This window comes from Coregonus lavaretus, assembly GCF_964263955.1.
Source record: "Coregonus lavaretus genome assembly, chromosome: 6".
In the NCBI taxonomy this organism is placed as follows: Eukaryota; Metazoa; Chordata; class Actinopteri; order Salmoniformes; family Salmonidae; genus Coregonus; species Coregonus lavaretus.
Genome location: NC_139993.1, coordinates 31,599,632 through 31,671,720, shown reverse-complemented (window position 1 = coordinate 31,671,720; position 72,089 = coordinate 31,599,632). Strand labels below are relative to the sequence as shown.

At 42.8% G+C, this 72,089-nt stretch overlaps 1 protein-coding gene across 1 annotated transcript; it reads right to left on the bottom strand.

Annotated features, from left to right (window-relative positions):
• Positions 1-21,996: 21,996 nt before the first annotated feature.
• Positions 21,997-68,928, bottom strand: LOC311131018 (low-density lipoprotein receptor-like; the record flags this gene model as incomplete). Its single annotated transcript, XM_084163847.1, has 14 exons — positions 21,997-25,127; positions 30,687-30,844; positions 34,813-34,887; positions 38,810-38,950; positions 39,073-39,214; positions 40,029-40,168; positions 53,113-53,231; positions 53,658-53,873; positions 54,014-54,185; positions 65,430-65,555; positions 65,798-65,917; positions 66,571-66,942; positions 67,919-68,035; positions 68,868-68,928. 14 exons carry the CDS (start codon positions 68,926-68,928, stop codon positions 25,092-25,094), a joined length of 1,995 nt encoding a protein of 664 aa, XP_084019973.1. The 3' UTR covers positions 21,997-25,091.
• Positions 68,929-72,089: the final 3,161 nt, after the last annotated feature.

The window sequence follows — 72,089 nt, the reverse complement described above, 5'->3', positions numbered from 1 at the left end:
CATCGCCAGCCCGGCCTGGCCTGTTCCTGCTCCTCGCACCAAGCCTACGGTGCGCGTCGCCAGCCCGGCCCGGCCTGTTCCTGCCACTCGCACCAAGCCTACGGTGCGCGTCGCCAGCCCGGCCCGGCCCGGCCTGTTCCTGCTCCACGCACCAAGGTAATGGTGCGCGTCGCCAGCCCGGCCCGGCCTGTTCCTGCTCCTCGCACCAAGCCTACGGTGCGCGTCGCCAGCCCGGCCCGGCCTGTTCCTGCCACTCGCACCAAGCCTACGGTGCGCGTCCCCGGCCCGGCCTGTTCCTGCTCCACGCACCAAGCTAATGGTGCGCGTCGCCAGCCCGGCCCGGCCTGTTCCTGCTCCTCGCACCAAGCCTACGGTGCGCGTCGCCAGCCCGGCCCGGCCTGTTCCTGCCACTCGCACCAAGCCTACGGTGCGCGTCGCCAGCCCGGCCCGGCCTGTTCCTGCCACTCGCACCAAGCCGGGGGTGCGAGTCGTCAGCCCGGTAAGGCCCGTTCCTGCTCCACGCACCAAGCCAGGGGTGCGCATCGTCAGCCCTGTCTGGCCCGTTCCTGCTCCACGCACCAAGCCAGGGGTGCGCATCGTCAGCCCGGTCCGGCCCGTTCCTGCTCCACGCACCAAGCCAGGGGTGCACCTCGTCAGCCCGGTCCGGCCCGTTGCTGCTCCACGCACCAAGCCAGGGGTGCGCATCGTCAGCCCGGTCCGGCCCGTTCCTGCTCCACGCACCAAGCCAGGGGTGCGCATCGTCAGCCCGGTCCGGCCCATTGCTGCTCCACGCACCAAGCCAGGGGTGCGAATCGTCAGTCCGGTCCGGTCCGGCCCGTTCCTGCTCCACGCACCAAGCCAGGGGTGTGCGTCGTCAGTCCGGCACAACCCATGCCTGGGTCACCGGTGCCTGGTCAGGTACAATGTGATTTTCTGGATTTTTTTTTTCTCAATTTGTCTGTCATAGTTGACGTGTACCTATGATGAAAATTACAGGCCTCTCTCACCTTTTTAAGTGGGAGAACTTGCACAATTGGTGGCTGACTAAATACTTTTTTTCCCCACTGTATGTATTAAGAATTCAATATTATTTTATAAATTAACCTCTGCCTAAATCTTTGGATGGAGTTTTCCACAACAATTTGGTGCTGTGACCCGGATGAGAGCGACTTTACTTTTTGACCCGTTTCGCTTGGTTGGACACAGACATCCCTCTGGCCACAATTAAGAAGGGAAGAGACATTCAAAAATATCTGTGAGGGACTGCCTGTTTTCCAGCCAAGCCTAAATGGTAAAATATCTCTTGTCCTCCTCATCCACAACATTTTGGGGTTAAATTTGGCAGAGCTATTTTCCTATAATACTGAATCTGGATGGTTAACATCGATCAATGGGAGCACAGTGGTGTCTCCAATAGTAGGGATTGGAATCACGTGAAATGTACTCTTAGACCAGTATATTAGCAGGAATTGGATAGCCTGCAAGTAGGAATTGGATAGCCTACATTTGAACACTGCGGTAGAAGGAACTAGATAACCTGCAAGTAGGAATTGGATAGCCTACAACTAAATAACTAAATATACAGTACCAGTCATAAGTTTGGACACACCTACTCATTCAAGGGTTTTTCTTTATTTTTATGATTTTCTACATTGTATAATAATAGTGAAGACATCCAAACTATGAAATAACACATATGGAATTATGTAGTAACCAATAAAGTGTTAGACAAATCAAAATATATTTTATATTTGAGATTCTTCAAAGTAGCCACCCTTTGCCTTGATGACAGCTTTGCACACTCTTGGCATTCTCTCAACCAGCTTCATGAGGTAGTCACCTGGAATGCATTTCAATTAACAGGTTTGCCTTGTTAAAAGTTAATTTGTGGAATTTATTTCACCGCCGTGTCTTTGTGAGACGCAGAGTAGGTGAATGGATGATCTCCGCATGTGTGGTTCCCACCGTGAAGCATGGAGGAGGAGGTGTGATGGTGTGGGGGTGCTTTGCTGGTGACACTGTCTGTGATTTATTCCGAATTCAAGGCTTTACACCATCCCATCTGGTTTGCGCTATAATTTGTTTTTAAACAGGACAATGACCCAACATACCTCCAGGCTGTGTGAGGGCTATTTGACCAAGAAGGAGAGATGACCTGGCCTCCACAATCACCCGACCTCAACCCATTTGAGATGGTTTGGGATGAGTTAGACCGCAGAGTGAAGGAAAAGCAGCCAACAAGTGCTCAGCATATGTGGGAACTTCAGGACTGTTGGAAAAGCATGCCAAAGTTGTCATCAAGGCAAAGGTTGGCTACTTTGAAGAAACTAAAATATATAAAATATAGTTTGATTTGTTTAACACTTTTTTTGGTTACTACATGATACCATATGTGTTATTTCAGAGTTTTGATGTCTTCACTATTATTCTACAATGTAGAAGATAGTAAAAATAAAGAAAAACCCTTGAATGAGTAGGTGTGTCCAAAGTTTTGACTGGTACTGTATACATATATACACAGTCTGAGGTCCTCAGCGCTCTGGAGCAGGTTTTCATCAAGGATCGCTCTGTACTTCATCAAGGATTGCTCCGTTCATCTTTCCCTCAGCCCTGACTAGTCTCCCAGTCCCTGCCGCTGAAAAACATCCCCACAGCATGATGCTGCCACCACCATGCTTCACCGTAGGGATGGTGCAAGGTTTCCTCCAGACGTGACGGTTGGCATTCAGGCCAAAGAGTTCAATCTTGGTTTAATCAGACCAGAGATTCTTGTTTCTTATGGTCTGAGAGTCTTTTAGGTGCTTTTTGGCAAACTCCAAGCGGGCTGTCATGTGCCTTTTACTGAGGAGTGGCTTCCGTCTGGCCACTCTACCATAAAGGCATGATTGGTTCTCCCATCTCCACAGAGGAACTCTGGAGCTCTGTCAAAGTGACCATCGGGTTCTTGGTCACCTCCCTGACCAAGGCCCTTTTCCCTCGATTGCTCAGTTTGGCTGGGCGGCCAGCTCTAGGAAGAGTCTTGGTGGTTCCAAACTTCTTCCATTGAAGAATGTTGGAGGCCGCTATGTTCTTCGGGACCTTCAATGCTGCAGAAATATTTTGGTACCCATCCCCAGATCTGTGCCTTGACACAATCCTGTCTCGGAGCTCTACGGACAATTCCTTCGACCTCATGGCTTGGTTTTTGCTCTGACATGCAGTGTCAACTGTGTGACCTTAGACAGGTGTGTGCCTTTCCAAATTATGTCCAATCAATTGAATTTACCACAGGTGGACTCCAATCAAGTTGTAGAAACATCTCAAGGATGATCAATGGAAACAGGATGCACCTGAGCTCAATTTCGAGTCTCATAGCAAAGGGTCTGAATACTTATGTAAATAAGGTATTTCTGTTTTTAATTTTTTATAAATGTGCAAAAATGTCTAAAAACCAGTTTTTGCTTTGTCATTATTGGGTATTGTGTGTAGATTGATGAGGAACATTTGTAATTTAATCCATTGTAGAATAAGGCTGTAACCTAAAAAAAAAATTGTAAAACGTCAAGGGGTCTGAGTACTTTCCAAATGCACTGTACACATGTTGATAAATGTGTGTATAATGGGTTACTAGAGATTTGATAAAGTAACAATAAAAAACTGAGAAAACAATAAAAATTGAAGTGATTTGGTGTGTTCGATTCTAAATAAACAGAGTAAAACTCATGGACGACTAGTAAAGCTCAAACCAAGTTTATTCACCCACTGGGTCACACAGCTGCATAAGACAAATACATGTTTCCAGAAGTACATATATTTATACCCTCCACTGGGCGGAGTCAACTCCTTCCACATCTAGACAGCCAATACATATCTGTTGATAGGCAGAAACTTAAGTGATGCCTGTTCTTTCTTACTTAATCTGACCTCGATCCAAATTCCTCACTCCTCCCCAACTCACGGCTGTCCTACCTTATCTGTTGACTGAAACCAGACTGTGGCCCTTCTCCTCTCCAAGGATACCTGAGATTTAACAATAACATGTTCTTCCTGCACTCCCCTTTCCATACCCTCAGTTCTAATACGGTAACATGAATACGTTTAGAAGTTAGTACCCAACAGGTGTAATAATACGGGACTAAGAAAATAATTAGAAATCATGGGTGGTAAACCCTCTAAGTGTACCGCTGAAGGTGCTGATCCAGCTTCTTTTAAAACCGCCTCCGACGACAAATATCATCGCCAGGTTAATCAGAGCCTTTGTCAATAATTAAATCACCTCCCTCAGCTCCCCCTACACACCCTCAACCCCCACCACCAGTGGTTTTGTATCCTCCACTGGAACAACAGAAAAATGTGATACAGCAATACCCACAAGTAAAAGTAGACCAATCTGGCCCAAACATTACTGTAAAAATACAGTAAATTAAATTAAAGTAAATTCTTATGTTGGTAGATACAGGTGCCACTATATCCACTTTTGGTAAAGGAACTGGACTTGACCTACCCCTAATCAATAAAACTATAAACGCTTATGGGATTTCCTCCACCCTGGTAATATATTTTAAAACAAAACCCATGCACTGTTCAATAGGACCAATGAATGTTGAACATGATTTTGTGTATTCACCCACTCAACCGTTCAACTTGCTATTTGTATTTGGGTCATCACCTCTCCCGTGGTCAGCGCTCCCTCACCGATGTGTCTATTTTAGACTGCCCCGCATCAACTACAACCTGCCAGATGAGAGCATTTTTGGGGAATGGCAGGTTACTGTCGTCAGTGGATTCCTGACTAATCCATCCCTGCCTCTGGTCGCGAGAGCTACCTTAAAAAGGAAGCTCCCTCTAAAGTTTATCGCTCCCCTTCTGAATTGGCTGATGTATTTCATAATTTGGGCGCATTACATATTCATCTCAAAATAATAGACATTTAATGAGTGTGAAGCAGAAAGTGAATGTCCAACAGAGATTGGTAACACATTTAATGAACATTGTTAAAATACAAACAATGCCTTCCAATAAGGAGAAAGCAAAAGGGGAAAAGGGCATCCTGGTGAACAGAAGTTATCATGTTTGTTTTGTTTGTATTTAAACCATTTTGTTTGTAGCTCTATGTACAATAGCGGTAAAAGCAGAACATTGTTTTAGAGTGATCCGTGTGTATTAGCAGTAGTGATTAAGAGGGCTTTCCTATTGGAAAGAGTAGAAGGGTCTGAGTTGAAGGAAACAGATATGGAGACTAGTGAAAGTAACAAAGACAGTGATAAATCAGTTTATGTCAAATTTAATGAGTGTTGACAGTATGGTGAATGGTAATATGTTACTAGTGGCGTTCAGATAGCACTCTAATAATTAAATATCTTAGTAATTTGAAGAGCTAAGGTTTCAATAGAACGTCACATGACAAATACGAGTGTGAATAGCATTTGGTTGCCATTGTTTGGTTTTATTATGCGCCTAAGCGAACAGAGGGGTTGAGCCTTGGGACTGATATTAAATTAGAGGCCGCCATCTTGTGTTTGGGTTAAAGATAATCTTCCTGTGGACCCATAGATAAGCCACCAGTGAAAGTGAGTGGTACTCACTGAACTCAGGCTGTAAGGAACACAGTGGGAAAATTTGGAGAGGTATGAATAATAATTGAATAGGATACGTTTTTGACAATTTCCAAATATTTCGCTAGAGGTTGAATAACACCAGTGATTTGAGTAAGAACTTAATGTCATATAAAAAAATATATCTCTTTCATTACGTGGGACACTGTCCATAATTGACATAAGTAGATGCAAATAAATGTTTTTAGTACCAGGGCTGTGGAAAAAAATAAAGAGCTGATAAGCCAGCACCAACTTTTTGAAGGCCCTAGCAGATGTGTTTAACAACAGGTGCCTTGGCAGAGCAGTTAGTGAGACTCTGTAGTACTATAAAGTATAAATGTACCTGGATCCGGCTGTTAAGGGAGCTCCCAAATTAAGTAAGGCCTGGCAATTTGTTTGTTTTTGCCATACGTTTTACCACACACCTGCATACACACAACCCACCTGTCTATACTTATTAATATTTGTTAGTGGTGTTAATACAGTGTCTGATTTATTGTGTGGGGTTTTTCTATTAGGTTTTAGTAGGTTCTTCACGAGTTAAAAAGGATGCACCTTAAAAGGGCACACAAATTACATTTTCTGAAGTATCTATTGTCTGAATTTTGGTTGCACACATTTAAGTTCTCTTGATGAGAAATGTACTGAAAACTCAAATATATACCTGGTATAGAGAATGTTTTAAATGTTTTAAAACAATGAGTCTGAAGTACAGGGAAAGAAAAGGGAAAGAACAGACTCACTTAATGGTGTTGAATGACCTCTGACCTGACTTTCTGGTGAGGTCTGATCTCCTTCGCTAGAAAGATCAGTGACATTGGTTTAAATGTAAATATAACACGTAAACGCTGATAAGTATGAAGAAGTATATTGTTGTTGATACAAATCTCACCAGATTTGCATTTTTACCCTTTATAATTGATCAATAGTTCTAATTCTGATTCAGACGGGCGAGAAGGAGAGAGACAGAATGCTGCCCCTGAACTGTGAAGAAAGCACAAAGGGAAGGTGAGCTAAGCACACAGCCAAGACAACGCAGGAATGGCTTCCGGACAAGTCTCTGAATGTCCTTGAGTGGCCCAGCCAGAGCCCGGACTTGAACCCGATCGAACGTCTCTGGAGAGACCTGAAAATAGCTGTGCAGTGAGGCTCCCCATACAACCTGACAGAGCTTGAGAGGATCTGCAGAGCAGAATAGGAGAAACTCCCCAAATACAGTTGTGCCAAGCTTGTAGCGTCATACCCAAGAAGACTCGAGGCTGTAATCGCTGCCAAAGATTCTTCAACAAAGTACTGAGTAAAGGGTCTGAATACTTATGTCAATTTGATATTTCCATTTTTATTTGTAATACATTTGCAAAAATGTCTAAAAACCTGTTTTTGCTTTGTCATTATGAGGTGGTGTGTAAATTGATGAGAAAAAAAAACAATTTAATCCATTTTAGAATAAGGTTGTAATGTAACAAAATGTGGAAAAAGTAAAAGGGTATGAATACTTTCCAAATGCACTGTACATAGTGACATTCGCTATTGACTTTGGTAAATATGAACCAGTTTTCAAAAGACACTATTGTGTTATAGAGTTTTAAACCGTTTTTATGTACAGAGGAAGTAGACACTAACCTGCTCTCAGAATGTCTCTATCGGACTGAAGAGCAGGTGGACCAACTTTGACATCATCATCCTGGCAAACGTAGCTGGGCTGTTACAGAGGCCCTGAGCCATTCTGTTATATTCAAAAAAGGCCAACTGGTGTGGTAACGGCTGTGTATTTACGATCCTCTTCGTGGACGGAAATATTGTAAAATCACAATGTCAGAAAAGGCAGTTTCCGCCCATAGGCGCCAGTGCATGGACTTGATTTGGTACGGGATAAGAATCCTTCTCAGTTCTTGTGTTGAGCCATCGGAAATCTGTACAGATTCACCATTTGGTTTCCAGACAAGAACGAGAGGGGATGACCACTCACTGTTCGATTTCCTGAGGATGTCGCGTTCTTCCATTTCCTCCAAGGTTTGCTTCAGTTTTTGGAAGTCACATGGTGGCACTCTGTGGTAAGGAAGTCTGAAAGGCCTCTCATCTTTCAGTCTTACTCTATGCACAAGGTATTTTGCTTCGCCACTGTCCAGTTGTCCTCTGGAAAATATGCTGTCATATTTCATAACCAGGTCTGCCATCTTGTTTTCCCATTCATCTGATACTTCACAGGAGGCAATGTCAACATCAGTCAGACCCATTTCTTTCAACATATCCTGATGGCCAGGATTGGGACATTTGAAGCACAGGCGGTCATTAAGACAGTGAGACCGAGTGGAGTGAGCCACATCTTTACATATAGCACATGGGAAGTAGCGAGACAGCTGTGCAGTTCTGCGGGGCCCTCTTGTGGCAGGGCGAGCAGAGTTTTGGTTTATGAGAAACTGTTCTAGCAGTGTTATGAGTTTTGTCATTGTCACCTGATCATTGCCACTCTGAACTCCTTGAACCACTGAAGTAAGGACAGGGCGCTCTGAGCTCTCTTCTGTTTTTTGGATGTCTTCCTGTAATGTCAATTTGTTTTGTTTCCTCTTTGTAGCACATCTGTCATTTTGATGGCTGTCTATCAATTCCTGAACTTCACCCACTGTCCATTTCTTCCTAGGCTTGCATCCGAATGCTGTGTATAGTTCATGATTGGGGTAGGGCTTCACAAACATCATGGCGACCGCATGACCCACATCATCCATCTGTCTGCGCTGTCTTTGTAGACATTCATTAGCTAGATCTGTTACTCGGTTAAGGCACACCCAGTAATCTAAGCAACTCGCCCCCAGACAAGGTTTTGTCTCATAAAAATCTTGAAGAGGCGTAGTAGAGGAGATGGCCTCACCAAAATGCTGTTTCAAAATACTGAAAATAACCTCAGGTTCTCTGCTGATGTTTACAAGGGGATTGCTGCGGATTCCTATGTTGACTAAGTCATTGGCCCTCCCCATTAATCGGTCTATGATTTCATTACCTTGCTCTGGCATTTTGTAACATTTCTTTACCAAGTAAGTCTTCTTAATTTCCTGCCACACGTACACAGTACATGTATCTGTGCTATCACCTCTGAAAATGGCATGCACACTGGGACAGTGTTGGCAGCTACCTTGGATGGACTAACATTATTTGCTGACAGACTTGAAACAATATTGTTACCAATCTCTTGACCCATCTGTTTGACTAAATCAAGCATAACGTTCTGCTGAGTATGGTCTTCATCATCATTGGAGTGATTATCATCTCCATCACTCTGACCTCTTGTTTGATCAATAACATTCTCTTGTTCATTTACTGCCGTTACAACGGCACTCCTAGTAAAGCTATGCTCCACCATTCTAGCTATCTGAGCCCCTCTCATACTGTCTCTCTCGGACTGAAGAGCAGGCAGACCAACTTTCCAAATACGGGAGACGCACTCAAAACCCACTAGTTGTTCTTTCAAGGAAAATAATACAAAAAAGGTAAGTCTGAAGACATCTCGTATTGCCAGGCTTTCTACAATGGCAGTAAATATTTGTATGAATTCGACAACACATAATGAAAGGAAACCTTATTAATATCACAACCTTTTCTGAATTGAATGGTTTCACTCACTACTCTGCCCGCGAACGGCGGTGTTCTTTGATATTACATTACATGCAGTGCGAAAGAGGTTTATGGAAACTCTAAAGTTTCACCTTGTCACACATGCTTGCGTTCAGTTCGTTCAGTTTCCAAAATATGTCTGTTACATAGGCAAGGAGACACATTTTCTTTTCATTACACAGAAAGTCAACAAAGTATGTTTTTTACATCCATTGCGAATGCCAACAGTTCCTCTCAATTCGAAAAAGCTTTCCAACACTCCCATTCAATAACCACCAAGCCTCTGTGTGAAATAGAACATTGTCATCCTCTGATTCCATATCTCCACATAGTTTTATCAGATAACACTGTGAAACTAAGAACTTATGCTGTAGCTAGCAATCTAGAGGAAACTCTGACTGAACGACTTAACAATTCCCCATCTTAAATGCTCTCCAAATGGACATAAGCTGTGAGGGCTATTCACGAGGACATATTGTTCTGTCTCACGATTCCCGAGCATTAAACAGCACAGGGGATGTTCAGTGTGCTGCATGGCTATATTGACAAAAAACAGATTGGTGGGCTTTTGCACAGATGGGGCTCCATTTATCACCGTACGGCGGGCAGGCCTCTGCACTCTTGTTATGAATGTGTCTCCCTCTTTCATATGGACGCATTGTATGATACACCCACTGAGCTATTATGGATACACCGAGAACAACTGGCGACAAAAGAGTTGAGCGCAGAACTCTGAGATATGCAGCAGGTAACTTTGATTGTAAAATACATAGCGCATGCCTGTTCGCAAAACTATGTGGAGATATGGGACCAGAGCATGACAATGTTCTATTTCACACCGAGGCTTGGTGGTTGTTGCGGAGGAGTGTTGGAAAGACTTTTCAAATTGAGAGGCATTCGCTGTGGTGTTCAAATGTAAGTAGTTTTTGTTCTCCTTAAAATGATCACGATTATTCCATTGTAACGCTATATCTTTGAAAACAAATCTGCAGCCTGCTGCCTGCCGTGCCTTTAGGTAGCTACATACTTTAGTAGGACTAAAAGTTATAACTACAGGGTTACTTGCTTACTGTTGAGCGACAACTTCATACTTAACATTAGCCTAGTTAGCTAGCTACTTGTTGTAAATACCAGGGCTTGTGTTCAAAAAAAGAAAGAGACTGAATCGAAGACCCTTTCATAAGCATCTGAGTTGTTTGGATTCAAAATCTGAGTTATTGACCAATAGCGTAACTGTAAAGTTAACGTCCAATCAGATATCAGACCTACATGATGTAATGACAACAGAACCTCTGCTTCCCAGAGGTGAGGCACTGAGATAATGCAGCATTCCTAAATGAACACAGAATAATCCTTGCATACAGTTGATAGGAGTCATTTCGGGTGCTGGGCCCCCCTACAGCACATTCATGTAAGTATGAAAATATACATTTTAGAAAAGTGTGAGTATTCCAGAGAAATCTACTGCAATTGGCATAATACCTTTTACAGGCCTTTACATGTCGTATGTAGTATGAGTTGAAAGCTCCCCCCACCGGAGTCAGCACGGAGGGAGGGGAGGCCACATCCGCATACAGCAAGTGGTATGCGGTGATGGATAAGGTGCTGCAGTGGATGCCACTCCCATCACCCCACCGGTCATCATCTCATCCCTTCCCTCCCAGAAGGGTCCAGATGGGAGGCGGGAGATGGAGTTGACTGCCAGGGAGGCACGCCTTTTGGCCATTTTAGAGGCCACGATTAAGAATGTATTTTGTATGTATTTTATTTATAGTTATTCATTTATTCATTTTCTACTGTTTTTGGTGATGTCCTTTTTTTAAACCCAAAGTGGATTTGTGTTTTCTCATTAAAAAAGTGTTTATTTTTTGTAATAAATATTTTTATTTGATACCGGTACATCTACTGTTGGTGTGTTTTACTTTCAACATTTAAAAAATGCACTCGCACAAGAGGCCTACGTATCAGCCTCTGTCATGTGAATTTGTATCTCTAATTCACCCTAAGCTTGAATCATTACCAGAGGTTGTAAGGCTTTGGTTTTAATCATCAATGATTCAAGGTCCACAACTCACAAGTCTTATCTGTATTTTTATTCATGGCGAGAGCTCTGGGGCCAAAAACACAAACATACTGTTTTTATACCCCTTGACAAACAAAGGCACTATGCTCCTCCCACCTTTAGGTGGCTTTCTTAAACAATTCCCACCTCCTCCTTTACCCTTGAATGTTTAGTACCCCCTATGTTAGTGGGTTGACACTACATGATAATTCTAACATTTATACTGTATTTGGGGTAAAATCCTTTAGTCATTATTCTTAAAATCCAAATTAATCTAACAGCCTCTTGGCCTTGATCAGAGCTTTTTGCTCTACTGAACTAAATTAACCATCTTTGGTATAATAATTTATGACATTTCAATAGCACTTTTTCATCTGAAAGCGCTTCAGACAAGCATTACATCATGAGTAGCCTAGCTATTGTTGGCTACGTCAACCAATAGAGGCCAAGTCTGAGTGCATGCATCCTCCAAAGATGGAGAGGGACAGTTCATGGCTTGATCAGAGGAAAGATGGAATCTGGTGACGATCCATAAAAACACCCCCAAAGCATAATGTTTCCACCTCCATGGTTGATGGTGGGGATGGTGTTCTTGGGGTCATAGGCAGCATTCCTCCTCCTCCAAACACGGCGAGTTGAGTTGATGCCAAAGAGCTCGATTTTGGTCTCATCTGACCACAACACTTTCACCCAGTTCTCCTCTGAATCATTCAGATGTTCATTGGCAAACTTCAGACGGGCCTGTATATGTGCTTTCTTGAGCAGGGGGACCTTGCGGGCGCTGCAGGATTTCAGTCCCTCACGGCATAGTGTGTTACCAATTGTTTTCTTGGTGACTATGGTCCCAGCTGCCTTGAGATCATTGACAAGATGATCCTCTGTAGCTCAGCTGGTAGAGCACGGCGCTTGTAACGCCAAGGTAGTGGGTTCGATCCCCGGGACCACCCATACACAAAAATGTATGCACGCATGACTGTAAGTCGCTTTGGATAAAAGCGTCTGCTAAATGGCATATTATTATTATTATTATAAGATCCTCCCGTGTAGTTCTGGGCTGATTCTTCACCGTTCTCATGATCATTGCAACTCCACGAGGTGAGATCTTTTTATTATTTTTTTTTGGGGGGGGGGAATGGATCAGCTTAATATTGCAGATAGATTGTATCTTCTATCAATGTAATTGTCTGCATCACTTCCAATCCCCCATATTTTTTTTAAAATATTTTTTATATATCTATATATATTCCCCTTTATTACTTTTCAACCCCACCATCCTTTCCCTACTTGGAGTAAATTAGTGAACAACAACGCCCAGGCCTCTACTTCCGGTCTATACTTACTATCTACACCTTATGGACAGAGTTAATTTTACAATAATTCTATATATACAGTGGGGAAAAAAAGTATTTAGTCAGCCACCAATTGTGCAAGTTCTCCCACTTAAAAAGATGAGAGAGGCCTGTAATTTTCATCATAGGTACACGTCAACTATGACAGACAAAATGAGAAAAAAAATCCAGAAAATCACATTGTAGGATTTTTTATGAATTTATTTGCAAATTATGGTGGAAAATAAGTATTTGGTCAATAACAAAAGTTTCTCAATACTTTGTTATATACCCTTGGTTGGCAATGACACAGGTCAAATGTTTTCTGTAACTCTTCACAAGGTTTTCACACACTGTTGCTGGTATTTTGGCCCATTCTTTCATGCAGATCTCCTCTAGAGCAGTGATGTTTTGGGGCTGTCGCTGGGCAACACGGACTTTCAACTCCCTCCAAAGATTTTCTATGGGGTTGAGATCTGGAGACTGGCTAGGCCACTCCAGGACCTTGAAATGCTTCTTACGAAGCCACTCCTTCGTTGCCCAGGCGGTGTATTTGGGATCATTGTCATGCTGAAAGACCCAGCCACGTTTCATCATCAATGCCCTTGCTGATGGAAGGAGGTTTTCACTCAAAATCTCACAAAACATGGCCCCATTCATTCTTTCCTTTACACGGATCAGTCGTCCTGGTCCCTTTGCAGAAAAACAGCCCCAAAGCATGATGTTTCCACCCCCATGCTTCACAGTAGGTATGGTGTTCTTTGGATGGAACTCAGCATTCTTTGTCCTCCAAACACGACGAGTTGAGTTTTTACCAAAAAGTTATATTTTGGTTTCATCTGACCATATGACATTCTCCCAATCCTCTTCTGGATCATCCAAATGCACTCTAGCAAACTTCAGACGGGCCTGGACATGTACTGGCATAAGCAGGGGGACACATCTGCCACTGCAGGATTTGAGTCCCTGGCGGCGTAGTGTGTTACTGATGGTAGGCTTTGTTACTTTGGTCCCAGCTCTCTGCCGGTCATTCACTAGGTCCCCCCGTGTGGTTCTGGGATTTTTGCTCACCGTTCTTGTGATCATTTTGACCCCACGGGGTGAGATCTTGCGTGGAGCCCCAGATCGAGGGAGATTATCAGTGGTCTTGTATGTCTTCCATTTCCTAATAATTGCTCCCACAGTTGATTTCTTCAAACCAAGCTGCTTACCTATTGCAGATTCAGTCTTCCCAGCCTGGTGCAGGTCTACAATTCTGTTTCTGGTGTCCTTTGACAGCTCTTTGGTCTTGGCCATAGTGGAGTTTGGAGTGTGACTGTTTGAGGTTGTGGACAGGTGTCTTTTATACTGATAACAAGTTCAAACAGGTGCCATTAATACAGGTAACGAGTGGAGGACAGAGGAGCCTCTTAAATAAGAAGTTACAGGTCTGTGAGAGCCAGAAATCTTGCTTGTTTGTAGGTGACCAAATACTTATTTTCCACCATAATTTGCAAATAAATTCATTAAAAATCATACAATGTGATTTTCTGGAAAAAAAATCTCAATTTGTCTGTCATAGTTGACGTGTACCTATGATGAAAATTACAGGCCTCTCTCATCTTTTTAAGTGGGAGAACTTGCACAATTGGTGGCTGACTAAATACTTTTTTTCCCCACTGTATATATATATATATATTTTTATTTTTTTATTTTTTTTGCTCCTGAACTTCTACTCTCAACCTCTCCGATCATTTTCATGATGTCCATCCGGTTTGCTTCTAAATGCCATATCTTTCTAACTGTGCTCTTTCCCAAAAGCTCCCAACATACAACCTATATACTTATTATGGACACAGTATGCTTACATTATTAGCTATCTTTGTTATTATTTGTTGTTATTTGTTATTAGTCCCATCCTTCAACTCTATTCAATACCTCCCATCTATCTCTTAACACCATCCATATAGGATTTCTATTTGCCATATATATTTCAACCGTACTGTGATGTTTTACAAAAGTTCTGAACCTTTCTATTCTCATTGCTTCTACAGATTGTGAATTAAAAATAAACATTTTTGCTAAAAGTATTATTACATTATTGATTGATTGACTATGACTTTTCAGATCACTCAGTAATGCTATCTGCAAGGTTAGTTCCAGGTAAATATTGCAATCCTTTAGCCATTCCTGGACCTGTGTCCAAAAACAAGCCACAAATGGACAGAACCAAAACAAATGATCTAATGATTCTGTCTCTTCACAGCAAAATCTGCAGAGCTGGGAAGATTGTATCCCCCATATAAATAACATTATATTGGTAGCAAGAATTTTATATAATAATTTAAATTGAAAGATTCTAATTTTTGAATCCGGTGTCGTTTTGCGTGTCAGTTCATAAACACTATGCCATGGGATCGGTACGTCAAAGATCTCTTCCCAACTATTTTGCAATCTATATGGGACGGCTGTCAATCCTTTGGTCCTTAAGTGAAACTGATATACTTTTTTATTTATCACAGTTTTCCTTAACCAATTATGTTCTTTAATGCAAGGCCGACAGACAAGTTCCTTACTTTCTCCCCCTTCAACTTTCCTCTTCCACTTTTGCGGTAAGGCTGCAATTATTTGGTTGTAATTTTGGGTAGAGCAGACATTTCCATATGTTTTTGTTAGCTGCATGTGCGACATAACTCCACCAGTCCTACCGATGATATCATTTACGAAGATTATACCTTTTTTAAACATTCTGTCAAAAAATAAAGGTTTTTTGTCAATTAGTATATTTGAATTTAACCACAATATTTGTTGCATTATTTGTTCTGTCGTTTCTGGAGGATTAAATTGAAATTGCAACCAACTTTCTATGGCTTGTTTTAGAAATAGTGACATTTGGGAGATTATTTCCTTTTCAAATAACTGAAAGTGAGAGGTTGTAATCTGAATAAAGGGAAAAAGGCCTTTCTTGAACAGTGGGTGAGACAATTTTACTAATTTGCTTGAGAACCAGTTCGGATTTAAGTATAACTTTTGGATGACTGAAGATTTTAGTGATAGGTCTAATGCTTTAATATTTAATAATTTCTGTCCTCCGAATTCATATTCATTATATAAATATGCTCTTTTAATTTTGTCTGGCTTGCCGTTCCAAATAAAATTGAATATTTTTTTCTCATATAATTTAAAAAACTGTTTGCTAGGCGTAGGCAAGACCATAAGCAAATAGGTAAACTGGGATAACACTAAAGAGTTAATCAGGGTGATTTTTCCACAAATTGACAGGTATTTTCCTTTCCATGGTAGTAAGATCTTATCCATTTTTGCTAACTTTCTATTAAAATTTATTGAAGTGAGATCATTTATTTCCTTTGGGATATGTATTCCGAGTATATCCACATTACCATCAGACCATTTTATTGGTAAACTACATGGTAATGTAAAAATTGTATTTTTTAGTGATCCAATACGTAATATAGTACATTTGTCATAATTTGGTTGTAATCCAGAGAGGTTAGAAAATGTATCTAGATCCTCTATGAGGCTGTGGAGGGATTCTAGTTGTGGATCTAAAAGAAAACATGAATCATCTGCGTACAATGACACCTTTGTTTTTAAGCCCTGTATTTCTAATCCTCTGATATTATTATTGGATCTGATTTTAATAGCTAACATCTCGATGGCCACAATAAATAGATACAGTGGGGAAAAAAAGTATTTAGTCAACCACCAATTGTGCAAGTTCTCCCACTTAAAAAGATGAGAGAGGCCTGTAATTTTCATCATAGGTACACGTCAACTATGACAGACAAAATGAGAAAAAAAAATCCAGAAAATAACATTGTAGGATTTTTTATGAATTTATTGGCATATGATGGTGGAAAATAAGTATTTGGTCAATAACAAAAGTTTCTCAATACTTTGTTATATACCCTTTGTTGGCAATGACACAGGTCAAACGTTTTCTGTAAGTCTTCACAAGGTTTTCACACACTGTTGCTGGTATTTTGGCCCATTCCTCCATGCAGATCTCCTCTAGAGCAGTGATGTTTTGGGGCTGTCGCTGGGCAACACAGACTTTCAACTCCCTCCAAAGATTTTCTATGGGGTTGAGATCTGGAGACTGGCTAGACCACTCCAGGACCCTGAAATGCTTCTTACGAAGCCACTCCTTCGTTGCCCGGGGGGTGTGATTGGGATCATTGTCATGCTGAAAGACCCAGCCACGTTTCATCTTCAATGCCCTTGCTGATGGAAGGAGGATTTCACTCAAAATCTCACGATACATGGCCCCATTCATTCTTTCCTTTACACGGATTAGTCGTCCTGGTCCCTTTGCAGAAAAACAGCCCCAAAGCATGATGTTTCCAACCCCATGCTTCACAGTAGGTATGGTGTTCTTTGGATGCAACTCAGCATTCTTTGTCCTCCAAACATGACGAGTTGAGTTTTTACCAAAAAGTTATATTTTGGTTTAATCTGACCGTATGACATTCTCCCAATCCTCTTCTGGATCATCCAAATGCACTTCAGACGGGCCTGGACATGTACTGTCTTAAGCAGGGGGACACGTCTCGCACTGCAGGATTTGAGTCCCTGGCGGCGTAGTGTGTTACTGATGGTAGGCTTTGTTACTTTGGTCCCAGCTCTCTGCAGGTCATTCACTAGGTCCCCCCGTGTGGTTCTGGGATTTTTGCTCACCGTTCTTGTGATCATTTTGACCCCACGGGGTGAGATCTTGCGTGGAGCCCCAGATCGAGGGAGATTATCAGTGGTCTTGTATGTCTTCCATTTCCTAATAATTGCTCCAACAGTTGATTTCTTCAAACCAAGCTGCTTACCTATTGCAGATTCAGTCTTCCCAGCCTGGTGCAGGTCTACAATTTTGTTTCTTGTGTCCTTTGACAGCTCTTTGGTCTTGGCCATTGTGGAGTTTGGAGTGTGACTGTTTGAGGTTGTGGACAGGTGTCTTTTATACTGATAACAAGTTCAAACAGGTGCCATTAATACAGGTAACGAGTGGAGGACAGAGGAGCCTCTTAAAGAAGAAGTTACAGGTCTGTGAGAGCCAGAAATCTTGCTTGTTTGTAGGTGACCAAATACTTATTTTCCACCATAATTTGTAAATAAATTCGTGAAAAATCCTACAATGGGATTTTCTGGATTTTTTTTCCTCAATTTGTCTGTCATAGTTGACGTTTACCTATGATGAAAATTACAGGCCTCTCTCATCTTTTTAAGTGGGAGAACTTGCACAATTGGTGGCTGACTAAATACTTTTTTTCCCCACTGTATGCCGATAGTGGACAACCTTGTTTCACTCCTCTTGACAGTTTAAAACTTTCTGAGAAATAGCCATTATTTACTATTTTACACCTAGGGTTACTATACATGATTTTGACCCATTTTATAAGAGATTCTCCAAAATTGAAATGCTCCAGGCATTTATATATAACCCCCAGTCGAACTTTATCAAATGCCTTTTCGAAGTCTGCTATGAATAGCAGGCCTGGTTCCCATATTTTCCATAGTGTTCTATTGTTTCCAATACTTGCCTTATATTATCTCCAATGTATCTTCCATGTAAAAAAACTGTCTGATTAGAATGAATAATATCCGACAATACCTTTTTAATTCTATGCGCTATACATTTTGCTAGGATTTTTGCATCACAACACTGAAGTGTAAGGGGCCTCCAATTTTGTAAATGGACTGGATCTTTATATTTTCCACTTGTATCCTGTTTCAGTAATAATGAGATCAGACCTTCTTCTTGAGTGTCAGATAATCTACCATTTACATAGGAGTGGTTAAAACATGCTAATAACGGTCCTCTTAGTATATCAAAAAAGGTTTGGTATACCTCGATTGGTATGCCATCCAACCCTGGAGTTTTCCCGGACTTAAAGTCTTTAATTGCATCCAGAAGTTCCTCCTCTGTAATTTCACCTTCACATGAGTCTTTCTGTGTGGCTGTTAATTTGACATTATCAATAGAAAAAAAATCTCTACCATTAGCTTCAGTTAGAGGAGATGGAGGCGACTGAAAAGAAAACATATGCTTAAAGTACTTTGTTTCTTCCTTCAAAATATCATTTGGTGAATTATGGGTGACTCCGTCAATTGTAACCAGTTTCATTAAGTTCTTTTTGGTAGCATTCCTATGTTGAAGATTAAAAAAGAATTTTGTGCATTTTTCCCCATATTCCATCCAGTTTGCTTTATTTTTATAATATATTACAGTTGATCTTTCTTGAATAAGTTTTTCTATTTCTTTTTGTTTTTCCTCTAATTTATTCTGAGCCTCTATGTTACAGTTTTTATTGCCATCTATCTGTTCTGTTAGACTTTCTATTTCCTTTCTTAGTATAAACTCTTTTGACCTAAATTGCTTTTGTTTTCGAGATGAGTACTGAATTGCATGGCCTCTAAAGGCACATTTAAAGGTGTCCCATACAATAAGGGGATTCGCTGTACCTATGTTATGTTGGAAAAAGTCAGTCATAAATTCCTTTGTTCTAATTATAAATAAATTATCATCCAATAGGCTTTGATTAAATTTCCAATATCCTCGCCCACGTGGAAATTCAGTCAGAGTAATGTATATGCCTATTATATGATGGTCCGACCGCATTCTGTCCCCTATCAACACTTTTTTTACTTTTGGTGCCAACGAGAATGAGATAAGAAAGAAGTCAAGACGACTAGCTTGATTCAGTCTCCGCCATGTATATCTCACTAGATCAGCATATTTAAGCCTCCATATTTCTACTAGTTCTAATGTATCCATGACATTCACAATTTCCTTAAGAGCATGTGGGTGATTGTTTGTGGTGTGATTTCCTTTTCGGTCCATTGAGCTATTTAAAACAGTATTATAATCCCCCACCATAATAATATTGTCTTGAGTTGCTTGCAGGCTTGATAATTTATTATATATATTGTCAAAGAATTGTGGATCATCATTATTTGGTCCGTAAAGGTTAATGAGCCATATCTGTTTATGGTCCAATACCATATTTAAAATAATCCATCTACCTTGCGTATCTATTTGGACAATTTGCACATTCGGATCGAAATTACTATTAATTAATATCATCACCCCTTTTGAATTTCTTTGCCCATGGGAGAAGTATATTCCCCCCCCCCCATTCTTTTTTCCACGCTACTTCATCTCGAATTGTTGAATGAGTTTCCTGTATACAATAGATATTATATTCCTTCTCTTTGAGCCATGTAAATATTGTTCTTCTTTTGTTATTATCAGCTAAGCCATTACAATTATAACTGGCTATACTTATTTCACCATACACCATAATGAGATACAAGTTTCAAGTCTATTTATCATTATATATGTTTGTAAATTTACCAATAAAAAATAGCGCAATGATTGAGTGTTCATTTAGCTGTACCGTGATATTTGCATTGCTACGGAGTAACCCTTCAATTGTTCTCCACTAATTCCCCCGCTAAAGCCCCTCCCCATCCCAAGTTGAGCCGTCATCCCAGTGATCAGCATCCCACCCACGTCCCTCCGTATCCCTAAGGCCCCGAGAGGCCAGGACCCATCCATCGAAAACAGCACACAGTGCCACCCACAAAACAGAAGCAGATTAACCGCCAAATGCATTTCCAATGCTTTCACCTCTATATATATATATATATATCTTTTTTTTTATTTTTATTATGCATATCCTATTTTCCATCATTATCAATGAATATGCATAATAATGTCGGCAGTTCACGCATAGGATTCTAACATATAACCCGGATTGCCATTGTATTACATTTAATTCATTGACAAGCAATTATTATCCTAGCAAATAATTCCTGCGGTCCATCCCATACCCCCCCCCCCCCCCCCCCCCAACATCCCCACCCCCCCACAAGGTGAGATCTTGCATGGAGCCCCAGGCCGAGGGAGATTTACAGTTATTTTGTGTTTCTTCCATTTGCGAATAATCGCACCAACTGTTGTCACCTTCTCACCAAGCTGCTTGGCGATGGTCTTGTAGCCCATTCCAGCCTTGTGTAGGTCTACAATCTTGTCCCTGACATCCTTGGAGAGCTCTTTGGTCTTGGCCATGGTGGAGAGTTTGGAATCTGATTGATTGATTGCTTCTGTGGACAGGTGTCTTTTATACAGGTAACAAACTGAGATTAGGAGCACTCCCTTTAAGAGTGTGCTCCTAATCTCAGCTCGTTACCTGTATAAAAAGACACCTGGGAGCCAGAAAAACTTTCTGATTGAGAGGGGGTCAAATACTTATTTCCGTCACTAAAATGCAAATACATTTATAACATTTTTGACATGCGTTTTTCTGCATTTTTGTTGTTGTTATTCTGTCTCTCACTGTTCAAATAAACCTACCATTAAAATTATAGACTGATCATTTCTTTGTCAGTGGGCAAACGTACAAAATCAGCAGGGGATCAAATACTTTTTTCCCTCACTGTATAGCGGACCACTAGATTGAGTACCCTAGCCTGTAGACTAATAGTACATTACAGTGGGCAAGTGAAAGTAAATTATAGGCCTATCCAACAACGACTGCGGGAGGAATGAAGCAGGTATTTTACACAAACATGTCTATGGGAGGAGGCAATGCAAGAACCACTCCTGCATGCATAAAGCAGCTCATCTTAAGCACTGTTTGAATATATTCATGGATGGATTCTCCCTTTTTTAAATAATAATTGATCTAAATATAGGCCTATTAGATCAATGATCATAGGAAATAATAAATAAATAAATAATCACTGATCTGACATGACTTGGTTGGTAGCTTAGCGTAATATCGCCTTTCACTATCCATCTACCGGTAAGTCTTCAAGGATGGGAGGCATGAAGGAAGCATAACTTATCCCAAAACAATTATAGGCTATTTGACTCAGCTACCACTTGCTCACCTTATAGAGGCTAGTGGCTGGAGCTGTTAGGTCATAATAATGAACCGTAGAATTGCTGTATCAGACGGGGCTTTAACCAAACCCCTGCCCCCCTGCCGTGGCTATGCAAGGTCAATGACAGGGGTTTTGGGGGCAGCCTTTGATCCCGACAGGGACACGCAATTCTTCTCCACACAATCCGTAATTTACATTCACAAGAAGCCTAGGCCTATGAGGCTACTTCATTGGAAGTGGCCGAACGGTTACTCTCTAAAATACTATGCAAGGTGTTGGCATATGCAGGGGATTGAGGATAACATTATTTGCGAATTTGAAGGGCACCAGGGACTGATGCACGCAACTCCATTTCTCTTCGCAGTCAGTGACAGTACCAAGAGAGTTAACTACTTTCGGTGTCCTGACAATGCACCATGGCCATTAGAATTGTATTGTTTTGGGGATACCGTGTGTGTGCGGGCGCAGCTTTATTGAAATATTGCCACTTTATTCACGAAATGTAATTTAGTCTTTATTCTCAACAGTACATTTAAACTTTATTCTCTAAGTATTTCAAGTAAAGGTATTATCTGTGCATAAAACATTCAAATTACCAACATCACTGTTTTATAATTTTTTCTCTTCACTTGGACCTAATACTCTTCCGTAGGTTTTAAGGTTCCATGGATTTAAACTAGCGAAAAAACATATATTCATAGAATTTAAATCAGAAAAATAGATTTCATACATACTGTACGTTTTATTTTGGCAATGACAAGTTTTGCCTGACACCTCAAATAACCTCAAATAACAAAAAGCCTAAGATTAAACTATTTGAAAGGACAGCAAATAATTAACAATAATCAACATTGCTTGTCAATGAAGGCATAGCAACTGATCTAAACAAGGCAGACCAGTGTGAATGACTCGATTACCAGAACATCAGATAAGAGCATGTAACTAGGAGCAGAATGTAAAATCCATGTCTCTTGAAATATGCTCACATTATGTGATGAATCAATGACACTACATTCTACACTCCACACATTTTTAGGCTGGTTCAGCGTTTTGCATAATACTGTATCAAATGGAGAGTGATTAATTATGTGTGTGAATCAATTATGTACAGTGCATTCGGAAAGTATTCAGACCCCTTGACCTTCTCCACATTTTGTTACGTTACAGCCTTATTCTAAAATGGATTAAATAAAACATTTTCCTCAATCTACACACAATACCCCAGGTTATTTTATTTTTTGGAAATGTATTAAAAATAAAAAAACGGAAATACCTTATCTACATAAGTATTCAGACCCTTTGCTATGAGACTCGAAATTGTGCTCTAGTGCATCCTGTTTCTATTGATCATCCTTGAGATGTTTCTACAACTTGATTGGAGTCCACCTGTGGTAAATTCAATTGATTGGACATGATTTGGAAAGGCACACACCTGTCTATACAAGGTCCCACAGATGACACTGCATGTCAGAGCAGAAACCAAGCCATGAGGTGGAAGGAATTGTCCGTAGAGCTCCGAGACAGAATTGTGTCAAGGCACAGATCTGGGGAAGGGTACCAAAAAATGACTGCAGCATTGAAGGTCCCCAAGAACACAGTGGCCTCCATCATTCTTAAATGGAAGAAATTTAGAACCACCAAGACTCTTCTTAGAGCTGGCCACCCGGCCAAACTGAGCAATCGGAAGGGCCTTGGTCAGGGAGGTGACCAAGAACCCGATGGTCACTCTGACAGAGCTCCAGAGTTCCTCTGTGGAGATGGGAGAACCTTCCAGAAGGACAACCATCTCTGCAGCACTCCACCAACAAGGCCTTTATGGTAGAGTGGCCAGATGGAAGCCACTCCTCAATAAAAGGCACATGACAGCCCGCTTGGAGTTTGCCAAAACTCCAATATTCTCAGACCAAGATTCTCTGGTCTGATGAAACCAAGATTGAACTCTTTGGCCTGAATGCCAAGCATCACGTCTGGAGGAAACCTGGCACCATACGGTGAAGCATGGTGGTGGCAGCATCATGCTGTGGGGATGTCAAGATCGAGGGAAAGATGAACGGAGCAAAGTACAGAGAGATCCTTGATGAAAACCTGCTCCAGAGCGCTCAGGACCTCAGACTGCGACGAAGGTTCCCCTTCCAACAGGACAACGACCGTAAGCACACAGCCAAATAACGCAGGAGTGGCTTCGGGACAATTCTCTGAATGTCCTTGAGTGGCCCAGCCAGAACCCGGACTTGAACCCGATCGAACATCTCTGGAGAGACCTGAAAATAGCTGTGCAGCGACGCTCCCCATCCAACCTGACAGAGCTTGAGAGGATCTGCAGAGAATGGGAGAAACTCCCAAAATACAGGTGTGCCAAGCTTGTAGTGTCATACCCAAGAAGACTCTAGGCTGTAAACGCTGCCAAGGTGCTTCAACAAAGTACTGAGTAAAGGGTCTGAATACTAATGTAAATGTAATATTTCAGTGTTTTATTTTTTAATACATTTGCAAAAATATCTAAAAACCTGTTTTTGCTTTGTCATTATGGGGTATTGTGTGTAGATTGAGGAGGGAAAAAAACAATTGAATCCATTTTAGAATAAGGCTGTAACGTAACAAAATGTAGAAAAAGTCAACGGGTCTGAATACTTTCCGAATGCACTGTATATAAACACATACAGTGTACAAAACATTAGGAACACCTGCTCTTTCCATGCCATAGACTGATCCCTTATTGATGTCACTTGTTAAATCCACTTCAATCAGTGTAGATGAAGGGGAGGAGACAGGTTAAAGAATACTTTTCAAGCCTTGAGACATGGATTGTGTATGTGTGCCATTCAGAGGATGAAAGGGCAAGACAAAATACTTAAGTACCTTTGAACGGGGTAGTAGGTGCAAGGCGCACCGGTTCGAGTGTGTCAAGAACTGCAACACTGCTGGGTTTTTCACGCTCAACAGTTTCCAGTGTGTATCAAGAATTGTCCACCACCCAAAGGATATCCAGCCAACTTGACACAACTGTGGGAGGCATTGACGTCAACATGGGCCAGCATCCCTGTGGAACGCTTTCGATACCTTGTAGGGTCCATGCCCCAATGAAATATGGGGATTAGTTTGAACATTAAGAGTAGTCAACCGATTGCAAAAAGACATTCAGATCATGTCACAATTCAAGTGTATGCTGAGGGGTACAGTATCTCACATAGGCTGGACATAGGCTGAGGTGTCCATCTGTAGCTAATCACTGATATGCTTCAGGACCCCCAAGGCTGGGGTCAATTCCAATTAAACTCCAGTCAAGTTAGAAAACACAATGACTTGGAAAAATCCTCACAGAAATTCTTGTTCAAATTGTTCAAGTAATTTTCAAGTCAATTGTTTAAGTGCATTTTTAGCCTTCACTGAAACTGAAGTGGACTTGATCCAGGCTTTAAATGGGCCACAACTCAAATGAAATCAACATTGAGGTTGAATTAGGCCCTGGGAGGACCACTGGTCATCATGGGGAAGTGCTGTAAGACGCCTCCTCTCTTCTTCGCACTCCCTTTTGCCAGATAATCTGATGACACTCCAGGCTCTGCTGGCACCGGGAGGGGTGGGATGGGAGCACAGCTGGACATCTGTCTCTCTTACACAAGTGACTTAAGACACTCAGTCCTGGTCCAAGTCCAGCTTAAGCAGAGTGTCCTGAGGAGAAGATGGCAGTTTACTAAGCATAGAGATCACATTCACCACTTAAGCATTTTAACAGAGGGCAGTATGTCAGGTGAGGCATGGTTATAAGACACTAGGGTCCTTGGAGTCAATGAGTACGGTTACATGCACACAATAATACATTTATTGTGAATAGTCCGATTCATATAATAGTTTGATTTAAACGTTTACATGCTTTGAAAGAAGAATGATTTCCCTAATAATCTGGTTTACATGGACACATCTGAAATCAGGCTAACTGATGGGATTTGACAAATGCAGAAAATGGCCAATCAAAGCATATTTGATTCTGAGTTCGGACATATACAGTGGGGAGAACAAGTATTTGATACACTGCCGATTTTGCAGGTTTTCCTACTTACAAAGCATGTAGAGGTCTGTAATTTTTATCATAGGTACACTTCAACTGTGAGAGACGGAATCTAAAACAAAAATCCAGAAAATCACATTGTATGATTTTTAAGTTATTAATTTGCATTTTATTGCATGACATAAGTATTTGATCACCTACCAACCAGTAAGAATTCCGGCTCTCACAGACCTGTTTGTTTTTCTTTAAGAAGCCCTCCTGTTCTCCACTCATTACCTGTATTAACTGCACCTGTTTGAACTCGTTACCTGTATAAAATACACCTGTCCACACACTCAATCAAACAGACTCCAACCTCTCCACAATGGCCAAGACCAGAGAGCTGTGTAAGGACATCAGTGATAAAATTGTAGACTTGCACAAGGCTGGGATGGGCTACAGGACAATAGGCAAGCAGCTTGGTGAGAAGGCAACAACTGTTGGCGCAATTATTAGAAAATGGAAGAAGTTCAAGATGAAGGTCAATCATCCTCGGTCTGGGGCTCCATGCAAGATCTCACCTCGTGGGGCATCAATGATCATGAGGAAGGTGAGGGATCAGCTCAGAACTACACGAGGGATCAGCCCAGAACTACACGGCAGGACCTGGTCAATGATCTGAAGAGAGCAGGGACCACAGTCTCAAAGAAAACCATTAGTAACACACTACGCCATCATGGATTAAAATCATGCAGCGCACGCAAGGTCCCCCTGCTCAAGCCAGCGCATGTCCTGGCCCGTCTGAAGTTTGCCAATGACCATCTGGATGATCCAGAGGAGGAATGGGAGAAGGTCATGTGGTCTGATGAGACAAAAATATAGCTTTTTGGTCTAAACTCCACTCGCTGTGTTTGGAGGAAGAAGAAGGATGAGTACAACCCCAAGAACACCATCCCAACCGTGAAGCATGGAGGTGGAAACATCATTCTTTGGGGATGCTTTTCTGCAAAGGGGACAGGACAACTGCACCGTATTGAGGGGAGGATGGATGGGGCCATGTATCGCGAGATCTTGGCCAACAACCTCCTTCCCTCAGTAAGAGCATTGAAGATGGGTCGTGGCTGGGTCTTCCAGCATGACAACGACCCGAAACACACAGCCAGGGCAACTAAGGAGTGGCTCCGTAAGAAGCATCTCAAGGTCCTGGAATGGCCTAGCCAGTCTTCAGACCTGAACCCAATAGAAAATCTTTGGCGGGAGCTGAAGGTCCGTATTGCCCAGCGACAGCCCCGAAACCTGAAGGATCTGGAGAAGGTCTGTATGAAGGAGTGGGCCAAAATCCCTGCTGCAGTGTGTGCAAACCTGGTCAAGACCTACAGGAAACGTATGATCTCTGTAATTGCAAACAAAGGTTTCTGTACCAAATATTAAGTTCTGCTTTTCTGATGTATCAAACACTTTTCTGATGTATCAAACACACAAATCATACATTACATTTACATTACATTTTAGTCATTTAGCAGACGCTCTATCCAGAGCGACTTACAGGAGCAATTAGGGTTAAGTGCCTTGCTCAAGGGCACATTCACGTCATTTAGCAGACGCTCTTATCCAGAGCGACTCACCAATTGGTGCGTTCACCCTATAGCCAGTGGGATAACCACTTTACAATTTTTTTTGGGGGGGGGTAGAAGGATTACTTTATCCTATCCCAGGTATTCCTTAAAGAGGTGGGGTTTCAAATGTCTCCGGAAGGTGGTGAGTGACTCCGCTGTCCTGGCGTCGTGAGGGAGCTTGTTCCACCATTGGGGTGCCAGAGCAGCGAACAGTTTTGACTGGGCTGAGCGGGAACTATGCTTCCACAGAGGAAGGGGAGCCAGCAGGCCAGAGGTGGATGAACGCAATGCCCTCGTTTGGGTGTAGGGACTGATCAGAGCCCGAAGGTACAGAGGTGCCGTTCCCCTCACTGCTCCATAGGCAAGCACCATGGTCTTGTAGCGGATGCGAGCTTCAACTGGAAGCCAGTGGAGTGTGCGGAGGAGGGGGGTGACGTGAGAGAACTTGGGAAGGTTGAACACCAGACGGGCTGCGGCATTCTGGATGAGTTGTAGGGGTTTAATGGCAAAGGCAGGGAGGCCAGCCAACAGCGAGTTGCAGTAGTCGAGACGGGAGATGATAAGTGCCTGGATTAGGACCTGTGCCGCTTCCTGTGTAAGGCAGGGTCGTACTCTCCGAATGTTGTAGAGCATGAACCTGCAGGAGCGGGTAACCGCCTTGATGTTGGCGGAGAACGACAGGGTGTTGTCCAGGGTCACGCCTAGGCTCTTCGCACTCTGGGAGGAGGACACAGCGGAGTTGTCAACCGTGATGGCGAGATCATGGAACGGGCAGTCCTTCCCCGGGAGGAAGAGCAGCTCCGTCTTGCCAGGGTTCAGCTTGAGGTGGTGATCCGTCATCCATACTGATATGTCTGCTAGACATGCAGAGATGCGATTCGCCACCTGGTTATCAGAAGGGGGAAAGGAGAAGATTAGTTGTGTATCGTCAGCGTAGAAATGATAGGAGAGGCCATGTGAGGATATGACAGAGCCAAGTGACTTGGAGTATAGGGAGAAAAGGAGAGGGCCTAGAACTGAGCCCTGGGGGACACCAGTGGTGAGAGCACGTGGTGCGGAGACAGCTTCTCGCCACGCCACTTGGTAGGAGCGACCGGTCAGGTAGGACGCAATCCAGGAGTGAGCCGCGCCGGAGATGCCCAGCTCGGAGAGGGTGGAGAGGAGGATCTGATGGTTCACAGTATCAAAGGCAGCAGACAGGTCTAGAAGGACAAGAGCAGAGGAGAGAGAGTTAGCTTTAGCAGTGCGGAGAGCCTCCGTGACACAGAGAAGAGCAGTCTCAGTTGAATGACCAGTCCTGAAACCTGACTGGTTAGGATCAAGAAGGTCATTCTGAGAGAGATAGCAAGAGAGTTGGCTAAAGACGGCACGCTCAATAGTTTTGGAAAGAAAAGAAAGAAGGGATACTGGTCTGTAGTTGTTGACATCAGTGGGATCGAGTGTTGGTTTTTTGAGAAGGGGAGCAACTCTCGCTCTCTTGAAGACGGAAGGGACATGGCCAGCGGTCAAGGATGAGTTGATCAGCGAGGTGAGAAGGTCACCGGAGATGGTCTGGAGAAGAGAGGAGGGGATGGGGTCAAGCGGGCAGGTTGTTGGGCGGCCTGCAGTCACAAGTCGCAGGATTTTATCTGGAGAGAGAGGGGAGAAAGAAGTCAAAGCATAGGGTAGGGCAGTGTGAGTAGGACCAGCAGTGTCATTAGACTTAACAAACGAGGATCGAATGTCGTCAACCTTCTTTTCAAAGTGGTTGACGAAGTCATCCACAGAGAGAGAGGAGGGGGGGGGGGGGGGGGGTGGAGGATTCAGCAGGGAGGAAAATGTGGCAAAGAGCTTCCTAGGGTTAGAGGCAGATGCTTGGAATTTAGAGTGGTAGAAAGTGGCCTTAGCAGCAGAAACAGATGAAGAAAATGTAGAGAGGAGGGAGTGAAAAGATGCCAGGTCGGCAGGGAGTTTAGTTTTCTTCCATTTCCGCTCAGCTGCCCGGAGCTCTGTTCTGTGAGCTCGCAATGAGTCATCAAGCCACGGAGCTGGGCAATACGGACTTTCAGCTCCCTCCATAGATTTTCTATTAGGTTCAGGTCTGGAGACTGGCTAGGCCACTCCAGGACCTTGAGATGCTTCTTACGGAGCCACTCCTTAGTTGCCCTGGCTGTGTGTTTCGGGTCGTTGTCATGCTGGAAGACCCAGCCACGACCCATCTTCAATGCTCTTACTGAGGGAAAGAGGTTGTTGGCCAAGATCTCGCAATACATGGCCCCATCCATCCTCCCCTCAATACGGTGCAGTCGTCCTGTCCCCTTTGCAGAAAAGCATCCCCAAAGAATGATGTTTCCACCTCCATGCTTCACGGTTGGGATGGTGTTCTTGGGGTTGTACTCATCCTTCTTCTTCCTCCAAACACGGCGAGTGGAGTTTAGACCAAAAAGCTCTATTTTTGTCTCATCAGACCACATGACCTTCTCCCATTCCTCCTCTGGATCATCCAGATGGTCATTGGCAAACTTCAGACGGGCCTGGACATGCGCTGGCTTGAGCAGGGGGACCTTGCGTGCGCTGCCGGATTTTAATCCATGACGGCGTAGTGTGTTACTAATGGTTTTCTTTGAGACTGTGGTCCCAGCTCTCTTCAGGTCATTGACCAGGTCCTGCCGTGTAGTTCTGGGCTGATCCCTCACCTTCCTCATGATCATTGATGCCCCACGAGGTGAGATCTTGCATGGAGCCCCAGACCGAGGGAGATTGACCGTCATCTTGAACTTCTTCCATTTTCTAATAATTGCGCCAACAGTTGTTGCCTTCTCACCAAGCTGCTTGCCTATTGTCCTGTAGCCCATCCCAGCCTTGTGCAGGTCTACAATTTTATCCCTGATGTCCTTACACAGCTCTCTGGTATTGGCCATTGTGGAGAGGTTGGAGTCTGTTTGATTGAGTGTGTGGACAGGTGTCTTTTATACAGGTAACGAGTTCAAACAGGTGCAGTTAATACAGGTAATGAGTGGAGAACAGGAGGGCTTCTTAAAGAATAACTAACAGGTCTGTGAGAGCCGGAATTCTTACTGGTAGGTAGGTGATCAAATACTTATGTCATGCAATAAAATGCAAATGAATTACTTAAAAATCATACAATGTGATTTTCTGGATTTTTGTTTTAGATTCCGTTTCTCACAGCTGAAGTGTACCTATGATACAAATTACAGACCTCTACATGCGTTGTAAGTAGGAAAACCTGCAAAATCGGCAGTGTATGAAATACTTGTTCTCCCCACTGTATGCACACTCAAGTTTTCAGTTTTTTTGTCTTATTTCTTGTTTGTTTCACAATAAAAAATATTTTGCATCTTCAAAGTGGTAGGCATGTTGTGTAAATCAAATGATACAAACTCCCCCAAAATCAATTTTAATTCCAGGTTGTAAGGCAACAAAATAGGAAAAATGCCAACGGGGGTGAAATCTTTCGCAAGCCACTGTATCTTTCATTCTTATTGACATCTATATCCGTTTTACCAGGAATCCCTTGAAATAGGAGTTAAACTGAACCCTATTAGACGCGTCACTGAGGAAACTGTCCCCCTTCATACTGTTGTGAACAAAGCCCACACACTCGTCCTGCTCATTGGCAGGGCTTACCTTGACAGGAAAAACCTCAGGGCCCCTGGCTGGTGCCTGGATGAGGGGGTCCTGGGACTCCTTCAGGGAGAAGTCTTGGAGGGTGAGTGTCCTGGAAGGCCTGAACTCCTCCCTCCACCACCACAACACCACCCCTGCCAATAGCACACTCAGGACCACTGGGCAGAACATATACAGTACCGTTCAAATGTTTGGACACACATACTCATTCCAAGGTTTTTCTTTATTTGTACTATTTTCTACATTGTATAATAATAGTGAAGACATCAAAACTATGAAATAACACATATGGAATCATGTAGTAACCAAATAAGTGTTAAACAAATCAAAATATACTCTTGGCATTCTCTCAACCAGCTTCACCTGGAATGCTTTTCCAACAGTCTTGAAGGAGTTTCCACATATGCTGAGCACTTGTTGGCTGCTTTTCCTTCACTCTGCGGTCCAACTCATCCCAAACCATCTCAATTGGGTTGAGGCCAGGTGATTGTGGAGGCCAGGTCATCTGATGCAGCACTCCATCACTCTCCTTCTTGGTCAAATAGCCCTTATACAGCCTGGAGGTGTGTTGGGTCATTGTCCTGTTCAAAAACAAATGATATTCCCACTAAGCCCAAGCCAGATGGGATGGTGTATCGCTGCAGAATGCTGTGGCAGCCTTAGTGTGCCTTGAATTCTAAATAAATCAATGACTGTGTCACCAGCAAAAGCACCACCACACAATCACACCTCCTACTCCATGCTTCACAGTGGGAACCACACATATGGAGATCATCCGTTCACCTACTCTGCATCTCACAAAGACACAGCGGTTGGAACCAAAAATCTCAAATTTGGACTCCAGACCAAAGGACAGATTTCCACCGGTCTAATGTCCATTGCTCGTGTTTCTTGGCCTAAGCAAGTCTCTTCTTCTTATTGGTGTCCTTTAGTAGTGGTTTCTTTGCAGCAATTCGACCATGAAGGCCTGATTCACACAGTCTCCTCTGAACAGTTGATGTTGAGATGTGTCTGTTACTTGAACTCTGTGAAGCATTTATTTGGGCTGCAATTTCTGAGGCTGGTAACTCTAATGAATTTATCCTCTGCAGCAGAGGTAACTCTGGGTCTTCCTTTCCTGTGGCGGTCCTCATGAGAGCCAGTTTCATCATAGTGCTTGATGTTTTTTGCGACTGCACTTGAAGAAACTTTCAAAATTCTTTAAATTTTCCGGATTGACTGACCTTCATGTCTTAAAGTAATGATGGACTGTCGTTTCTCTTTGCTTATTTGAGCTGTTCTTGCCATAATATGGACTTGGTCTTTTACCAAATAGGGCTATCTTCTGTATACCACCCCTACCTTGTCACAACACAACTGATTGGCTCAAATGCATTAAGGAGGAAATAATTTTCACAAATTAACTTTTAACAAGGCACACCTGTTAATTGAAATGCATTCCAGGTGACTACCTCATGAAGCTGGTTGAGAGAATGCCAAGAGTTTGCAAAGCTGTCATCAAGGCAAAGGGTGGCTATTTGAAGAATCTCAAATATAAAATATATTTTGATTTGTTTAACACTTTTTGGTTACTACATGATTCCATATGTGTTATTTCATAGTTTTGATGTCTTCACTATTATTCTACAATGTAGAAAATAGTAAAAAAGAAAAGAAAAACCCTGGAATGAGTAGGTGTGTTCAAACTTTTGACTGGTACTGTAGAGTGGTTAGTTTTGCACTTTATTTTAAAAGGTACACATACTACCCACTAATGTATAGTTTATAAGCATGTATATAAGTAAGGTAATAAGTAATATGTATGTCTTGTTAGCCATATATTAGGCCTTAATTAAGTGTATTCTTATTCAAAGTCATATGTTAAAAAGCCAATCCTTAATAACCTAATTGTTACTCATAATAAAGGTATTAGTATTTAAAGCCCCAGTGCAGTCAAAAACATGATTTTCCTGTGGTTTATGTACATTTCCACATGGAGGTTTGAAATAATACTGTGAAATTGTGAAAATTATGATAATGCCCTTTTAGTGTAAGAGCTGTTTGAAATTATGGCCTGACATTTTAGCCTGTTTTGGTGGGATGGAGGTTTGGCCTGCTTGGTGGCATCACCAGGTGGTAAATTAGTTAATAGGACCAATAAGAAATAGTTCCAAACCTCTTCCAATATCAGCTAGTTTTCAGTTTCCCCCTCCCCACTCAGATGACTCCTAGACAGTGCTAGCAAAATTCTTGCTTGAGAAATTGATCTTTGCTAAGAAACTATTTTTGTTTCTTTTTGACCATTTTAATTGAAAACAGTCACAGTAAGATACTCAATTGTTACCCAGAAATGATTTGATATTGAGATAAAAATGGCTGCACTGGACCTTTAATAAAGAGCAATTTACACAGAAATCAGACTCTTAGTATTCTGTCTCAATGTGGAACTAACTGAGGCATTGTGCTTTAAGATGTGTTCCTTATACTAAAGTGTTACCTTATTCTTACTTAAAGAAATATTGTCCAGAAAGGACCACATTGGACAGAAAGGGGCACACCTTATAGGACTAATAATACATAATAAAGGCCTTACTGGCTACTTATATAGACACGTATAAACTACAAATTAGTGGCTATTATGTGTACCTTAAAATAAAGTGTTACCGTTTTTTGCATATAAACCATAAGCACTGACACTTATACCCATATTTACATAAAATGGTCATCATTTGAGTCTTTCTTTACATATCATCTCTCCAGTACAGTTCCATAAGATATTAAATATAATGGATTCATTTAAGTGATAATGCCCGAGAAGCCGGTGTTTGGAGGATATATTGTGTCACGATCGTCGGGTACAGAGGACCAAGGCGCAGCGTGGAAGGTGAACATATTTATTAAATAATGATAACACGAACAAAACAACAAACGATACGTGACGTCTTAAGGTGCAAAACACAAACCTACACAGGAACAAGATCCCACAAACACTGTGGGAAAACTGGCTGCTTAAGTATGGTGCCCAATCAGAGACAACAAGCAACAGCTGATACACGTTGCCTCTGATTGAGAACCACACTGGCCAACATAGAAACGAAAGAGCTAGATAAAACCTAGAATAAACAAAGAAAACTCACACCCTGGCTCAACATACAAGCGTCCCCAGAGCCAGGGCGTGACATATTGGCAAACTGTGCCAATATATCCTCCAAACACCGGCTTCTCGGGCATTATCACTTTTATACAACGGGTTACCAACATATTCAAATAATGTTTGACATATGTTCATTAAAAACGTTATTTTGATTAATTTATTCATACTATTTCATCCTTCCACAAGATATAGTCCCGACACAAATCTAGGGTTGCTAGACGCGACCCAGTCGTTCAGTCTTTTTGTTCTGTATCTATGTTTGCGACCCAGTCGTTCGTTCCATTGCCATACTGGCTGGCAACGTTCTTATCCCTTGCTTGCTAGCTAGCCAACTACGGCTAACTTAACAGTCAAGTCAAAAAGTGCAGCCAGAATAACAGCAAAGTAACTGCATTTGCATTTGTTTAAGCTGTTTTCTAGTGACATTTATTTGGATACATCCATAATGAGCTAATGAGATGCGATTTCGCCTGGCATAGAAAATGTGCTCATTTGTCAGGACACTGTTGTTCAGAGGAGCTAGCCAACAACACAGCTACTGTAACACAATCACTTCAAACTGAAGCTGGAAAGACTGCAAATTAGCTGCGTTTGTAGATCTCCATAAAAATGATGCCAGCTGATTCATGATTTCGCCTGGCTGAGAAATGCTGTCTTCCTCGTCCCGACTCGTTCATTAATATGGGACAGTAGGAGATCAAATTTCAATATTGAAACAATGTTGCAAATGTCGGAGAGACAGACAGCAAGGTTTAAAGAATTGTGAAATAATGTCTAGATGCTTTTTGTAGTGGAGATCAAGTTTAAGTTGCCTGGCTGATGAGACAGTGGATTGCGCAGTCAGATGGAACAGAGTAAATAGGCATTTAAATGTCATAGATTTAGCCGGTGGCAATTTGTGGAATAGACACTGGCTGGAATGCAATTTTAACCAATCAGCATTCAGGATTAGTCCCACCCGTTGTATAACGCTAAATATACTACAAAACCTACCTATGAGCGAAAGGATTCCGGCATAGGTTGCATCAGACAGCGCTGGGGCTGGAAGAGTGTGAGAAACAACTGTATCTAAAAAAGGAAAAGAACAATTCTGCAATCAAGTAATCACAAAGAATACCAAATGGAAAATGTTTCACCAAATGCAATTTTCAAAGGTTATGCGACATCAGTTTTCCTGGATGAGAATAACTTTTGTATTGTTAATGTTATTGCTATTGTTGCTAACCTTGCGAACAAGAGCCAATGGTAATACAGGAAGTTGTACACACAACAACTGGCCGCGCTAAAAAGCTACTTTGCATTTCTACTATTTCGTAACTGACATTTGGTGCTATTTGCAGGTGGAAATGTGACATGTTATTATCTTAAATGTTATACTACGTAATAGGTGTTAAAACGGCCAGCTTCAGTCAGCTGATTCTAGCCATCCCTTCTGGTTAGTTCTAGTCGGGCAGCTTAGTCTCCCATTCAGAGGACCCCCACTTTTGTTCGTGTCTTATTGATCAAGGTCACACCAAATATTTATCAGCACATCTCGTTCAGCCTATGAGTGGCCTTGATTCCCGGAACTTCAGTTTCAGTTAGTCTATGACCCCAGCACGCCGTGTGGTCAGAAATGTGCTTTCCCATCCTGATGAGCACGTCCACAGTTTTCCATCCTGCTGAACTTTCCGTCCTGTGGACTGAATCCCTGTATGTCTGATGTTTAATTGTGTGTGCATCTAAACGACCACATAGTTAATGTCAGTTCTCACTGAACATGATTCTCAGTTATCTGAGCCATCAGTGGTCAGATGTGTGTGTGATGTGTGTGTGAATGTGGACATTCATTAAACTCCCCTTAACCTGGACAACCGCCTTATCCTTGTTCTGACCGGACATTCTGTAGTGGTTGCTACCGGCCTTAAGCCAGCACCTAAGGTTTCTTATTATATTCATGGTCCTTCGATTCTCTACAACCCTACCCCTTTTTTCAATAGGGATTAACAACAGTAAACCGGGAGCCAAAAATATACCGTGCATTCGGAAAGTATTCAGACCCCTTGACTTTTTCCACATTTTGTTACGTTACAGCCTCATTCTAAAATTGATTAAATAAAAAAATGTCCACATCAATCTACGAACAATACCCCAAAATGACAAAGCGAAAACAGGTTTTTAGAAAAACAGAAATACCTTATTTACATAAGTATTCAGACCCTTTGCTATGAGACTCGGAATTGAGTTCAGGTGCATTCTGTTTCCATTGATCATCCTTGAGATGTATATACAACTTGATTGGAGTCTACCTGTGGTAAATTCAATTGATTGGACATGATTTGGAAAGGCACACACCTGACTATATAAGGTCCCACAGTTGAAAGTGCATATCAGAGCAAAAACCTAGCCATGAGGTCGAAGGATCTGGGGAAGGGTACCAAAAATTGACTGCAGCATTGAAGGTCCCCAAGAACACAGTGGCCTCCATCATTCTGAAATGGAAGAAGTTTGGAACCACCAAGACTTTTCCTAGAGCTGGCCGCCCGGCAAAACTGAGCAATCAGGGGAGAAGGGACTTGGTCAGGGAGGTGACCAAGAACCCGATGGTCACTCTGAAAGAGCTCCAGAGTTCCTCTGTGGAGATGAGAGAACCTTCCAGAAGGACAACCATCTCTGCAGCAGTCCACCAATCAGGCCTTTATGTTAGTGGCCAGACAGAAGCCCTGCTTGGAGTTTGCCAAAAGGCACCTTAAGACTCTCAGACCATGAGAAACAAGATTCTCTGGTCTGATGAAACCAAGATTGAACTCTTTGGCCTGAATGCCAAGCGTCACGTCTGGAGGAAATATGGCACCATCCCTACGGTGAAGCATGGCAGCATCATGATGTGGGGATGTTTTTCAGCGGCAGGGACTGGGAGACTAGTCAGCATCGAGGGAAAGATGAACGGAGCAAAGTACAGAAAGATCCTTGAAGAAAACCTGCTCCAGAGCGCTCAGGACCTCAGACTGGGGCGAAGGTTCACCTTCAAACAGGACAACAACACTAAGCACACTGCCAAGACAACGCAGGAGTGGCTTCGGGACAATTCTCTGAATGTCCTTGAGTGGCCCAGCTAGAGCCGAACTTGAACCCGATCGAACATCTCTGGAGAGACCTGAAAATAGCTGTGCAGCGAACCTCTCCATCCAACCTGACAGAGCTTGAGAGGATCTGCAGAGAAGAATGGGAGAAACTCCTCAAATACAGGTGTGCCAAGCTTGTAGCGTCATACCCAAGAAGATTCGAGGCTATAATCGCTGCCAAAGGTGCTTCAACAAAGTACTGAGTAAAGGGTCTGGATACTTATGTAAATGTCATATTTCCGTTTTTGATTTTTAATACATTTGCAAACATTTCTAAAAACCAGTTTTTGCTTTGTCATTATGGGGTTTTGTGTGTAGATTGATGAGGGGAAAAAAACTATTTAATCAATTTTAGAATAAGGCTGTAACGTAAGAAAATGTGGAAAAAGTCAAGGGGTCTAAATACTTTCTGAAAGCACTGTATATATCAGTGGAGGCTACTGAGGGGAGGACGGCTCATAATAATGGATGGAACGGAGCAAATGGAATGGCAACAAACATATGGAAACCATGTGTTTGATGTATTTGATACCATTCCACTTATTCCGCTCCAGCCATTACCACGAGGTGCCACCAACCTCCTGTGATAAATATATTTTTGCGGAATACAGGAAGTATTGAGTCGGAAAATGTATAATTAGTGAAGTACTGTGGATACCAATATCCCTGTGAGCCTCCCAGGGTTAACAACATAAATTGTAGATGGATAACATGACATTGTGTTGTATTACACACTTTAAATGTTATTCCACAGATCCCTTGGCCAAAAGTAATTTAATCTGTTTAAATGTTTAGTTTTTTTTGTTTGATATATTTTTAGATCTGGCTGCGGACCCCTGCAGTACCCCACTTTGAGAGCCCCTGCGCTAGCGTATGGAGGGAAGGTGTTGTGGGAGATGATTGGTTGGTAGATTAAGCTGACTAAGTAATGCCTTTGCACCGGGAGTTTCTCCCGGTTCTCTGTACTGGCTAATGAAGGCCACGTTTGACGCGTTGTTCCATCATATTCTTCGCGCATTTTGGTGGAAGTGTCTGGGAACAAGATTAACTATCATGAAACTGTAGCAGGCTACACGTGACCTCTCGACGCAGTTATGATAGGCAATCTCCATCTCACATTCACAAATGTCAACAGTGGCTCCAAAATATAAACTGTGGCTACTCACTATTAACAAAAGTCTGATACATTGTGTCCGCAAATGCCCTCAAGGAGATAGACATTTGCTAAATGTTTCCATGTTACACTAACAAAAGCGGGTTTGACTCACAGGGAATTGATCAACAATGGCGCTAATCATGGTTTTGAATCTCATGGCGCTGATCTCCGCTATTGCCCCTATTTGCTTATCGGTTTGTTTAGCGCAGCATCGGATACAGTATGTACCCTCTGGCAAAATCACCACAATAAGTGGGTTATCATAAAGTAAAACCAGCCAACCTTCCGAAATTCCCCTGATAGCCAGGTGCAATGGAAGAGGAAAGGACCACCACGCTGGCTGACATCTCAGTCAATGGAAGGCTAAATTCAATTTCATTTTCAGGCTGTAATAAACAGATAATATTTTACCAGTCGGCCAAACAGCACTTCATAGGCCTTCTTTAAAACTAGGCTACATCAACAAAATAGCGTGTTGACTTTGCAACAAATGCAACAAGAAACAGTTAGATTCTTGTGTATATTTCTCAATTTACAGTGGTATAATTATGTCCGATTTTTTTCACTGGTATTATATGCTTTTAAAATAGCATTTCCGGTTTGAACAGGAATCTCGGGATGCCTGGGAAGGGCTTGCAATTTTTTCTGGAATAAATATGTTTAGATTTTCCAGAAAATATGAATCCCTACTGCATAATAACCACACTTCTTTCCACTTTCACATACTCACCATCATCATCATCATCATCATCAACATCACTACCCCCTTTTGGAGGAATGCAGGTGAAGCTGGGAGAGCTCGTTCCAGAGAAAAGGTCTGGCACACACTCATATAGACAAACTCTGCCACTATTTCCACACATAGCAGGGCCTGGGAACATCAGTAAGATAACATCAGTCAGATAACATAGACTAATTGACACAAACTAAGGTTAAATCCAAACCTTTGTGCCTTGGGCACATTATCAAAGTTTACTCGATGGGCTGACAGACCTTTTGGTTGAAGAACTGGGTGAACGAGAACCAAGCCGCCTGGGTCTGCGATATTGGGCAGGATGACTCTAAAGAGGCTGCCATTGTGCTTGTCAGCACTACAGATAGAGTGGGTGACCTGTTCACTCCAGTATACATGTCCCTGAGAGAGACGTGAGAGAGTAGTGAACATATGGCGACATCCAGAATACCATACTTTAGAGTGTATGAAACAATGGAATCATTAAATGGGGGCTGGATTCCAAACCAGAAACTTGCTCCCGTTCCATCTGCCCTTGATGCCATTTTATAGTAATTGTATGTATGCAAGGTGTATCATTTCCCCACACTTCAGTCTTCTGTGAAGACTTGGTGAACTTGTTCCAGAGAATAGAATCAACATGCATAAAATCAACAATGCAATATTATTTGAATGACACAAACTAGGATTTGCATCCCAAACATTGTACTTTGGACACATTTTCTGCGTTTTGAATATAGCATGTTGAGTATATTGAGTACAATACATTAAGTTCACTCCATGGGCTGACACATAACCTTTAGGTTGAAGAACTGTGTGAGCGAAAACCAAGCCAATATTGGGCAAAATGACTAAAAAGGCTGCCATTGTGCTTCTCAGCAATATACAGGTGTCCTGTTCGCTCTAGTAAACACAGAGAGAGAAGAGGGAAGTGAGGGAGCAGGGCGCAGCAGAGTGTATGGAACAGTAGCTTCTATCAAACTTTAGTGTTTGTGACTTTACAGGGCTGGATTCTAAACCAGAAACATTGCTCATTTCAGTATGCCCTTGAGGTGTAAGCCCCATTATAGTAATGGCGAGTCAGTCATTTGTACTATTTCCCCCCACTTCAGTCTTTCCAGATCTGTGATCATGAGTCTTCAAAGACTAAAGGAAAGGGAACAGGGGATGGTCTACAGATTGGAATAAGGCCTTAGTGTCATTTGAATGTCTATACCTCAAACACTGCCAATCCGAAGGGCCTGTCCAGGTATCCATTGGACTCCACCACGGTCTTGCGATGCTCCCCGTCGAACCCAACCCTCGAGATGGTGCGCATCCTTGAGTCAACCCAGTACAGGAGTCGTCGAGGCATGTCTGTAGGAAAAACACACGCTATTCAACTCTGACTTTTTAGTGGTACTATCTTAGCAATTACTCGTTTCGATATCTCACAGTGGGATTCACCAGAATCTCTAGAAGCTCAAAGAACAAATCACACGTCTGTCGGAGACAGGAAGGTCGAGTGGCGAATGAGGTGAGCCTCTACCCTCATTATAAGGACACAAGGTCTCCTTAGCTAGAAGTGATTCCCGTTTCCTGCTTAAGGGTTCACAGGTTTGGTTATGTGGCCGAGAACAGGATTTAGAACTCTTCTCTTCTGTGTTGGGTAACAGACCGAAATGAACGTTTTTCGTGTCGGATAATAATTTGCCTTTTCGCTTTTTCTACCCTTTGTCTCCTCTGATAGCTAGTGTCACACGGCTAGCTACTGAGACTTGGCTAGCTTCTGCCACAAGGCTTAGTTAAACGGGCTAGCTCGCTGCAAGCTAGCTATCCCACAACTAGCTTTACTACCTGGAAAGGTAGAATTGCTAGCTTTTATCTCTTGTTTTTAGTTCAACCCACATCCCTTCGTTCCTTGTAGACTAGACTGACCATCCTTCACAGATTATCAGTCGAGAGACACTTTTTTATTTGTTGAAAGACTAGAAAAGCGCTAGCTTCCTCCGGCTAGCATTGCGCTACCTAGCTAAGCTCCAAGCCCACGAGCAATGTTCCCTCTAATGTTTTTCAGCACTGATCAAATTTCAGGTCTGCTGAGCGCAAACTTGAATGTTGTGGAAATTCTGTGTAACTTTCAGAGCGCGTTTACTGTGAACACTGAGGCTATACCCACTTTAAGTTACAGTTTTAACAGGGGTCAAGTAGGCTACTGTGGCTATTTGATCATAATATAGGCCTACCAGAGTGGCCTAACATAAAAAACAATGAAGAAGATTTATCCCATAACATTTTATCATGGAAATACCTTTTCTATCATTCAGCCTACAGTAGCAGGTGTTCGATGTAGGCCTACATTCCATGATACTTTTTTTTTTAAACATGCAGGGCTTGACATTAACCTGTTTATCCACTTGTCCTTCGGACAAGGTGACTGAAAATGTTGTGTTGTTTGATGCAAGAAACCACTTTACAAAATAAAAATGCATTATTATTCCCATACCATTATTACAGAGAATCAGACAAATTATTCTACCCTCTGCCTATTGGCTACTTAGCTTATTCAAGCCTGTCTCAAAATACAACGCTGCCCCTTTAAGACAAAAAAAAGCTCTTTACCTGACTCGCTTTTCAAAGATGTCTAGAAATGTACACGTTTTGAGCTCTTGTAGGAAGCAATCACTCCCCCATTGCTGACTACAAATTATATATAACTGGGCTAATAACTCACAAACTAGCAAAGGATATGAACAAATGTGTACACGTGGCTACATGCAGCTCTGGCTTTGATCTCAAAACAACCGCATCAACTCCGCACCGCTCCTGCTGTAAACACAGTCCAGTTCAAAGTAAATGGCATAGATCCATATTGGCAATGGTCTATTTGCATATAGGCCTACTGCAGCTCTGATTGGTTATGCTGCACAGGTCTGTGTACGTACGGGCTGAGTCGTGCGTGTCAATACAATAGAATCATACGCCGATGTGTTCTGCCTACAACAAAATCTCTTGCATAGTTAGTTTTGTTTCGGTATGTTGCATTGAAAGTGGCTAATATTGCATTGATTAGATCACAATTCCCACAGTAAAGGGAAACGTTGATAGTGTTAACTAAGCGGGAAAACTTTAGAAAGTTGAGTAAAGTTAAATGTCATGCTTGTCTGTGCGGGCTGATATTTCTTCTGCGCGGCTGTCACGGGGGAACTGTGAGCCCATGCACGCGTGCAGCTTAGAGGGAACATTGCCCACAAGGCAAACGCTTTGTGGGCAAAAATGTTTCACTTTCTTAGAGGATTAGCTATCTCTGGCTAGCACTGTGCTAACTAGCTAGGCTAGTAGCCCATGTGGCAAAAGCTAACTATGATTCACTTTGTTCTCGTACTAGCTACTTATTGGAGCCATGGAGCCTGCTACTCCTGCCCACAGACTGTAGCATTGACAGCTCCCTCGTGTAGTACAACCTATGTTCACTCGTTTGTGTTGACTAAACTGACATTACGGTCGTGGGGATTTTCTACCCAAAGACGAATAACCACACGGTTCCCCTCGGCTAGCACTGTGCTAGCTATAACAATCTTAGAAAGCTAGCAACCAGCAGGTGGGCTAACGCCTACACTAGCCCACCACAGCTATAGCGTTTATACACAGTGCTTACCCCCAGCTAGCCATTAGCCACGAGGCATCTAATAAGCTAGCTCACGCCTGTCAAGGCTAATTCGCAGCAGGCACTACCCGGTTAGGAGACTTTTTCCACGAAATAGGGACATAGGAAGGGTAAGAATTGGCCGCCTCCAACCTGACTCCCTGGTTAAACAAATGATGGCCACTGCTACCCCGCTTTAGGCAGGCACTCGAGCTCCCCGAACTTTCAGCAAGTGTGTGGAGGCGGCTCTTACACCCCTGACAAACAAGGAGCTGAGTCTCTGCCTACATAGATGATTACCTGCTTTGCTCCCCTTCAAGGTACACCCCTGTAACCCACCTCAATGAGTTAGGGTTCAAGATCAACCAGAAAAAGAGCTGTTTGGTGCCAACACAGAGAATACAATACCTAGGTGTAATGCTGGATTCTCTCTCTTTCTCTCTCCATCTTCTGTATACCACCCCTACCTTGTCACAACACAACTGATTGGCTCAAACGCATTAAGAAGGAAAGATATTCCACAAATTAACATTTAACAAGGCACACCTGTTAATTGAAATGCATTCCAGGTGACTGCCTCATGAAGCTGGTTGAGAGAATGCCAAGAGTGTGCAAAGCTGTCATCAAGCCAAAGGGTGGCTACTTTGAAGAATCTCAAATATAAAATACATTTGGCTTTGTTTAACACTTTTTTGGTTACTACATGGTTTTGATGTCTTCACCATTATTCTACAATGTGGAAAATAGTAAAAATTAAGAAAAACCCTTGAATGAATAGGTACAGTGGGGAGAACAAGTATTTGATACACTGCCGATTTTGCAGGTTTTCCTACTTACAAAGCATGTAGAGGTCTGTACTTTTTATCATAGGTACACTTCAACTGTGAGAGACGGAATCTAAAACAAAAATCCAGAAAATCACATTGTATGATTTTTAAGTAATTCATTTGCATTTTATTGCATGACATAAGTATTTGATACATCAGAAAAGCAGAACTAAATATTTGGTACAGAAACCTTTGTTTGCAATTACAGAGTTCATACGTTTCCTGTAGGTCTTGACCAAGTTTGCACACACTGCAGCAGGGATTTTGGCCCACTCCTCCATACAGACCTTCTCCAGATCCTTCAGGTTTCGGGGCTGTCGCTGGGCAATACGGACTTTCAGCTACCTCCAAAGATTTTCTATTGGGTTCAGGTCTGGAGACTGGCTAGGCAACTCCAGGACCTTGAGATGCTTCTTACGGAGCCACTCCTTAGTTGCCCTGGCTGTGTGTTTCGGGTCGTTGTCATGCTGGAAGACCCAGCCACGACCCATCTTCAATGCTCTTACTGAGGGAAGGAGGTTGTTGACCAAGATCTCGCGATACACGGCCCCATCCATCCTCCCCTCAATGCGTTGCAGTCGTCCTGTCCCCTTTGCAGAAAAACATCCCCAAAGAATGATGTTTCCACCTCCATGCTTCACGGTTGGGATGGTGTTCTTGGGGTTGTACTCATCCTTCTTCTTCCTCCAAACACGGCGAGTGGAGTTTAGACCAAAAAACTATATTTTTGTCTCATCAGACCACATGACCTTCTCCCATTCCTCCTCTGGATCATCCAGATGGTCATTGACAAACTTCAGACGGGCCTGGACATGCGCTGGCTTGAGCAGGGGGACCTTGCGTGCGCTGCAGGATTTTAATCCATGACGGCGTAGTGTGTTACTAATGGTTTTCTTTGAGACTGTGGTCCCAGCTCTCTTCAGGTCATTGACCAGGTCCTGCCGTGTAGTTCTGGGCTGATCCCTCACCTTCCTCATGATCATTGATGCCCCACGAGGTGAGATCTTTCATGGAGCCCCGGACCGAGGGTGATTGACTGTCATCTTGAACTTCTTCAATTTTCTAATAATTGCGCCAACAGTTGTTGCCTTCTCACCAAGCTGCTTGCCTATTGTCCTGTAGCCCATCCCAGCCTTGTGCAGGTCTACAATTTTATCCCTGATGTCCTTACACAGCTCTCTGGTCTTGGCCATTGTGGAGAGGTTGGAGTCTGTTTGATTGAGTGTGTGGACAGGTGTCTTTTATTCAGGTAACGAGTTCAAACAGGTGCAGTTAATACAGGTAATGAGTGGAGAACAGGAGGGCTTCTTAAAGACAAACTAACAGGTCTGTGAGAGCCGGAATTCTTACTGGTTGGTAGGTGATCAAATACTTATGTCATGCAATAAAATGCAAATTAATTACTTAAAAATCATACAATGTGATTTTCTGGATTTTTGTTTTAGATTCCGTTTCTTACAGCTGAAGTGTACCTATGATAAAAATTACAGACCTCTACATGCTTTGTAAGTAGGAAAACCTGCAAAATCGGCAGTGTATCAAATACTTGTTCTCCCCACTGTATGTCCAAACTTTTGACTGGTACTGTATATACATATAGAGAGAGAGACAGAAGTAGGAATACCTGGCCTCCTGCGTGCATACAGTGCATTCGGAAAGTATTCAAAGCCCTCAACTTTTTTCACATTTTGTTACGTTACAGCCTTATTCTAAAATAGATTTAAAAAATAATAATCTCAATCTACACACAATACCTCATAATGACAAAGCAAAAACAGGTCTTTAGAAATTTCTGAAAAAATAAAAAAATAAAGAAATACACTGCTCAAAAAAATTAAGGGAACACTTAAACAACACAATGTAACTCCAAGTCAATCACACTTCTGTGAAATCAAACTGTCCACTTAGGAAGCAACACTGATTGACAATACATTTCACATGCTGTTGTGCAAATGGAATAGACAACAGGTGGAAATTATAGGCAATTAGCAAGACACCCCCAATAAAGGACTGGTTTTGCAGGTGTTGACCACAGACCACTTCTCAGTTCCTATGCTTCCTGGCTGATGTTTTGGTCACTTTTGAATGCTGGCGGTGCTTTCACTCTAGTGGTAGCATGAGACAGAGTCTACAACCCACACAAGTGGCTCAGGTAGTGCAGCTCATCCAGGATGGCACATCAATGCGAGCTGTGGCAAGAAGGTTTGCTGTGTCTGTCAGCGTAGTGTCCAGAGCATGGAGGCGCTACCAGGAGACAGACCAGTACATCAGGAGACGTGGAGGAGGCCGTAGGAGGGCAACAACCCAGCAGCAGGACTGATACCTCTGCCTTTGTGCAAGGAGGAGCAGGAGGAGCACTGCCAGAGCCCTGCAAAATGACCTCCAGCATGCCACAAATGTGCATGTGTCTGCTCAAGTGGTCAGAAACAGACTCCATGCGGGTGGTATGAGGGCCCGAAGTCCACAGGTGGGGGTTGTACTTACAGCCGAACACCGTGCAGGACGTTTGGCATTTGCCAGAGAACACCAAGATTGGCAAATTCGCCACTGGCGCCCTGTGCTCTTCACAGATGAAAGCTGGTTCACACTGAGCACGTGACAGACGTGACAGAGTCTGGAGACGCCGTGGAGAACGTTCTGCTGCCTGCAACATCCTCCAGCATGACCGGTTTGGCAGTGTGTCAGTCATGGTGTGGGGTGGCATTTCTTTGGGGGGGCCGCACAGCCCTCCATGTGCTCGCCAGAGGTAGCCTGACCGCCATTAGGTATCGAGATGAGATCCTCAGACCCCTCGTGAGACCATATGCTGGTGCGGATGGCTCTGGGTTCCTCCTAATGCAAGACAATGCTAGACCTCATGTGGCTGGAGTGTGTCAGCAGTTCCTGCAAGAGGAAGGCATTGATGCTATGGACTGGCCCGCCTGTTCCCCAGACCTGAATCCAATTGAGCACATCTGGGACATCATGTCTCGCTCCATCCACCAACGCCACGTTGCACCACAGACTGTCCAGGAGTTGGCGGATGCTTTAGTCCAGGTCTGGGAGGAGATCCCTCAGGAGACCATCCGCCACCTCATCAGGAGCATGCCCAGGCGTTGTAGGGAGGTCATACAGGCACGTGGAGGCCACACACACTACTGAGCCTCATTTTGACTTGTTTTAAGGACATTACATCAAAGTTGGATCAGCCTGTAGTCTGGTTTTCCACTTTAATTTTGAGGGTGACTCCAAATCCAGACCTCCATGGGTTGATACATTTGATTTCCATTGATAATTTGTGTGATTTTGTTGTCAGCACATTCAACTATGTAAAGTATTTAATGAGATTATTTCATTCATTCTGATCTAGGATGTGTTATTTTATTGATCCCTTTATTTTTTTGAGCAGTGTACCTTATTTACATAAGTATTCAGACCCTTTGCTATGAGACTGGAAATTGAGCTCAGGTGTATCCTGTTTCCATTGATCATCCTTGAGATGTTTTTACAACTTGATTGGAGTCCATCTGTAGTAAATTCAATTAATTGGACATGTTGACATTGCATGTCAGTGCAAAAACCAAGTCATGAGGTGGAAGGAATTGTCCGTAGAGCTCCAAGACAGGATTGTGTCGAGGCACAGATCTGGGGAAGGGTACCAAAAAATGTCTGCAGCATTGAAGGTCCTCAAGAACACAGTGGCCTCCATCATTCTTAAATGGATGAAGTTTGGAACCACCAAGACTCTTCCTAGAGCTGGTCATCCATCCAAACTGAGCAATCGGGGGAGAAGGACCTTGGTCAGGGAGGTGACCAAGAACCAGATGGTCACTCTGACAGAGCTCCAGAGTTCCTCTGTGAAGATGGGAGAACCTTCCAGAAGGACACCCATCTCTGCAGCACTGTGTGGCCAGACGGAAGCCACTCCTCAGTAAAAGGCACATGACAGCCCACTTGGAGTTTGCTAAAAGGCACCTAAAGGACTCTCAGACCATGAGAAAAAAGGTTATCTGGTCTGATGAAACCAAGATTGAACTCTTTGGCCTGAATGCCAAGCGTCACGTCTGGAGGAAACCTGGCACCATCCCTACTGTGAAGCATGGTGGTGGCAGCATCATGCTGTGAGGATGTTTTTCAGCGGCAGGGACTGGGAGACTAGCCAGGATTGAGGGAAAGATGAACGGAGCAAAGTACAGAGAGATCCTTGATGACAACTTGCTGCAGAGCGCTCAGGACCTCAGACTGGGGTGAAGGTTCACCTTCAAACAGGACAACGACCCTAAGCACACAGCCAAGACAATGTAGGAGTGGCTTCGGGACAAGTCTCTGAATGTCCTTGAGTGGCCCACCAGAGCCCAGACTTGAACCCAATCGAACATCTCTGGAGAGACCTGAAAATAGCTGTGCAGCGACGCTCCCCATCCAACCTGACAGAGCTTGAGAGAATCTGCACAGAATGGGAGAAACTCCCCAAATACAGGTGTGCCAAGCTTGTAGCGTCATACCCAAGAAGACTTGAGGCTGTAATCGCTGCCAAAGGTTCTTCAACAAAGTGCTGAGTAAAGGGTCTGAATACTTGTTTAAATGTGATATTTAGATAAAGCACTCAAATGAAAATGTAGGCCTAATGTCAACATAACCACCCATTACATCACTAAAATGGATCAACGGCTGATAGGCTATGGACAGGTTGTGTGCATGTCAATTTAATCTTCAAATAGCCTAGGCCTATATCACAGCTGTCTCCATCTTCCCCCTAAAACTTTCCTTGTCAATTTATATGATAGGCTACATTGATTTATCATTATCCTATAATGTAGTCTAGTTTTTGATATCCTACAGAAAGGATTTGAAGCTAAGGCAAGGTTTTTAATATGTTTTTGAGGAAAGGAGAAATGTGATTTGCTTATGCATCAGTGAGATGCGCTGCAGACGGCTTTAATTGATGGGTCCTTTTAGGTGGGTGGGTGTGAGTGTATGAGTTTACTAATTCTCTCTATGGCCATTCAGAAAGTTTCCTAAAATAGGCCTAGACTGTCTGGCCTTCATCTCTTTAATCAGATAGAAAAAAAACTGTAAGCAGCAAGCATCATGATGGTCAGCATGTGATTGAGGACTGATGACAGGTGCCAGTTTTGCATCTCCTCTCTTATTAAATGGCGTTCAAAGAATGGAGCCAAGCTCCTTTCATGATTATCATAATATTTTCAGTGGCATATCATTTTTCCAGTAGGCCTAGTACAGTGGGGAAAAAAAGTATTTAGTCAGCCACCAATTGTGCAAGTTCTCCCACTTAAAAAGATGAGAGAGGCCTGTAATTTTCATCATAGGTACACGTCAACTATGACAGACAAAAATAGAAAAAAAAATCCAGAAAATCACATTGTAGGATTTTTAATGAATTTATTGGCATATGATGGTGGAAAATAAGTATTTGGTCAATAACAAAAGTTTCTCAATACTTTGTTATATACCCTTTGTTGGCAATTTGACACAGGTCAAACGTTTTCTGTAAGTCTTCACAAGGTTTTCACACACTGTTGCTGGTATTTTGGCCCATTCCTCCATGCAGATCTCCTCTAGAGCAGTGATGTTTTGGGGCTGTCGCTGGGCAACACAGACTTTCAACTCCCTCCAAATATTTTCTATGGGGTTGAGATCTGGAGACTGGCTAGGCCACTCCAGGACCTTGAAATGCGTCTTACGAAGCCACTCCTTCGTTGCCCGGGCGGTGTGTTTGGGATCATTGTTATGCTGAAAGACCCAGCCACGTTTCATCTTCAATGCCCTTGCTGATGGAAGGAGGGTTTCACTCAAAATCTCACGATACATGGCCCCATTCATTCTTTCCTTTACACGGATCAGTCGTCCTGGTCCCTTTTCAGAAAAACAGCCCCAAAGCGTGATGTTTCCAACCCCATGCTTCACAGTAGGTATGGTGTTCTTTGGATGCAACTCAGCATTCCTTGTCCTCCAAACATGACGAGTTGAGTTTTTACCAAAAAGTTATATTTTGGTTTCATCTGACCATATGACATTCTCCCAATCCTCTTCTGGATCATCCAAATGCACTTCAGACGGGCCTGGACATGTACTGGCTTAAGCAGGGGGACACGTCTCGCACTGCAGGATTTGAGTCCCTGGCGGCGTAGTGTGTTACTGATGGTTGGCTTTGTTACTTTGGTCCCAGCTCTCAGCAGGTCATTCACTAGGTCCCCCCGTGTGGTTCTGGGATTTTTGCTCACCGTTCTTGTGATCATTTTGACCCCACGGGGTGAGATCTTGCATGGAGCCCCAGATCGAGGGAGATTATCAGTGGTCTTGTATGTCTTCCATTTCCTAATAATTGCTCCCACAGTTGATTTCTTCAAACCAAGCTGCTTACCTGTTGCAGATTCAGTCTTCCCAGCCTGGTGCAGGTCTACAATTTTGTTTCTGGTGTCCTTTGACAGCTCTTTGGTCTTGGCCATAGTGGAGTTTGGAGTGTGACTGTTTGAGGTTGTGGACAGGTGTCTTTTATACTGATAACAAGTTCAAATAGGTGCCATTAATACAGGTAATGAGTGGAGGACAGAGGAGCCTCTTAAAGAAGAAGTTACAGGTCTGTGAGAGCCAGAAATCTTGCTTGTTTGTAGGTGACCAAATACTTATTTTCCACCATAAATTGCAAATAAATTCATTAAAAATCCTACAATGTGATTTTCTGGATTTTTTTTTCTCAATTTGTCTGTCATAGTTGACGTGTACCTATGATGAAAATTACAGGCCTCTCTCATCTTTTTAAGTGGGAGAACTTGCACAATTGGTGGCTGACTAAATACTTTTTTGCCCCACTGTATATGATTTTTGTCATTACTGCATCCTCTCTAGCCACTTTGAACAACAAAGTCAATTGCCAATGAGAATGACCGCAGCAGCCTAAACAAATCCGGCGTCGTTTTGCATACAGTCATCCGGAACAGCTGATGCTCTCATGCATGCTTCAGTGTTGCTTGCCTCGAAGCGAGCATAGAAGTGATTTAGCTCGTCTGGTAGGCTTGTGTCACTGGGCAGCTCGCGGCTGTGCTTCCCTTTGTAATCTGTAATAGTTTTCAAGCCCTGCCACATCCGACGAGCATCAGAGCCGGTGTAGTACGATTCCATCTTAGTCCTGTATTGACGCGTTGCCTGTTTGATGGTTCGTCGGACGGCATAGCAGGATTTCTTATAAGCGTCCGGGTTAGAGTCCCGCTCCTTGAAAGTGGCAGCTCTACCCTTTAGCTCAGTGCGGATGTTACCTGTAATCCATGGTTGGGGTATGTACGTACGGTCACTGTGGGGACGACGTCATCGATGCACTTATTGATGAAACCAGTGACTGATGTGGTGTACTCCTCAATGCTATCGGAAGATTCCCGGAACATATTCCAGTCTGTGCTAGCAAAACAGTCCTGTAGCTTAGCATCTGCGTCATCTGACAACTTTTTTATTAACCGAGTCACTGGTGCTTCTTGCTTTAGTTTTTGCTTATACAGTGGGGAAAAAAAGTATTTAGTCAGCCACCAATTGTGCAAGTTCTCCCACTTAAAAAGATGAGAGAGGCCTGTAATTTTCATCATAGGTACACGTCAACTATGACAGACAAAATGAGAAAAAAAAATCCAGAAAATCCCATTGTAGGATTTTTAAAGAATTTATTTGCAAATTATGGTGGAAAATAAGTATTTGGTCACCTACAAACAAGCAAGATTTCTGGCTCTCACAGACCTGTAACTTCTTCTTTAAGAGGCTCCTCTGTCCTCCACTCGTTACCTGTATTAATGGCACCTGTTTGAACTTGTTATCAGTATAAAAGACACCTGTCCACAACCTCAAACAGTCACACTCCAAACTCCACAATGGCCAAGACCAAAGAGCTGTCAAAGGACACCAAAAACAAAATTGTAGACCTGCACCAGGCTGGGAAGACTGAATCTGCAATAGGTAAGCAGCTTGGTTTGAAGAAATCAACTGTGGGAGCAATTATTAGGAAATGGAAGACATACAAGACCACTGATAATCTCCCTCGATCTGGGGCTCCACGCAAGATCTCACCCCGTGGGGTCAAAATGATCACAAGAACGGTGAGCAAAAATCCCAGAACCACACGGGGGGACCTAGTGAATGACCTGCAGAGAGCTGGGACCAAAGTAACAAAGCCTACCATCAGTAACACACTACGCCACCAGGGACTCAAATCCTGCAGTGCAAGACGTGTCCCCCTGCTTAAGCCAGTACATGTCCAGGCCCGTCTGAAGTGCATTTGGATGATCCAGAAGAGGATTGGGAGAATGTCATATGGTCAGATGAAACCAAAATATAACTTTTTGGTAAAAACTCAACTCGTCATGTTTGGAGGACAAAGAATGCTGAGTTGCATCCAAAGAACACCATACCTACTGTGAAGCATGGGGTTGGAAACATCATGCTTTGGGGCTGTTTTTCTGCAAAGGGACCAGGACGACTGATCCGTGTAAAGGAAAGAATGAATGGGGCCATGTATCGTGAGATTTTGAGTGAAACCCTCCTTCCATCAGCAAGGGCATTGAAGATGAAACGTGGCTGGGTCTTTCAGCATGACAATGATCCCAAACACACCGCCCGGGCAACGAAGGAGTGGCTTCGTAAGAAGCATTTCAAGGTCCTGGAGTGGCCTAGCCAGTCTCCAGATCTCAACCCCATAGAAAATCTTTGGAGGGAGTTGAAAGTCTGTGTGTCCCAGCGACAGCCCCAAAACATCACTGCTCTAGAGGAGATCTGCATGGAGGAATGGGCCAAAATACCAGCAACAGTGTGTGAAAACCTTGTGAAGACTTACAGAAAACGTTTGACCTCTGTCATTGCCAACAAAGGGTATATAACAAAGTATTGAGAAACTTTTGTTATTGACCAAATACTTATTTTCCACCATCATATGCCAATAAATTCATTAAAAATCCTACAATGTGATTTTCTGGATTTTTTTTTCTCATTTTGTCTGTCATAGTTGACGTGTACCTATGATGAAAATTACAGGCCTCTCTCATCTTTTTAAGTGGGAGAACTTGCACAATTGGTGGCTGACTAAATACTTTTTTCCCCCACTGTAAGCAGGAATCAGGAGGATAGAGTTATGGTCAGATTTGCCAAATGGAGGGCGAGGGAGAGCTTTGTATGCGTCTCTGTGTGTGGAGTAAAGGTGGTCTAGAGTTTTTTTTACCTCTGGTTGCACATTTAACATGCTGGTAGAAATTAGGTAGAACAGATTTACATTTCCCTGCATTAAAGTCCCCGGCCGCTAGGAGAGCTGCCTCTGGATGAGCGTTCCTGTTTACTTATGGCCTTATACAGCTCATTGAGTGCAATCTTAGTGCCAGCATCAGTTTGTGGTGGTAGGTAGATAGCTATGAAAAATATAGATGAAAACTCTCTTGGTAAATAGTGTGGTCTACAGCTTATCATGAGATACTCCATCTCCGGCGAGCAAAACCTCAACACTTCCTTAGTATTAGAGATTATGCACCAGCTGTTGTTTACAAATATACACAGACCGCCACCCCTTGTCTTACCGGAGTCAGCCGTTCTATCTTGCGTATATCCTGCCAGCTGTATGTTATCCATGTCGTCGTTCAGCCACGACTCGGTGAAACATAAGATATTACTCATTGAGCTTCTGGTGAATCCCACTGTGAGATATCTCACTCATAATTACAGATAACCTGGGTTACGAAAATAACCTTGAATCTTTGTAAATCCCAAATTAAACTACATTTGGCCAACTATTAAGCCAAACACGTACACTTCAAGAAATATAAAACCAGTTTGGTGCTTATCTGTGTAATTCACATGTATAAAAGAACACCCAAACATACCCAGAGAGATGGCGACTGGATTCCATATGGATGAGGTGATTAGTGGCAGCCTGCCTTCTCCATCCAGGCCAGCACGCTCGATCCTGGGGGAGCTGCCACCTTCTGCCCAGAACAAGAGCCTGGGGAAACAGGAGCTCTCAATGACTACAGTCGATCTGGCTTTGACATCCAAATCTCTCCTGGGGGCATTCAAGACAGACTTTGAACAATCTAACTGAGTATCTATCTAAACCCTGTGAAACCCTGTGCAAGCTGGAGACTGAGCACAAATTAGAAAGGCCTACTAATTTACATTTTGGGTACAATTAACTGATAGATTTGTTTATAAGAGGCCAAGTTTGAGATAGAAAATCCTTAAAATCCTTTAAAAAAAAATATATATATATATATATATATATCTTCATCGTAAAAATGAATATAAATCCAATATTTAGAATATGATTATGTAGTTGAGTTTTTTTTAAAGCTCAATGAGTTGAAACAAAAACCTGGGTGCATACAATAGGTCTCCACGACCAATATTGAGAACTTCCAATCCAGCCTACCCCAACAAGGGTTCCACAGCCACTCCAGTGGGCATGGCCAGCCCTCCTATCAGGAGGCGTTGTGCAGAGACGTCCAGACGGGCCACATCGATGGAGTGAGTATCAGCGTTGGTCCAGTAGAGAAGCTCATGGATCCAGTCCACAGCCAGACCCAGGACAGCACCATGGCCTTTCAACAGCAGGACAGGCTCCAGGGGCTTCCCATCCATGGAGATCCTAAAGTGCACGCAGGATAGATCAAATGTATGGGAACTAACATCTAGTAGTATTTCACAGAGCAAATAAATAACTGTGGTCAACATTCATATTGATACTAAGGGCCAGATTCAGAAAGTGTTTAACTCTCTGAGGTGTACCTGTAGATGGAGCCTTGTCCTGGCCTTGCCCAGTAGACAGTGCGGTTTGCAGTCAGGGCAGCCATAGGCCCTGGTCCCAGTAAGTGAGCAGCCATCTCCCTGTACTCCATACCGGCAGTGTTGACCCGGCGCACCCCCTCAGAACTGCTCAACACTAGCTGAGCCACGTCTCCTGCAAGTACACTCAAATCAGTCCCAGACACTCAGGACTAACACAAATACATCAACAAGCACAATGACGGAAAGGGCAATAGTGATGAAAGTAAACAGATATGCACATCATATGGAAAAACTGCACGCTGCTCTTTCCAATATCACTTTTGTTTATTAGCTTAACCGTTTACACTCGTACCCATATACGGTAGGGATGGATAAAAAAAATCTTAGTATTTCATATTTTAAAATGTTGTATTGGTTTTCTGTTAAAACGCTACGAAAAATTCATAAACTTCCACGTCAGAACCGTGCACTAGGCCTATCTATTGGCAGTCTAGAGCTGTCACTCGCAATGGAATGCTGTATCTTCCAATTTCTTGGCTTGCAATGTCTCACACCTTAACTAAAGCAGGGACTATCATCAATGAATAGGCTAGGATACTCTACACGCAACAGACTGAAGACTGAACACACACTGGCATCATCAGCGAAGAGAAAGAGCAGGGATGTAATCATTAGTCCAAACAGAATCTTTTGCAACTAAAACTATATTTATATTGGACAAATTCAGATAGGTCCCTCCCCGTTTCGTTCCGTTTGCTTCTGTTTAAAGGTCCCGAACAGTGACCCAAGTATGAATAATTCCTGTAGCTGGTACATTGACAAAGTTGATCATAAAGTTACTGGTCCCCTCCCCCCATGTCAAATGCTTGGATTCAGGAGGCAGGCATTACTTCCAGCTTTATGCAACGTCACCTAAGGCCGGAAATATTACACCCCAATGGTAGCATCATAGAATTTTAACTAATTTAAATAAGTAATGCAGTAAAACCATCATCAGGTGCATATCATATGGCTTTGTTTACAAACTGGAGAAAGGTGCAACTGCAGCCCTCAATTCGGGGCTTTCCTGCATCTGCAGGAACCCCTCTTTATACTTCTATGGTACATTTTTAAGTTATGACTCCAGTACATAGGCGGGAGACAGGCGCGCTCTATTACAGTAGATGGCGGTAACGCACTATAGCGTTGGATGCCAACCGCTGATAAACCCCTCCAGTACACAGCAGGTGGGAGGAGGGGCGACACTGTGTGCTAGTTAGCTAACTAGCAAGCTAGCACACGGTGTCGTTAACTAGCAAGCTAGTCAGCTAGTTAGCACACAGTGTTGCTCCAGCCTCCCGCTTGCTGTACTAGCGGGAGGCGGGGGTGACCCGTAGACAGTGTCCTTTGCCCGCACCTGTCGTGCACTGTTTTCCCGCAAGGCTGTAAACAATGGTGAGGGCAGGTGTTCGGCAGGCAGGAGAAACCGGTAAATTATAATACATTATTTATATGAACAGCATGGCGTGAAATGGAACTGTTAAATGACATGCAGTCTAAATATTGCTTCTCTACAGCATTCTCTCTGCATGATCAATCATCAACGCTCAGGGTGGCGACATTCCGTCTCAGTATGGAACGCAGTTCACAATGCATGTAGACCTATCATCTCATCATGGTAACTTTTTTATTGTGACAGGTAGGCCTGCATTTGCTGCAGCACAGCCTATGCTACAGTAATATAAAGACAGAATGCGCGTCTAATTTATCCACCTCCATCTGGCTTTCGGGGTCACCTTGTTTTTTTTATTGTAAAGATTATCATTTTTTAAATTGCAGCTGCAGAGTTTTAAAAACAGCCAATCACTCGAATATCGTTGCTTTAAATCAGCGCACGCGCGAGCACTCTCGCAGTCTTGCTCCATCAACTCCATTCAAATTGCATCCAAAATAGATAATCTTGTTCTACATTGATATATATATATATATCCTCGACTACCTCTTTCAGGTTATACATTCAATGCAGTATTAGCCTTATATTTAGGTAATTCATTATGGGGTATGCATAATAAGCTTCTAACTTATAGCCACTCTCTTGCGCAATACGCACGCACCCGTGTTTCGCTGGCCTCTCCTTAAAAAACGCTCCTTAGCCTTTGGTCTAGAATAGCTTGCTGGACATATTTTTTTGCATTTCTTATACCAATAGACTATTCAAAGACGGCCGCAAGCTCATTTTTGCTGAATGTTAAATACAGCAGCCAATAGAACTCACAGGTAGTTTGAAAGAAGAGCGAACGCGCGATGGTCGGTAAGCTATAACAATTAGTTATTAAGACCCATAACCATTCAATCTTCGTGAAGAGAAGTGAAAGCCTTCTGCATCTAATTCTAGTCCTATATTATTCAAGGATGTCATTAGACTGATGAATAAGGACAACGAAACGTATTTAATTTAACTGTTGAAAGCGAGGAAGGAATGAAGCAACAATAGAGTAAGTGGAGGTAGGCTAATAACATGAAGGAACATATTATCAAGGGGTCGGAAAGTATTCAGACCTCTTGACATTTTCCACATTTTGTTACATTACAGCCTTATTCTAAAATTGAATAAATCGTTTTTGTCCCTTAGCAATCTACACACAATACCCCATAATGGCAAAGCAAAAACTGGTTTTTAGTAATGTTTGCTTATTTATACACTGCTCAAAAAAATAAAGGGAACACTAAAATAACACATCCTAGATCTGAATGAATGAAATAATCTTATTAAATACTTTTTTATTTACATAGTTGAATGTGCTGACAACAAAATCATTATCAATGGAAATCAAATGTATCAACCCATGGAGGTCTGTATTTGGAATCACCCTCAAAATTAAAGTGGAAAACCACACTACAGGCTGATCCAACTTTGATGTAATGTCCTTAAAACAAGTCAAAATGAGGCTCAGTAGTGTGTGTGGCCTCAACGTGCCTGTATGACCTCCCTACAACGCCTGGGCATGCTCCTGATGAGGTGGCGGATGGTCTCCTGAGGGATCTCCTCCCAGACCTGGACTAAAGCATCCGCCAACTTCTGGACAGTCTGTGGTGCAACGTGGCGTTGGTGGATGGAGCGAGACATGATGTCCCAGATGTGCTCAATTGGATTCAGGTCTGGGGAACGGGCGGGCCAGTCCATAGCATCCATGCCTTCATCTTGCAGGAACTGCTGACACACTCCAGCCACATGAGGTCTAGCATTGTCTTGCATTCGGAGGAACCCAGGGCCAACCGCACCAGCATATGGTCTCACGAGGGGTCTGCACATGTAGGGCTGTGCGGCCCCCCCAAAGAAATGCCACCCCACACCATGACTGACCCACCGCCAAACCGGTCATGCTGGAGGATGATGCAGGCAGCAGAACGTTCTCCACGGCGTTTCCAGACTCTGTCACGTCTGTCACATGTGCTCAGTGTGAACCTGCTTTCATCTGTGAAGCGCACAGGGCGCCAGTGGCGAATTTGCCAATCTTGGTGTTCTCTGGCAAATGCCAAACGTCCTGCACGGTGTTGGGCTGTAAGCACAACCCCCACCTGTGGACGTCGGGCCCTCATACCACCCTCATGGAGTCTGTTTCTGACCGTTTGAGCAGACACATGCACATTTGTGGCCTGCTGGAGGTCATTTTGCAGGGCTCTGGCAGTGCTCCTCCTGCTCCTCCTTGCACAAAGGCGGAGGTAGCGGTCCTGCTGCTGGGTTGTTGCCCTCCTACGGCCTCCTCCACGTCTCCTGATGTACTGGCCTGTCTCCTGGTAGCGCCTCCATGCTCTGGACACTACGCTGACAGACACAGCAAACCTTCTTGCCACAGCTCGCATTGATGTGCCATCCTGGATGAGCTGCACTACCTGAGCCACTTGTGTGTGTTGTAGACTCCGTCTCATGCTACCACTAGAGTGAAAGCACCGCCAGCATTCAAAAGTGACCAAAACATCAGCCAGGAAGCATAGGAACTGAGAAGTGGTCTGTGGTCAACACCTGCAAAACCAGTCCTTTATTGGGGGTGTCTTGCTAATTGCCTATAATTTCCACCTGTTGTCTATTCCATTTGCACAACAGCATGTGAAATGTATTGTCAATCAGTGTTGCTTCCTAAGTGGACAGTTTGATTTCACAGAAGTGTGATTGACTTGGAGTTACATTGTGTTGTTTAAGTGTTCCCTTAATTTTTTTGAGCAGTGTATACAGTGAGGGAAAAAAGTAATCGCTGCCAAAGGTGCTTCAAGAAAGTACTGAGTAAAGGGTCTGAATATGTATGTAAATGTGATATTTCATTTTTTCTATATACAGTGAGGGAAAAAAGTATTTGATCCCCTGCTGATTTGGTACATTTGCCCACTGACAAAGAAATTATCAGTCTATAATTTTAATGGTAGATTTATTTGAACAGTGAGAGACAGAATAACAACAACAAAATCCAGAAAAACGCATGTCAAAAATGTTATAAATTGATTTGCATTTTAATGAGGGAAATAAGTATTTGACCCCCTCTCAATCAGAAAGATTTGTGGCTCCCAGGTGTCTTTTATACAGGTAACGAGCTGAGATTAGGAGCATCTCAGCTTGTTACCTGTATAAAAGACACCTGTCCACAGAAGCAATCAATCATATTCCAAACTCTCCACCATGGCCAAGACCAAAGAGCTCTCCAAGGATGTCAGGTACAAAATTGTAGACCTACACAAGGCTGGAATGGGCTACAAGACCGTCGCCAAGCAGCTTGGTGAGAAGGTTACAACAGTTGGTGCGATTATTCACAAATGGAAGAAACACACAAGAACTGTCAATCTCCCTCGGCCTGGGGCTCCATGCAAGATCGCACCTCGTGGAGTTGCAATGATCATGAGAACGGTGAGGAATCAGCCCAGAACTACACAGGAGGATCTTGTCAATGATCTCAAGGCAGCTGGGACCATAGTCAATTGGTAACACACTATGCCGTGAAGGACTGAAATCCTGCAGCGCCCGCCAGGTCCCCCTGCTCAAGAAAGCACATATACAGGACCGTCTGAAGTTTGTCAATGAACATCTGAATGATTCAGAGGAGAACTGGGTGAAAGTATTGTGGTCAGATGAGATCAAAATCGAGCTCTTTGGCATCAACTCAACTCGCCGTGTTTCGAGGAGGAGGAATGCTGCCTATGACCCCAAGAACACCATCCCCACCGTCAAACATGGAGGTGGAAACATTATGCTTTGGGGGTGTTTTTCTGCTAAGGGGACAGGACAACTTCACCGCATCAAAGGGACGATGGACGGGGCCATGTACCGTCAAATCTTGGGTGAGAACCTCCTTCCCTCAGCCAGGGCATTGAAAATGGGTCGTGGATGGGTATTCCAGCATGACAATGACCCAAAACACACGGCCAAGGCAACAAAGGAGTGGCTCAAGAAGAAGCACATTAAGGTCCTGGAGTGGCCTAGCCAGTCTCCAGACCTTAATCCCATAGAAAATCTCTGCAGGGAGCTGAAGGTTTGAGTTGCCAAAAGTCAGCCTCGAAACCTTAATGACTTGGAGAAGATCTGCAAAGAGGAGTGGGACAAAATCCCTCCTGAGATGTGTGGAAACCTGGTGGCCAACTACAAGAAACGTCTGACCTCTGTGATTGCCAACAAGGGTTTTGCCACCAAGTACTAAGTCATGTTTTGCAGAGGGGTCAAATACTTATTTCCCTCATTAAAATGCAAATCAATTTATACGATTTTTGACATGCGTTTTTCTGGATTTCTTTGTTGTTATTCTGTCTCTCACTGTTCAAATAAACCTACCATTAAAATTATACACTGATCATGTCTTTGTCAGTGGGCAAACGTACAAAATCAGCAGGGGATCAAATACTTTTTTCCCTCACTGTATATAGAAAAAATGAAATAACACATTTACATACATATTCAGAACCTTTACTCAGTACTTTTTTGAAGCACCTTTGGCAGCGATTACGGCCTCAAGTCTTCTTGGGTATGACACTACAAGCTTGGCACACCTATATTTGGCGAGTTTCTCCCATTCTTCTCGGCAGATCCTCTCAAGCTCTGACAGGTTGGATGGGGAGCGTAGCTGCTTAGATGTTAGATCGGGTTCAAGTCCGGGCCACTCAAGGACATTCAGAGAATTGTCCCAAAGTCACTCCTGCATTGTCTTGGCTGTGTGCTTAGGGTCGTTGTCCTGTTGGAAGGTGAACTTTCACCCCAGTCTGAGGTCCTGAGCACTCTGGAGCAAGTTTTCATCAAGGACCTCGCTGTACATCACACCATTCGTCTTTGTCTCGATCCTGACTATCTCCCAGTCCCTGCCGCTGAAATACATCCCCACAGCATGATGCTGCCACCACCATGCTATACTGTAAGGATGGTGCCAGGTTTACTCCAGATGTGACGCTTGGCATTCAGGCAAAATAGTTCAATCTTGGTTTCATCAGACCAGATAATCTTGTTTCTCATGGTCTGAGAGTCTTTAGGTGCCTTTTGCCAAACTCCAAGCGGGCTGTCATGTGCCATTTACTGAGGAGTGGCTTCCATCTGGCCACTCTACCAAAAATGCCTGATTGGTGGAGTGCTGCAGAGATGGTTGTCCTTCTGGAAGGTTCTCCCATCTCCACAGAGGAACTCTGGACCTCTGTCAGAGTGACCATTGGGTTCTTGGTCACCTCCCTGACCAAGGCCCTTCTCCCTCGATTGCTCAGTTTGGCCGGGCTGCCAGCTCTAGCAAGAGTCTTGGTGGTTCCAAACTTCTTCCATTTAAGAATGATGGAGGCCACTGTGTTCTTGGGGACCTTCAATGCTGCAGAAATGTTTTGGTACCCTTCCCCAGATCTGTGCTTCGACACAATCCTGTCTCTGAGCTCTGCGGACAATTCCTTCCACCTCATGACTTGGTTTTTGCACTGACATGCAATGTCAACATGTCCAATTAATTGAATTTACCACAGGTGGACTCCAACCAAGTTGTAGAAACATCTCAAGGATGATGAATGGAAACAGGATGCACCTGGTTCTCAATTTCAAGTCTCAAAGCAAAGGCTCTGAATACTTATGTAAATAAGGTATTTCTGTTTTTAAATTTGCAAACATTTCTAATAACCTGTTTTCGCTTTTCATTATGGGGTATTGTGTGTAGATTGCTGAGAGATTTTATTTAATCCATTTTAGATTAAGGCTGTAACATAACAAAATGTTGAAAAAGTCAAGGGGACTGAATACTTTCCGAAGGCACTGTAGGCCTATTTATATGCTTTATAATGCTTTTCAATGACGCTTCCGATTTTCGCGGGAAATACTAGGTTACCCGGGAGAAAAGTGATTTATTCTGGGGATGGAACATTTGTAAAATACCGGGTAAATATTCAACCCTAGTGTGTATAGTATTTGCAATTTACCCCTGGGGGGAGGTGTATTATCATTTCACTTTCCAATGCCTTTCCACTATTCCAAGGCAACCACCCCGCAGCAATGCTGTGACACAAAATCAGCTTTCCCAAGGCAAAGCCTGTGAAGAAAGACCCAACATAATGTAAGTCATATTTATTCATTTCAAGACAATTGAGCATTTCAGGCACACAAGTCCTAATACAAACATTGAAAGTTTTCACAAAAAGTGCACAACCAAATATTGCATATTTCAAATTAAAAGTTCTTCAAAAACAACAGAAAACACATTGTAGAAAGATCACTACATAAACAAATAGATAGCATCATAACAGTAAATAAAAGTTAATTAAATTCACTACCCATTTAACAAACATTTCCCTTTCCAAAAACATTACAGGCTACGTAGTCAGGCTCCTGGGTCTCCTCTTCAACGAGGTCACCCTTGATCCAGCACCGTATGTGGGGAAGCTGGGTAAGCTGTCCATCCCAGGACCCGTCTGCCCAGTGTGAGAGGCCTGACAAGGAGGAGGCCAAAGCTGGATTTGTCTCCCGCTTCAATCTTGGGGGTGACTGAAGCCAAGTGGGTGACTGAAGCCTGCTTGATTGAAGCAGGGTACACGGGTCCCCCTCCTCTCCCGCTCCCCATCAATCTCTGTAGTTGGTTGCATTTCCTAAAGCCTAAGTAATTCACCTTTACATGATATATCATATTTTGTTACTTTGCATAGTTTTTTTCAAGCATTCGGACGTAGGATGAGTGTTACAAATTGTACGAATCAGTGGGCGGCCGGATGCCTATATTAGGCTTATAGAGCTAATATATTTTTTCTGTCAAATGATGTCTCACCATTATTTTACCTTAATTCATGGCAACAACCACAAGGGTGTTTCAAAGATCTGTCAGTCAAGGCGAGCTCATGAATATAAGCTACCCGCCCACTCAGCCTGTTATTTTAGGCTTCCTGGTAGTTAGAGATGAGAAGAAGGGGATGTAGCTCAGTTGGTAGAGCATGGCGTTTGCAACGCCAGGGTTGTGGGTTCGTTTCCCACGGGAGGTATGAAAAATAAAATAAAATAATGTATGCACTCACTAACTGTAAGTCGCTCTGGATAAGAGCGTCTGCTAAATGACTAAAATGTAAATGTAAGAAAATTACAATTTCTTCAATTCTGAACATTTTAATAGCAAAATAAATATTTTGGGGGATGTTTTGGTCATTCAAATGCTATTTCTACTTGGGAAATAGGATGACTGTGCGGGAAATGCTTTGCAACAGAATCGGCAAAAAAAACGTTATTATTAACATTCAAAATCCCAATAAATGTTACCGTTTAAAATATTCACACTAGTAACATTTGAGCACTGACAAACGGCTAAATTGGAACGCAGTGGCTGTACAGTAACATGATATTCTGTACATGACATCAGAGCTCTGGCTCTGTGCCTCACAGAACCGGTTAGACTGGCAGCTGTTCTGAACTTGAGCACCTCGAACGAGAAGACATTGCCCCCATCTCTCCTGCTAATTGGGCAACCTTTGCACATTTTTTGTTGTTGAGTGAGGAAACTGCTGTAAATTAAGATGATTTGATGTATTTTGACAGATGAGACGTTGAGGATTATAATAAATACCGCTTTGATGTCATACAAGCAAGCCCCGACGAATTGAAGCTGTTCTGAGGGCAAAGGGGGGTGCTCCTAATGTTTGGTATACTCAGTGTACAATATTAACATTTATGATCACTGTTTGATGTACAGCTACAAGATGACATGGCATCATACCCTGGGTTGTTCTGAACAGAATGAGCCTGTTAGTCTATTTTGAATTAAGTTTGCCGCGGCACACACACCTGAACGCACTCATGACTCCTTTCTATGCACATCAAAATTATGATCCGTTTCCCTGAACCGCATTGTGAAAGCCTGACACTAATATCGTAGAAGCTTTCAAATGATGTCCACCTGACCCAGATTGCGATTTATTATGAAATGTTTTTGGATTGTGTAAACAACAACAGTAAATGTGCGATGGCGGGGATACAGGGTTGTGTTCCAAACAAAACAACTACAAGTGTGCTTGCTCTAGTTCCTCAATGGCACAGCTAGGAGAGCAACAAAAAAAAAGTTGAAGGCTTTTCCGAGTTATAAAAATGCATTGAAATGACTTAGGAACTGTGCACACTTTGGAGAGGTGTGTGGCCACTTGTAGACAGACACCAGTTAGTCCTCTCACTCAAACCCTTGTAACATTGTATTTTGTTGCACCTAACCCATATTTTCCAGGAATATTCTTATCATGTTACTGAATGTATCCAGAGTATCCAGAGTTATCAACAAATGTGGCGAAAAGCACAGTAAATGTAAAATGCACATAAAACTAAACAGTGCAATGTTTGGATTCAGTCTTGTGTCAGGTGAACTGTTATGTCCTCACCTTTGGTCTAATAATTTTCCCATAATCTCCAAACTGTTCCCTTTCAACCACTACCATGATTATGCATTTCTCTTCTGTAAGAAACATTTCAATAGCCCTATCCATATTGGCCAATTCCCACGAGTGTAAAGGGTTAAGGTACTGGCAAGAGCAGTAACTTTTCTTTCAAGATATCATCGAAGATATCAAAAGTGATACTGGCAAGGGCAGTCTGCGGGTTCTTTTCTTTTAAGATATTATCCAATCATCATAGAATTATTCGGACACACCTGCAACAAGCACACTCAGATGTGTGAGTGCTTTTCCTATTTAGATATGCACATCAACAAAGTTAGCTATAGATAGTTCATTAATCTCTTGAATTAAATCAATCTCAGATCAAACTTGAGGAAATACTTGATTCTCATTGCCAGGGTACTGGACTGACTTGCATGGTCTGGTGTTGGAAAACAACAATACATTTGGTTTTTAATACTGGCTGATGTAATTATCCTTCCTATTCACTAGAGCAATGAAAAGCTCCATCATTAATTACTCTGATGATCATAAAAAAAGCTGCTTGCTCAAGCCCTCTGTCCCGAACACATTCAGAAGGTCAGGTATGTGTTGAGATACTTGTAAGTCATTGACATTCATATAAAATACAGTAAGGAAGCTGTCAAGTGGTGCAAATTCCCCACATTGGGCGGTAGGGATGGCAACATTGCTATCTGTCTAAAGTAAATAATGATGACAAAGTTGTTTCCCTCAATTTATCTGCCTACTTTAGCAATGTCATCGGATATCCAAGACACTATAGTGTAATTTACACAGCAATCAGTAGCCCCCGTTATGACTGGGCACAGCTCGACTTTCGGGAGTCACTATGGCTGAGACGTCTTTAGAACGTTCGTAACAATGGCGTGCTGCGGCCGAGTGATGGAGGCGCAACCAACCCATGATACATTTGGATTCAAATACTGGCTGTAATTATCCTTCCTATTCACTAGACTAGAGAAATAGAAAGCGCCATCATTTATTAATTACTCTGATGATCACAAAACAAATGCTGTTCGCTCAACACACCCCTTGTTCAAGCCCTCTGTCCTGCACACATTCAGAAGGTCAGGTTTGTATTGAGATACTTGCAGTAAATCATTGACCTTCATAGAAAATCCTGTTAGGTAAAGGCAGCTGTCAAGTGGTGCAAATTCCTCCACCTTGGGCGGGTGGGTTGATAAATATTTGCACTGGCTTACATTGTGACAGGAAAATATTAGAACATCTAATTGTATCGAAGTCCTGGTACAAACAAGCATACCATTGTGTGTGTGTGTGCGGGGGGGGGCTGGGGGCTGGATGTACAAGGTGTTCTTTGGACAGTGTAGCGTTCTGTTATTCATATTCTTACAATACATTTTACAACAAAAACAGTGCATTTTGTCAAAAATGACATCTGCCCTACGCATTTGCCTTTTCAACTATCTCGGGTCATAAAGTAGTCACGTCAATCATATCAGCGTGAACAAAATTCCAAACATCGTGAGCAAACATATGCTATCAGTAACTTGCTGTAGCAGCTCACTCATTCAGTAGAATTTGCCCTCACCTTTAGCTTTACACTCCCCTGTCCTTGGGCTCATCAGGTAGCCCTCATGGCAGTCGCAGGAGAAAGTCCCGTTGACATGTACACATAGCTGATTGCAGACGTCAGTGTCGAGGCACGTGTCAATTTCTGAGAAAAAAGGGGGTACTTCATTATTTCAAGAGGATATCTACTCTATGTGAATTGGAGTCTACCATAAGTTTAATTTGAGTAATCTAATCAACCAATTATCACAGATGCATTGTAGTGCGCTGGTGTGACCAATTACTTGGGCAATTAGTTATCCTGACCACATGACCTGGGACCGACTGTTGATCACATGGTCCGGAAAAATCTGGGCCCCATCAATGTCTCTCGAAGATGCCACTCACCCTCACACTGGGAGTCGTGCACCAGCCTCATGCCAGCAGGGCAGTCACAGAGGAAGCCCATTGGCTGGTCCACACACAGGTGAGAACAACCACCATTGTTCACCAGACACTCATTCTGATCTACACAGGGAGAGATACAGGGTCAGTGACAGGAAAGAGTGAATACAGGACCAAAACAGTTCAATAGAACATTGAGCAATCATTCTGTAGCATTGTCGTAAACAAGTTGGAGAACATTTGTCCATTGTCATTACTTAAGAAATGTGCCTGCATCATTCAAATTAGTCAACCAACATAGTCTGCCTTTAAATGTCAATATTTTAGCCAAGCAGAGTGTACCGTGCCAAACAAAACAGAAGCATAGACACACACATAATTAAAGATATCATTGTGATAAGGGACATTACCTATCCAAACAATGTGACACTATGTAGGCTATCAGGGAATGCATTACAGAATGTGAAACAAAGCTCGTTTGTACTTTTATAGCGCACAGACCAAAAATATATATTCTCTAAAATTCCAGAATGTTCTGCCAGTTTCTTAAGCCTACTCCTGGACTAAAAGCATGCTCAATAGAAAATTGAAAGTGCTTTTTAGTCAAGGGCTAGACTATTTTGCCATCTGCTGGTCTATAAGGATGAGAGCAGCAGTGCATGGTTGTGTTCAAATTAGACAAGTCCAGGTGGTCCCCGTTTCAGTACATATTCTTCTATTTTCTACCTAATGATCTAGATGTAATGTTTTAAAGTGACAAAAGTTATATATCTCACCACAGTCATCCTCATCACTCGCGTCAGCACAGTCAGGCGAGTGGTCACATCTCCAGGAGTGAGGCATACACTGGCCGTCCCCACAACTGAACTCAGAGTTGGAGCAGGTGTGAGGGGCAGAGGGCTGGCCGGAGGGACATGCGTCAGCGCCCTCGTCCTGCCCATCAGGGCAGTCGGGCCGTCCGTCACACAGCTTGACCCTGGCAACACATCTCCCTGTCCGCTCACAGAGGAAGGAGTCGGCTGTACAGTTCTGACAGGAGGCTTCGTCACTGCCGTTGCCACAGTCATCAGTGCCATCACAGCGGAAGCGGAGGGATACACATCGCCTACTGCCGCAGGCAAACTCATCCTTCTTACATTGGAGAACACCTGGGAAAGATTAGAGCCCATAGAGAGGAATTAGTGGTCATGTACTTTAAATCAATTCCTAAACTTTTAAATGCAAAGTTTGCACCTATTATTATTATCTATTATTATAGTAAACTGACCAACTTTTCCATTTGGTATAGAATAGGATAGAATTAACCTTAAAATGTCCTCAAGGGGAAAATTGTCTAAGAAAAAAGGACACTGTACATTACACACTCAACAACATAATACATACACTGTACGTTACCCATGTCATACATATTCTACACATCACGTACAACCACATACATATTACATATTGCACACTGCCCTTACACATTCTGTCATTGGTGTACTAACACAGCTCAGCTTTATTTATTGCTGTTTAGGTATTTTTATTTTGTAAACCTGGATTTGCTGGTTACTGTTATGCTTTAATCCCTCTGGAATTTAAAGGGGCAATCTGTAGTTGCTTCATCCATTGTTGGACTTCTGAATTAAAGAAATGTACCCATTGATTCTTGAAGAATATAACTGAAATGCCTCCTCAGCTTTGTTCAACTGTCGTACCGCAAAATATATGCTAGTTTCCCTCCAATGTTTGTAAACAAAGTAAATGTAAACAAACCCTATATAACCTCAAAACATGGTTAAAACTATATTTTTTATATAATGGATGGTCAGTCCTTGCATCCATAGTTATGCCTATGAATTTGAAAGTGGTTTAATTTCTCCAGCCCTCAACCTTTTACCGAAACAGGGGAGAACGCTTTGTTATTGTTTCAACTACTGATTGCCGCTTTAAGCAAAGTTTGCATTTGTGCAAAGGCTTAGTGAATGTGCCCCCCCCGTGTTTAAGATTATGAAAGAGGCTGTGAGGAAATCGGATGGATAAAGAAATGTGCACTTCACACACTGACTTTCAGAGCAATTTGTTCCATGTGTTACTTGAGCCCAACCCTGGTGGCAGAGGTGTCATCTTTCCCATAGCTCTTACCACAGAGGTCTTCTAACTCGTCAGAGCCATCACGGCAGTCTGTGGTGCCATCACAGAGAGCACTCTGGACAATGCAGCCTCCATCTTTACACAGAAACCCTGGGCAGGTCCGCTCCCCTGAAACACAGCCAAAATGAAAGTCTCTTTTCACAAATGACAAAATTGTCATATGCAATTAATCCCTTATATCAATATATTTTATGTACATGTGATCTGGATCATATTCATAGTGCACTGTAGCAAAAATAGCATTTCTTATTGGACAAGTTCAAGCAGTCTCTCCCCGTTTGTTAGTTTTCTTATATTTGGTGTCACAGGTCGGCAGGGTGTTTCCTATAATGCATACAAATGGAGAAATACATTTGGAATTTTCTTATAGACTATCCAAGCCCATTCATAGATGATAACTACCTTCAGCGATTATTGATTAACGATACTTTTGTTAAGAGCCCCGACTCTTGCTCTAAACGTGAACACGCATCGCTTGCGATACGGTTTTGGAAACATAAGGAACGGATCTTTAATATCAGCAATAAATAATTTTCAAAAAACAAAAAAAGGTTAAATTACTACACACCTATATAAGGCTAGGATTTGTGCTGAAAACCATGCAGAGAGAAGGTTTTTCGAGCGCTAAGCCTATACCTACTCTACAGCAAGAGATATGAAAACACAAAGTGGCTACAGAAACTTTGAATGAATTACTTCGATTTGGTGTAGTCCCAAAGGTGCAGTCGCAAGTCAATAAACATTTTAAAGCAAGTATTTTCATAACATGCGCTATCAAGTGCAGGTATATAATAAATGTTGGCTACACGTCATAAAACAGCTGCGAATCAGGCGATGGAAATATTGTGAACCTCCGAGGAAACGTTAAACGCGCCACCACCGCAAAATGACAAATACCAAAAAAAAACGTGCAAATATGTAACATGCAAGTTTATCTTACCCCAAATATGATGTAAGGTTAGCAACTGAGCAAGAAGGAGTATTCTACCAAGATGTCCCATGCTCTGCCCTCAGTTGTCTGCAGTTAGAGGCGCATGGGAATGACGTAATGTTGCACCAGCTAATAAAACGAGCAGCGTTAAAAACTGTTGTGGTGCGATGTGTTCCGAAATCTGAACTGACCACGTCTGTGAAGCTAAAGCCCTTTCTTGGTGCTGAGTGGCATGCAGTAACGTAAATACCTTGCCACTGCCATGCATTGCCGAAAGTAGGCAGCCTAGATATCATGGTCAGTGATGGAGAAAGGACCTGCTTCAGGGGGAATAACACAGTTTATGAAACATTTTTTACATTTACATTTTAGTCATTTAGCAGACGCTCTTATCCAGAGTGACTTACAGTTAGTGAATATTTTATTTTTATTTTTTATACTGGCCCCCCGTGGGAATCGAACCCACAACCCTGGCGTTGCAAACGCCATGCTCTATCAACTGAGCTACATCCCTGCCGGCCATTCCCTCCCCTAGCCTGGACGACGCTGGGCCAATTGTGCGCCGCCCATGAGTCTCCCGGTCGCGGCCGGCTGCGACAGAGCCTGGATTCGAACCAGGATCTCTAGTGGCACAGTTAGCACTGTGAAGCAGTGCCTTAGACCACTGCGCCACTCAGGAGACATAAAGGACAGAAACTGTCCTTGACATAAATCTGTGATTTTTCTCCCCAAATTCTGTTTTATATTTTCCCAAATTATGTTCTCAGTTTCCTTTTTTCCTGGTTTTAGAATTGTTTTTCACTCTTAAAATGCCAATTGTTCATAGAGAAACAACGAAATTTGAGGTTCTGAGTCCAATGGTTAAATCACATCAGAAGAAAAACATGTTTAGTCTGGAAGAAAACGAACAAATTTTGATTTGAGGCGAGATGTGACCACTAGCCTGTTATTAATTGCGCATCTGGCACTTTAATTGCGCATCTAGTGAGTGATGTGAGGTTCTATTTTCTAATAATTGGATTGAAGTGATGAATAGCTTAGAAGGAATGCATTAATGAGAAGCATAGGTTTGAACTATACTGATATAAATTGTTTCACATAACAGGCTGTGATTCATGTGAGGAACGTTAGGGGCTAGGATGAGATAAAACTTGCATTTCTTATAGATAAGACTTGTATTTCTCACAGATACGAACACTCTCTCTTTGTTGTCTGTGAAACCGTCCTTGAACGTAGGTACATAGAGTACAGATTGGAAGGGTGTCTTTTGGGTGCTGACTCTACAGGTTATAATGATAGCAACTTATGCCTGGGAACGGTGGAGCGCCAAGGGGTGGAGCGCCAACGGATTGGGACTAACCCGTGCGCCAACGGATTGGCTGAGTAAAGTCTAAACCACACTCAGTCCTTTACTCTGATTGGACAACAGAAGAGGTGGGAACTCTCTGTCAGAGTATTTGAGAAAGAACCTGTAAACAATGGTTTAGTTCTCTGTCTGCCCTGCGTGGTTTTTCAGTGAGCCCGCATACGAACCTTCATACTTATCATACATACATTTTGCATATAATAAATTTAGCTTGGATTGAATATCTCTTGATTATGTTTTCTCTTATTCCAATACCAGATTTGAATTACGCAATTTCTAACAGTGAGGATTGTGCAGTCTATGTGCATATGTAGTGAGATCACTCGATCCGTTGGAATACTGCGTTACGAGCGTTTATTTCAGAGAGCACTCCGTAAGCCACGCCCAAGTAGGCAGAGTTAGGCATGTTGCACTGGGTGGGGCACGTTTTGATATGAAGAAAAAGCATCTCAATTTACGTTGGGTCCGCCGTGGTTCTTTGTAGGCTAGTTATGCTAATATATTTGAGACCAGTGTATTGCAGTTAATTTCGTATTTGACTTAATAAGTCAAACAGGGAAACGATGAGTCCCAGACAGTTCGCAATAGAACATACCAGAGGGGTGCATCGTTTACTAGGCTACCTAAATTATTGGGATGATGGTTCAACCCCTGTTTGGAATACATTGAGTTCGTTGACAACAGACAGTGGCGACCCGTCATTCAGGCCATTCCTGTTTTGAGCCCGACCTGTTTAGCAAAAAAATTAAGTGTGTATATACAGTGGTGTGAAAAAGTGTTTGCCCCCTTCCTGATTTGTTATTTGTTTGCATGTTTGTCACACTTAAATGTTTCAGATCATCAAACACATTTAAATATTAGTCAAAGATAACACAAGTAAACACAAAATGCAGTTTTGAAAGGAAGGTTGTTATTATTAAGGGAAAACAAAATCCAAACCTACTTGGCCCTGTGTGAAAAAGTGTTTGCCCCCCCGTTATAACACAACTCAACTGTGGTTTATCACACCTGAGTTCAATTCCTCTAGCCACACCCAGGCCTAATTACTGCCACACCTGTTCTCAATCAAGGAATCACTTAAATAGGACCTGCCTGACAAAGTGAAGTAGACCAAAAGATCCTCAAAAGCTAAACATCATGCCGAGATCCAAAGAAATTCAGGAACAAATGAGAAAGAAAGGAATTGAGATCCAGCAGTCTGGAAAAGATTATAAAGCCATTTCTAAACCTTTGGGACTCCAGCGAACCACAGTGAGAGCCATTATCCACGAATGGCGAAAACATGGAACAGTGGTGAACCTTCCCAGGAGTGGCCGGCCGACCAAAATTACCCCAAGAGTGCAGCGACGACTCATCCAAGAGGTCACAAAAGACCCCACAACAACATCCAAAGAGCTGCAGGCCTCACTTGCCTCAGTTAAGGTCAGTGTTCAGACTGGGCTGAGTTCCAAGACGAAAACCACTGCTGAGCAAAAAGAACATTAAGGCTCTTCTCATTTTTGCCAGAAAACATCTTGATGATCCCCAAGACCTTTGGGAAAATACTCTGTGGACTGACGAGACAAAAGTTGAACTTTTTGGAAGGTGTGTGTCCCATTACATCTGGCGTAAAGGTAACACCGCATTTCAGAAAAAGAACATCATACCAACAGTAAAATATGGTGGTAGTAGTGTGATGGTCTGGACCTGTTTTGCTGTTTTAGGACCTGGAAGACTTGCTGTGATAAATGGAACCATGAATTCTGCTGTCTACCAAAAAATCCTGAAGGAGAATGTCCGGCCATCAGTTCGTGACTTCAAGCTGACGCAAACTTGGGTTCTGCAGCAGGACAATGATCCAAAACACACCAGCAAGTCCACCTCTG